The 69,061-nt window shown below is 36.8% G+C and overlaps 2 protein-coding genes and 1 non-coding gene across 5 annotated transcripts; 1 reads left to right on the top strand and 2 right to left on the bottom strand.

The window, feature by feature from the left end:
- Positions 1-6,889: 6,889 nt before the first annotated feature.
- On the bottom strand, positions 6,890-6,992 carry LOC149022690 (small nucleolar RNA R71). The gene has a single exon (XR_016172601.1). It is a non-coding gene; the product is annotated as a small nucleolar RNA R71 (small nucleolar RNA).
- A 1,287-nt stretch (positions 6,993-8,279) lies between these two features.
- On the top strand, positions 8,280-8,726 carry LOC149022689 (uncharacterized). Its single transcript, XM_089147680.1, has one exon. It carries the CDS (start codon positions 8,280-8,282, stop codon positions 8,724-8,726), a length of 447 nt encoding a protein of 148 aa, XP_089003806.1.
- A 32,415-nt stretch (positions 8,727-41,141) lies between these two features.
- On the bottom strand, positions 41,142-48,382 carry LOC149022688 (uncharacterized). Of its 3 annotated transcripts, none has more exons than XM_089147333.1 (8): positions 48,072-48,382; positions 45,498-45,559; positions 45,180-45,412; positions 44,875-45,078; positions 44,684-44,776; positions 44,488-44,574; positions 44,052-44,400; positions 41,142-41,807 (listed from the first exon to the last, which is right to left on the bottom strand). In XM_089147333.1, the coding sequence occupies exons 6-7, from the start codon at positions 44,542-44,544 to the stop codon at positions 44,053-44,055; spliced, it is 405 nt and encodes a 134-aa protein (XP_089003459.1). In that variant the 5' UTR covers positions 44,545-44,574; positions 44,684-44,776; positions 44,875-45,078; positions 45,180-45,412; positions 45,498-45,559; positions 48,072-48,382; the 3' UTR covers positions 41,142-41,807; position 44,052. The 3 variants fall into 2 exon arrangements, with proteins under 3 accessions (XP_089003459.1, XP_089003460.1, XP_089003458.1); XM_089147332.1 differs by having other exon boundaries at positions 44,488-44,776.
- Positions 48,383-69,061: the final 20,679 nt, after the last annotated feature.

Raw genomic sequence — 69,061 nt, 5'->3', positions numbered from 1 at the left:
TTCAAAAATAGACTTAAAATGCCAGAAAAAGAAGAAGAGATAATATAATCAAAAGAATTAATAAACAAATGACAAATCATAACTTTGAAAAATTAAAAGGATTAGTAGAATCATTTCATGAAATGACAACAAAAAGTTATGAAGACATGAAGATCCACCAGCAATATTTAGTAGAATTTGCTGTTTAAATACCAACCTATTAGAATATAATTAAATTAGAATATTTAGATAATTTCAGAAAAGGAACAAAAAACAAATAATACAACCCAAAGAAGTACAACATAAAATTAAACCAATGACCCATCGTAATTTTAGAGAATTAAGACGAATAGTAGAAACATTATATGAAATAACAAAATTTGATTATGAAAATATGAAGTCTTTTTCTTTTGTAAATAAAATAGGGGATGCAATAGCGGCGACCTAGCACCTCCTGCTACGCAATGTTCGGACTTTTTATTGAGTGCGACCTATGCAAGCATTAACCCTGTGCACTACTAGCGGAAGCACTGGCCTCATCAGAAATAAACAAATCATTAAAAATAAAGAAATAAGAAAAATAAGAGAAAATCAAGATTACCAACAAAAAGAAATTACAGAAATTCATAACAAAATAATAAAATTAACTATTCAAGATTTACTCAATAAGGAAGACATAAACCAATTAATAAATAGTCTTGAACATCATAAGCCCTAACCGATAGAATTAAAAATTTATAAATTATTACAACAATTAAATAATGAAGCAGAATATCAAAAAATTCAAAATAAAAACCTAGATGCTCATAATTTAGAATTAGAAAATAAATATAAAGAGTTAAATAATAAAATAATTAAAATAGAACAACTCATTAAATATACTAAATATTTGTAGAAAATTAATGGAGCTCATTGATAATCTCTTTCATAATCAAATAAAATTAGAAGCCACAACATACCATAATCAACAAGAAGGACTAACAACATATGAACCCCAAAATCCCACAAATAAAATTCAAATAAGACAACTAATTTCATAATTTTTTTTATTATTAAGAACTTTAAAAGAAATTGATCAACTACAACATGATATATTAATGATGCAAATTACCCAAACAAAAAAGGCGAAATTAGAAAAACTAACTAAACAAGTAGGAAAAATAAACCTAAATGTCCGAACAGGACATGATAGACAAAAAACATCTAAGAAACCTTGGGTATTTGTGGTAGAAAAACCATGAAAGATATAATAAAAATAAAAATAAAAGTATAAAATGAACCATAAAAGATATAAGAAAAATAAGAAAAACTATAAAAGAGATAACAAAATTAAGAATAAGAATAAAAAACTTAAAACATATTAGAAATATTGAAACATACAACTAAAAATGAATAGTATAATCAGGAGATTTTCAGGATTTAGTAGAACCATAGGAGAATCTTCTAGAACAGAAGAAACACCCCAAGAAAATACTATTACTGATATAATAGACATAAATGAAAATATTGAAATATTCATAAATAATGCATTAAATCTCATAAGTCCTAGAAACCTTTCCAATTCTGCACAATTTCCTAGAAACACATGCTTTATTAGACAAAAAAAAAAAAAGAAGCATAAGTTGCCTAGAAGGACAAACATTAAGGATAAATATAGTTGATAATGAACTTAAATTAAAATTAAAAAATAAAAAACTTAAATTAGTTCATATTGGATTAGTTGTAGTAAGAGTAAAATCCCTTATAAGACGAGGACTAGGACCAAAGGTCTTAGTGACATTATATGATGGAAAATGCAAGATGGAACAACATAAAATCAATATCCAGTTAATGGAAATATACATGAATGATGATGTAGGATTAGTGATGTTTACCCCAAATATGCTATTAGATAAAAATGAGTTCATAAAAAATATAAAATTAGCAATTCAAGTGAAAGGATTTGAAGGATTTACAGAAAATAATTTACAAATATGCACTGGCTTTTTAGGAGCTGTCATTGAAAATTCAACCACCAATTATAAAATAGATATAAAAGATATAGTAGAAAGTCTGGCTAGGAAAGGAACAAAAGCAATAGTCCCTTCTAAAATAGAATCCGAGGAATTAGCCGAATTACCATATCTCAAATAATCCCTTCTAAAATAGAATCCGAAGAATTAGCCGAATTACCATGGAACCTATCTCAAATAATAGATCTTGAAGAAAGCACTGCAACTACTCCAACCAACTCCATAACATACCAAACAAATGAAGGAGATTACCTATTAAGATTCACAGATTATAAAACTAATCCAACAAAAGGAATAGACATTAATGATGAATCTAAAGTTAAATTCAGAGCATAATATGGAAAATGTTGTAATATATCATAAAAATGTAATAAACCTAAATACAACAAACTTACAAATATTACAATTGGAAGTTACTTTAGTTCAAGAAAAACTACTAGAATATGATTGGGAATTATATAAAGATAATGAAGGAAACATTCGAAAAAGACAAATACATCCCTAAATAAAATATAATAAACAAGAAAATGAATATATAAAATCGAGCCCTTATAACATAGAATACAACATAGACCAAGATACCAAAACAATACAGTGCTTAAATGAAGTATTAAATAATATATATCAATATGAAACATAATTTACAAGTGGATCAAGAGTAGATAATAGCCCATATGTTGCAACTTCATCACAAACTACACCTATGCAAACAGACCATACGTCTCAATATTCTACAGAACAAGTTACATCTACAAACAGGTCCAGACCTAGAACTACTTTAGAAGAAGTATACCCAAACTGTGCTTATGAAAGCAAATCAAGCTATAGATATCAATTTAGAGGAATTAGATATCCTACCGATGCTCCAATGCACCTTCAAGAAGCATCAGGAGAAAAATTATTAAATTTAACATATCATGACCCCCAAATGTGGAACTCAGTAATATCCATATAGAAAAGTATAGTAGTCAAAGATATATACGCAAACCACAGACCAAATGAATTTACTGCTGAATAATTATTTGCTAGATTAGAAACATATTTAGGAGATTCAACCAAAATAGTATGGGAAAGATTTAAAGAAGAATTTTCAAATTAATACCAATATATATTAACTCAAGGAAATAGTCCATATAATTTTTTAAAATTATAGGACAACTACTTACAGGGCAAGATCCTAATTTTGAAAGAAAAAATGAATAAAGATAAGCATTAAAAGTCTTAGAACAAATGAACCTATCAGATTATAGATATATCAAACAATTCTATAAAAATTACATGTATTATGCCCTAAAATCAACTCAATATTTTGATTATGGCATAAACCGAAAATTGTTTCTTAAATTCCCTGGAGTCTCAAGACAACAAATATTACAACAACGGGAAGATGAATGTGCTAGTTATTATGATGAAAAGAAAGCTAGACCAGATGTCAGAGGAATATGACATAAAATTAGCTTCATAATGCAAGAATTACAATAAAAATGTGCTGGATCAATTGGCAAGAAACAACTAAAAGGAGAACATAGTTAATGTGATGCAATATGTGTACCCCAACAATTCAGTAATAATATACATTAAGAAACAATAGAGTCAACCACCAAAAAAATGAATTATACATTAAGAAAATCAGAAGCTAAAAAGCCATTCTTAGACAAGAACAAACATGTCTGAAGATTCAATCCAAGAAAAAACTTAAAAGACACAAGTAAAATGTTATACATGTGGAGACTTAAGATATTTAACAATAATTGTCCAAAATTACAAAACACATACACTAAAAACTAGGGCTGCCAATGGGCGAGGCTGGGTCGGGCTTTTGTAATCCCAAACCCAGCCCTATATGTTCTAATCTGAGTCCATTCCCGCCCTAACCCTAGTTCAGGGCCAAGGATTATTGTCCCTAGCCCTAAGCCCTACAGGACCAAGCCAAGCCCATTCCCACCCTAATTGGCCCTAGTTGGGTCGGGTCACGATGGGTTGGCCTTAATTGGCCCTGATTAGCCCTGATTAGCCTTGTTTGGCCCTAGCCCTGACCTGATTAGCCCTGGCCATAATTGGCCCTGACCCTGGCCTTGATTGGCCCTGACCCTGATTAGCCTTGTCCTGGCCCTAATTGATCCTATATAACTAAAAATAAAATTCATAGAAATATAAGATGATTCAAACTCATACAAAATGATAAAATAGTCAATAAGTTGATAGTGTTGCTTTAAACATAAATAAATTCACACTCCATAATTCTATATTGAGCTCTGAAAGTCTCTCATTGCTTTGGCGATGGAAATTGAAAACCTCTCCATTAAGCTGGTGATGGAAATTGAAAACCTCTAAATCCATATTCAAAACTTTGTTAACAAGTAAATCAACGATAATTTAGTAATGATTTTTTTTTTTCATAGTTGTAGAAAATGTTAATTTAATTACAAACATAGCTAACTGTCCTTAATAAGTTTTTTTTCCCCTGAAATATCATAATGGAGGCAAAAGAAAAATGTCCATATTCATGATGAGAGGGGTGTAGATTTGTTAGATATTAATTTTCTACATACTAGCTTTTATTATTTATAGTATATTATCTCACCTTAGTCTAAAAAAAAAATCAATGATTTTTGGGAACTAAAAATGACTTAGTCGAAAATTTAAAATAATATTAAAAATAATATAAAAAGTGAACTCATGGTCTATGATAAGTTGATTTCATGCATATTATTTTGTACAATTAATTTACTATATTTCCATGTATTTACAATTTTTTTATATCAATTTACCCTAATATGATATGAAAATGAATATGTTGCATCCTTTCCTTTTATTTCTATAATTTTGGTGATTTTATATATTTCCTAACAAATTCTAATTAAGATTTATTACTTTTATGTATAGGAAATTATCAATCAAATCTGGGTATTATTGCAAGAGTCCTAATGGAACTCAACTGGATTTTATTCCACTCCAGAAAGGAAAGTCTTGATCATCAAGTTACAGTGCACTCTAGAAGCTTCCTCAAGTCAAAAACATAAAGAGAATGAGTCATTTGATGATTCTATATTTTATTTCCTAATTAGGATTTGATCAAATAAGGGAAAAGAGGAAAAAGAATCCAATTCAAATAAGGAATACTCAAAAATTCAGTTTTTGAGTGTCTTTGTTCAATTTTGATCAAACCCTTCATCGGATGGTCATCCGGTGTCCGATTGAGCCGATTTGTGGAGGATAGCTTCACGACTTCTTGATCTTCAAATCCAACAGTGGGATTATGCATTGGAGATCTCTAAGTTAGTCTGATTCATACATCAAAACACTCCTTGGTTAAGTCAGATAAGAACTCTGAGTTTGATTCAAACTCTGAGTTTAATTAATCTATAAAAGGAGAGCAAACTCCAGAAAGAGAGAGGACGTTTTTGGGGAGCTTTGGAACATCAGAGAGAACCTTCTTGTAGCTTTGGAGGAGTGGAGTGGTCGAACCAGAAGACGTTGGATAGCTTTGGAGATCTGAAGCTTAGGAATAAGTTTTTCTTGATCTTCTTTCAATGTTCTTGAACTCCTCTATAATGTTTTTAATTTTGAGTATGAACTAATTTAGTTTTTTCTAGGGATCAGATGTAGCCTATCTTTGAATTCCCACTCTTGAATTCATCAATATAATGTTGAATATTGTTTTCTTTAATTGAGTTTTTACTTCTATTCTTCATGCTTTTGATTAATTGGCCACCAATCAACTGATTTGTTAATCATAATGAACTGAGAGGGGATTTATGTGTTTAGTTCATTGGAGTAGAAAACCATGAATTACATGTAGGATAGAGATATACTTACATGGTTTGTGTAGTTGTTATATGGGAATCCATAGAATTTAATGATTTCTTAGTTGTTGTAACCCACATAGAAATATAATGGGTTAGAAATTGAGGGAATTTTTATTAGTACTCGAGAGAGACTAGTAGATAAAGAAGGGAATCTCGACTATCAATCATGAAAATATTTCTCAAATTATAAAGATGGATGAAAGGGTGGGAGTGCTTAGTTATGGTGAAATCTGACCCCTAGGTTTTAAGCAATTAATAATCTCAATTTAACTTTCAATTTGCATTATAGTCTGGAATAATTGTTCGAATAAAATTGGTTTAATTAATTTGGTACTTAATCTTAGTCCTCGAGGGAACGATCTTTTATCATGATATTACTTGTTACGACAGCGTACACTTGCGTTGTACTTTTTTACAACAAGTTTTTGGCGCCGTTGCCGGGGACTATTAGATTAATATCAATATCAATTACTGCTAGTTTTAATTTGAATTATTTTATTTTTCTTTTTATTCTTTTCTATTATTTTATTTTATTTGTAGTTTTGAATTGGAGTTCTTTCAGGTCCTACTAATTTTGCATGAGAAGGAGAGGAAAGGATAATTTACTTCCTTTTGACCCTAAAATTGAAGCAACTTGTCGAAGGAACTCAAAAGCAAAGAAAGAACAAATTCATCTTCCACTTCTAGAACAATGGATCTTGAAGTTGAAGCACCAAGGCGCAAGACTCTAGGAGAGTATGTTGCGCCAACTGTGAGAGATAATAGGACAGCTATAAGGCGTCCACCTGTAGCAGCTAACAATTTTGAAATCAAGCTTGCTATCATTACAATGGTGCAAAATAATCAATTTTTTGGATTGCCTAGTGAAGACCCAAATCCTCACATTGATGGGTTCTTGGACATTTGTGACACATTCAAGAGCAATGGCATTACTGATGATGCCATAAGATTGAGATTGTTCCCTTTCTCATTAAGGGACAACGCTAAGAGTTGGTTGCATTCTCTACAACCAGGATCCATCACTACTTGGGATCAAATGGCTCAAAAAAATTTTGTAAAATTCTTTCCACCATCTAAAACTACTAGTTTATTAACAGATATTTCTATTTTTTTTGCAGTATGATTCGGAAACATTATTTGAGGCATGGGAAAGATTCAAGGACTTGCTAAGGAAATGTCCACACCACGGAATAGAACAATGGAGGCAAATTCATATTTTTTATGATGGTCTATCTAATTCCACAAGAACATTAGTAGATGCTGCAGCAAGAGGATCAATCATGAACAAGGATCCAACAGAAATTTTTGATCTGTTGGATGTTATAGCCTCAAATGCATATCAAAGGCCAAGGGATAGAGTTGCCCCAAAAAGAGTTTTGCAGAGGAATGAAACTGATCCCATGACAGCCATGGCCGTCCAACTTGAAGCATTAACAAAGCAAGTAGGGTTGTTAGCAACTCAAGGCACCAAACCTCCAGCTATGATATGCAACTATTGTGAGGGAACACATTATAGCATGAATGTCAAATGGCTAATCCTTTTGAGCAAAATCAGTTAGAGCAAGCAAAATATGTGGGGAACTTTAACCGATAGAACAATCCATATATATTCCAACACATACAATCCAGGGTGGAGAAACCATCCAAATTTTGGATGGAAAAACAATCAAGACATTGAAAGACAACCTGAAAATCAACAAGCTCAATCATTTCAGAAGAAAGCTCCATGGGAAGATGCTATTGAGAAAATGGCTACAGTTTCTTCACAATTTATGCAGAAGCAAGAGACCACAAATCAGAATATTTTTGCATCCATTAAAAATTTGGAAGTACAAATGGGGCAACTCGCCCATGATATGAATCAAAGGCAAAAAGGATCACTGCCTAGTAATACTGAAACAAATCCTAGAGAGTATGCAAATGCTATTGAACTTCGAAGTGGAAAAGTATTAGAGGAACCTTTCAAGAAAGCCGTAGTAATTGAACCCTCTTCTGAGGCGGTTCATGATGAGCAAAAAGATGCAGAGGAATACGTTAAGGAGGAGGAGAAGCCAAAATCCAAATTGTTTCCAGACAATCCACCCATTCTATATCCTCAGTGGTTCAGGAAGTAGAAACAAGATAAACAATTTTCTAAATTTCTTAATATATTTAAAAAATTGCATATTAATATTCATTTTGCAGATGCTTTAGAACAAATGCCTAGTTATGTCAAGTTTATGAAATACATTCTTTCTAACAAAAGGAAACTTGAAGATTATGAGACAGTGGCATTGACAGAGGAATGCAGTGCTATTCTACAGCTGAAGCTTCCACCTAAGCTAAAAGATCCAGGGAGTTTCACAATACCATGCACTATAGGAAATTTTCATTTTAATAAGGCTTTATGTGATATTGGTGCTAGTATTAATTTAATGTCTCTATCTATTTTTAGGAAACTAGGCCTTGGAGAAGCTAAACCTACCACATGTCACTTCAAATGGCGGATAGGTCAATTAAATATCCAAGGGGAATCATCGAAGACGTCTTGGTTAAAGTGGATAAGTTTATATTTCCAGCAGATTTCTTAGTATTGGGTATAGAAGAAGACCAGGACATACCCATTATTCTTGGTAGGCCATTCTTGGCGACTGGGAGGACTCTGATTGATCTTCAAACAGGTGAACTTACTATGAGAGTACAAGATGAAAAGATCACATTCAATGCCATCAAGTTTCCAAATGAAGCAAATAACTGCTTCAGAATTGACTCGATTGAGAGGTGCACAAAGGAGGTATTCCAAATAAGCTATCCAGTTGATCCAGTTGAGGCTTGTTTGGTAGGTGTGACAAATGCAGAAAATAAAGGAATTTTCGAACGTGAGATGCAGTTAGAAGCTTTATCACCTATATTCGTTGACAAATCTCCTATTGAGGACTATGGCTAGTAACTTAATCACTGCTTTGAAAGTGACTTTGACCCCCAGAAGTCACTCTTATCTTTGACCTAAAGTTGGGGGTAGTTCAGCTGCGAACTATGATGCAAGCGCTGTTTGGGAGGCAACCCAAAGTTTTTATTTACTACTTCTTTGATTTTTCAATTGTTATTAGGTTCGATTTTTTTGTTTCTTTTTCCATAATTTGTTTTTTTTTTTTTTTAGGAGAATGAAAAGAAGAGAGCAGATTTGGACTACATCACTCTTAAAGTTATGAATCAAGGGAGTGTCCTTCACCTTACTTCACATCTTGTTACTTTTCTTTCCCATTGCATGCATTTAATATTTTGACTTTTTCACTGCATTGAGGACAATGCTCATTTTAAAGTTGGGGGTGGATGACTAAGATTCCTTTCTATGGGATAAGACTCACTATGCTGAAATTTTTTCAAAACCAGAATTTTTCAAATCATTTCAAAACTTTTTATCAATGGTTGAAGCTAGTTTAATTTTTCAAATCATTTCAAAACTTTTTATCAATGGTTGAAGCTAGTTTGTCTAGTTAGTAGAGTGAAATAGAAGGAAGTTAAGACATTAAATCTCTAGATCTTATTTAGTATTTCATGTTTTAGTTGTATTCATTTATAATTCTTTGAAAATGATGAGTTTGCTAAATATCAGATGAGTATGTGAATCACTTTAACTTTGATTATGTGACCCACCCTTTGAGCACTAAACATTGCTATTGAGTTATTGTATTTAGGGATTTTCAAATGAGACTGCAATTTTCTTGTTCAGTCAACATATTAGAATCCACCAAGATTTCATCTTGAGGCGAAATTCATGAGTGCCACTTGTTTAGGGATATGATAGAGGCCATTCTTCTTTCATTTAAATTTTTGAATTTATATATATATATATAGTATAAGGTTTATATGTTAGATCTCATTGGTGACTCTCCCAAGTCGTGTGATCTCTTGAATGGACCGAAGGTGATATGGATTGTTAAAAGCATTGTGAGTAGATCTTTTTTGTAGTTGTGGGTCTCCGTAGTTAATGCCACTGAGTGAGCCTTTTGGATTCTCACTGGATTAACATTGCACAATTGGGGCTTAGGGACAAAGGCCACCGCAACGCTTGAATAGATAGTTATTTGAGAGCCATGTTACGGGTGTAGGATATGTCTTGAACTGCTTCTTGGGAGATGTGTTATCACCTTGGAAAAAAAAAAAAGAAGAAGAAGTATGAATTGCTAATTTTTGGCAAAAGGAAGAAAAGAAAATAAAATTGGTGCTTCAATGTTATCATCTCCATATATGTATTTCAGCTCTAGTCTATATTTCTTCCACCTTCACAAGTCCTCTTGACCTTGGATAAGTGATTGCTCTTCATTAGTGGAGAGAGGGATGATAGGCTGGACATATAAGAATTGACCATGAAACTAGGGAGTTGTCGGTTGAATTTGGGTTCTCAAACATGCATGCACTTAATTGGTTAAGGTACACACACACACGGGTCAAAGTTTTGATTTTGTGATCTATCTACTCATCTCTTATTTAGCTTATTTATACATTCCTTTGAATTATGGTTGAACTTGACTAAGATTGAATATTTAATCAAAATGAGAGTTTGTCTGATCCTGATGTTTGCTCGAGGACTAGCAAATGTTAAAGTTGGGGGTAATTTGATAAGTTGATTTCATGCATATTATTTTGTACAATTAATTTACTATATTTCCATGTATTTACAATTGTTTTATATCAATTTACCCTAATATGATATGAAAATGAATATGTTGCATCCTTTCCTTTTATTTCTATAATTTTGGTGATTTTATATATTTCCTAACAAATTCTAATTAAGATTTATTACTTCCATGTGTAGGAAATTATCAATCAAATCTAGGTATTATCAGGGGCGGACCCAGGATGAAATATTGGGGGGCCGAAGAACGAATGCCAGATAACATTCCCGTTAGGGAAGCACTAATGCTTTTTTGTCACACATATTATGTGGGCCCTTATAAGATTCATTTGAGGTCCCACCTCTATATTATTTTATTATATTAAAGAATAGATCCACATATATTTTGTGGGGCCCACACATTTGAAAAAAAAAAAAAAAAAAAGATAAATTATTGATAATGATATATTTTTTTTCAGACAAAATATAGGTAAAATTAAAGCAACAATATAGAAAAAATATATACACATGACTTCAACCCTAAAAAGTTAGATGCAAGCCAATATTTTCTTTGGTAGGAGATGTAAACCAAATTTTTTTTTAGGTAAGAAATGCAAACCAATGGCAATTAGTTACCTACTAACTATAGATATTTTATTCACAATTCAAAATCAAATAACAAAAATTGCAGAAGAAATAAAGAAACGTAGAATATAAAATCAAATAAAAAGAATAAAAAAAGGAGAAAAAGATAAACGAGAAATAAATTGAGTAAGAGAAAGAGTACCTAATTGTGGAGTAGATTATTTTTTCGAAATTTTTTTAACCCACGCTTATAGAAAGCGAAGAGAATAAATAGAAAGAAAGAAAATGAAGAGAATAAATAAGAAGAAAAGAGAGAGGAGAGAGGAGAGAGGATATAAAAGAGAATAAATAGGGATTGAAGAGTTACTTTCTAATTATAAATGACATTTTGATTTTTGAATACCTAATAAGATGTTAGGAAGAGAATAAATAAGAAGAAAAGAAGAGAGAGGATATAGAAGAGAATAAATAGGGATTGAAGAGTTACTTTCTAATTATAAATGACATTTGATTTTTGAATACCTAATAAGATGTTTTTTCAAAAATTTCCTTTAACCAGGTTTATAGAAACAGAAGAAAATAAATAAGAATAAAAGATAAGAGAGAATAGTGGGGAGAATAAATAGGGATTGAGGAATTAGTTTTTAATTAGGAATGACATATGTGCCCATTATTTTACTTTTAAAAATTGTTCTCAATATTGGGGGGGGGGGGCAAATAGTGACATTTCACATATAAAAAGAGAAAAAAGTGGAAAAAATAAGGGAATTAAGGGAATTTATATAAAAATTTTAAAAATCCGGGGGGGGGGGGGCACGGCCCCCTCGGCCCCTTCATAGGTCCGCCCCTGGGTATTATTGCAAGAGTCCTAATGGAACTCAACTGGATTTTATTCTACTCCAGAAAGGAAAGTCTTGATCATCAAGTTACAGTGCACTCTAAAAGCTTCCTCAAGTCAAAAACATAAAGAGAATGAGTCATTGGATGATTCTATATTTTATTTCCTAATTAGGATTTGATTAAATAAGGGAAAAGAGGAAAAAGAATCCAAATCAAATAAGGAATACTCAAAAATTCCGTTTTTGAGTGTCTCTGTCCAGTTTTGATCAAACCCTTCATCGGATGGTCATCCGGTGTCCGATTGAGCCGATTTTTGGAGGATAGCTTCATGACTTCTTGATCTTCAAATCCAACGGTGGGATTATGCATTGGAGATCTCTAAGTTAGTCTGATTCATACATCAAAATACTCCTTGGTTAAGTCAGATAAGAACTCTGAGTTTAATTAATCTATAAAAGGAGAGCAAACTCCAGAAAGAGGGAGGACGTTTTTGGGGAGCTTTGGAACATCAGAGAGAACCTTCTTGTAGCTTTGGAGGAGTGGAGAGGTCGAACCAGAAGACGTTGGATGGTTTTGAAGATCTGAAGCTTAGGAATAAGTTTTTCTTGATCTTCTTTCAATGTTCTTGAACTCCTCTGTAATGTTTTTAATTTCGAGTATGAACTAATTTAGTTTTTTCTAGGGATCAGATGTAGCCTATCTTTGAATTCCCACTCTTGAATTCATCAATATAATTTTGAATATTGTTTTCTTTGATTGAGTTTTTACTTCTATTTTTCATGCTTTTGATTAATTGGCCACCAATCAACTGATTTGTTAATCATAATGAACTGAGAGGGGATTTATGTGTTTAGTTCATTGGAGTAGAAAACCATGAATTACATGTAGGATAGAGATATACTTACATGGTTTGTGTAGTTGTTATATGGGAATCCATAGAATTTAATGATTTCTTAGTTGTTGTAACCCACATAGAAATATAGTGGGTTAGCAATTGAGGGAATTTTTATCAGTACTCGAGAGAGACTAGTAGATAAGGAAGGGAATCTCAACTATCAATCATGAAAATATTTCTCAAATTATAAAGATGGATGAAAGGGTGGGAGTGCTTAGTTATGGTGAAATCTGACCCCTAGGTTTTTAGCAATTAATAATCTCAATTTAACTTTCAATTTGCATTATAGTCTGGAATAATTCTCTTCCTTATTAATTGTTCGAATAAAATTGGTTTAATTAATTTGGTACTTAATATATAGTCATCGAGGGAACGATCTTTTATCATTATATTACTTGTTACGACAGCGTACACTTGCGTTGTACTTTTTCACAACAATATGATCAAAATGACTGAAGGTCAAAGTTGAGATTTATAGTTATATCAATGTTAATATGAAGATTAAGGTAAAAATCTAGTACATGATCAGGGTCAAATTAACATTAAGACTAGAGCCAAAATTAGGATTAGGATGGGGCCAAAATCAGATGGATGCTAAGTACTTTGCTAATGAGGATATAATTTATTTTTATTAATTTTTTACAAAACATGATCATGTTTTTAAAATTTGACACGTGTCAAGTATTCACCCATGTGGATCAGAATTAATTCCTCTTTATATGGGTGGAGGGTCCAGACTCAAATCAGGGCTAGAATCAGGGCCAAAATCGTCGGCCTAGATCAGGGCCGGGATTAGGGCCAAGATCAGGGCCAAAATTAGGGCTAGAATCAGGGCCAAGATCAGGGCCAAAATCAGGGCCAAGATCAAGGCCAAAATCAGAGCCAAGATCAGCGCCAAAATTAGGGACGGGCCAGGATGGGCTGGGCGGGCGAGAGAGTAATCCCATGCCCACCCTTGGCCCTAGTTTAGGGCCAGAATTTTTGGCCCTAGCCCACCCTTAGGGCCAAAAATTTTAGCCCAAGCCCTATTCGGGCTCAGGGCGGGCTTAGGATGGGTCAGGGCCGCTAGGGCCAAACTTGCACCCCTATTTGTAGTTTGTACTAAGTATGAGTTTTTAGTAAAAACTCATACTTAATACAAACTACAAATCAAGCACTAATAGAAATAGATCAGGATGTTTCAGACACCGAAAGTATTTATGGTATAATAGAATTAGAAAATAATACAAAAAAATATCAAAGAAACTCTAGGAAATCAGACACCATTATCAGTACACTAATTTCATAACACTGAACTCAATTCTTTCATCTATTAATGGAAAAATGTCAACATAATTGGATAAACAAGAAAGGAAATCTCAATAGACCTTGTGTCTATTGCCTATACTACCCTTCTCTTGACCTTGTGTCAAAATGATCATTATTTTCTAAACCATAGGTCTTAGAAAAACAAGCATAAAGCAACTATCCATCACTATCAACTTGGCAAACTCAACTTTTCTAAATCCATGGTATCTGAATAACATCTACTAGCTTTTTCCTCAAAACCGCTCAAAACCTCCACACAAAACTTAAAGGTTTTCTCAGATTGATTAAGAAGACGATTCAAATACTGCCACTTATGTGTTTCTTTGATCACAAGTGGTCATCATTATGGTGTAGAGGGCCAAGTGAGACCGTGTGAGGTGTGTAGGCATTTGGGTTTAGCTTGTAAAGCTGTTTGGAACATGGTGTATATAATAACAAGATTACAATTGACTGACCTCTTTTAGTTTTTCTCCGACGGACTCGATTATTATCTTGATTTCATCGAAGTTCTGCTGACAATCATCATATCACCAAGTTAAAAATTTTCTCTCACAAGTGTCGTTGAATCACTAAAAGAACCAGCAGTACTATTGGCCATTGAGTAAAGTGAACTGACCTGTTCTTATTATTCCTCCTCGGACTCGATCAGTTTCTTAATTCACCATTGTTGTTCATAAATTTACTAGAATCACCAGAAAAACTAGAAGCATTTTGCCATTGAATGAAGCTCCATAGCTAGTGATGTTTTCAACTAAGAAGAAGAGGAAGGAACACAACTACCACAGAAGTGTAATAATCAATTAGTAAAGTTGCAGGAAACAAAACAATATGAAGCACTTTCGAACGTGAAAAATGAGATGAAATACCAACCTATGCAGCTTGTGCAGGTAACCACCAATTCTTGATAAGAAAGAAAGCTGGCCTCAGAGTCCTAGACTTTACAAAAGTTGAAAGGTAAACTGTCTTATGCAATGACCAGTGAGCCTTTTGCATTTTTAACTTTTTCTTTCTCAGCAATAGAGGATGGGCCCTACCAAAAACATAATAATTGAGTAGAGGAGACTAGATGATAAAACGACAAAATGCAAATGACAAAAGCAAGCAACTTGCAAATTGTAAAATCTCATCAGTTGCCCACACTGGATTGAACTAGAGATCTCGTCAGTAATCATCCCTACCATGACCGAATCAATAAGTTCATTTTTGGGAGTGATTCATTCTTTTCGAATGCAGCATACATGGCTTAGCTATGTTATGCTCCTCAAGTGTGATAGTCTCCCCTTCTTCTTTTCCATGACAAGTTATGTGAAATAACTTCAATGAGATTGTATTTTATTTGGTTCTCATGCAAGTTTTAGGAAGACAACTTAGCTATGCATAAACTCCCCACCTATTTGATACCCTTGTCAAAATCTTCTAATTTATAACAATTTTCTTATTTTCTTTTTTGATTTGGTCGCCCGCATCGTCGTTATTTTTTTTTTCTCTCTCGATTAATGTCTCTATTTCTTGCCTCTGCCTTATTTTTCATTTTTCATGTTTGCCCCATTATAGCTTGGGTCGCGGTTGGTTGTAGATTATTGGATTCACTTATTCACTAAGGTGGCACGACCAAAACTCTAGAAAATACAAGACAGGAAGTAGAGGATGTGGACTAGATTTAATTGGATTGAAATATTTTCCAAGATACCTTTGTTGGTTTTGTCTCATTTAACCTAAAAGACCGTTTGTTTGATAAAATACAATGGGGGTGGATAAAATGTGAAATGAAAAGTACATTGATTTCAATGAAATCTCAAAAGTTAACTTTATTGCGCTCCACTAGAGCGGAAAAATGAGTAAATAAGCTTTCCGCGGTGCACCACCATTTTTCTTACCATATGCATAAAAAAAAAAAAGTTCATATGTGGAAAATTTTTATCTTATCTTGTGGGATCCATATATGGGTAAACTTTGTTCGGGTGGACTGTGTCTCTAGGGTTTGAGTGTGTCTCTTGTGCGAGACTTCTTCCTTTTGCCAGAAAGAGCATCGTTACCGTCCACAGTTTTTGTTCCTGTTTTGGAGAAACTTTGAGCCTTGGATTTTCTCTCTCTATTAACCTGAAATCTTGAGGTAGTTCCCTCCCGGGTGGGTTTATTTTTAGTTTTAGTTTTGTCTTGCGATTTAATCTTCTGGCATTTTAATTTTGTCGCTTTTTGATTCTATTCTACTCTGGTTTTCACTTTGATTTTTCTCCAACGAAATTTGGGATTCTGTATACCTCTGTGATTTGAGTTTATGGACATTATTGTTGATAATATCTGTTGGCAATTTCAGTTTAATCTCACTTTAAACCCCTTTCTGTGACCCGTCGTCACCATTGCAGGATTTTCTTTAACCCTTTGTGTGTTAGTTTCTCTTGCTTTCTTGGGATTAATAACGATGAAGACTAGCAGTGATTGTTTGGATTTCTTTATTGTTCCTACAAAATCAAACTCACCTGCTGGGAGTGCAACGCAATTCTTAAAGGGCCCATATACTATACAATCGAATATTCATCAGATTGCTGGTTTGAACAGTATGAACCAAATACTAACAGAGTCCTCTCCAGAAGTGATAGGTTCGGCCTCTTCCCTGACTTTCTCTTCCCAACAGCATTTTTCTTTTGGAGCAAGCTTCTCAAGGGTCTACTATTGAAGTCCGAAACAACATCTCTGAGAATTAGAATTTCTCTATGGCATCTAATTACCAGATTGTAATTAACACTAATAATACAAGAATTCAAAGATTGTTTAGTTATATTTAGTGTAAAGTAGCCAGTTCATCATTTTTAAGGATAATTACTGATGGTTTCTTGTATTATAGGTTTTACTATCTTATCTTTGTACCGTTTGCAATTACTATCCCAAGCTTAGACTTTGCCTAAAATTACTCATGTCCCCCAACATTAAGCTGCATTGGCTAATTGATGATATGATATCTTTGAATTTTTCAGAAATTCCGAAGTGACCAGAAGGTAGTTATTACTGAATTACTTTTTTTGTCATCTCATCAAGACTGACCCTTTGAAATCTAAAGTGAATAAAATTTCAGGGTAAATGGGTATTTGTGTAATTTCTCTAAATGAATATAATATATCATCATTTGGCTTCTGAATTCTAGAGAAGGGCAAGATTTACGTTGCAATCGAATCTAAATAGTAATTTCACATTGTTAGAAGTGAAGTGAGGAGGGGCAAAAATAATTTCATAAAGTGCGATTCGTAATTAAGCTATAGTATTAAGGGGGATCAATAATTATCCCATTTTTTAATCAAATCCCTACACCTTTTTCACTAATTCTCTTTTCTTCCTTCAAAAAAAAAAATTAAAATAAAAAAAAAATTTTTTTTTTTTTTTTTCCCAAAAAAAAAGAGAGATTTATTTAAGAAAGAGAGGGGGGGTTGTTTTTTTTGGGAGTTTTTTGAGGTTGTTAAAAGTAATTTTTTTTTTTTGTTTTTTTTTTTTTGGTTGGGTATTTTTTTTTCTTTTGTCACAATCTTAACCAATAATTGTAGGAAAATGGATTGTAGATGACAAAAGACAATCGATCTAAAAATTTGTTGGATTTTGTTTTAAAAAATATATAATATAATATAATATACTATTTAGATAAGTTTCAAAATCATTAAAACTCCTAAGTGATGTGACTATTAGGTGATTTAGATTACCATATGCGTTTAGTCCCACATCGGATGGAGCTAATGATTATATGATTATATAATCGTATATAGCTCCTACGTGGGGTGTATGCTGGTAGAGAGCTATGTGTGGATCACGCGTATGCAACGAGCTGGACCAAGTCGGGCGTGGTTGCGGTAGTGGTCCGTAGACCCTAGTCTAACCAAGCCATGGGGCACCTTAATATTATATAAATAATATTATATAAGTTGTCTATGATGGGACTTGGGACTTGGGGACGTGGGTCGTGGGTCATGGATCTAGAAAGCGGGTCATGGATCTAAAAAAACCCGGCTTTGGGTTTTGCAGTAGAGAGGTGACTGATCATACAGTCACAACTCTCTGCAGATGACCTTACGTACATATGCAGCCCTCTGAAGGTGTCCATACGAGTCAGTAAAATAGAGGTTAAGCTCTGAACAAGAGGCATTCCGTTTTTTGGTGAAAAACAGAATTTCGAAAATCTAGTGTTAGAAAATTCCTTCTTTTGTTTTCTTCATTCGGTCTTTGTGTATTACCTTCGGATCTCCTTTGCAAGTAGACTCCGTTGGAGTGCTGCCTTCGGATCTAAGAGTTGTTGTATCTTGGAGGTAAGAACGTCAAGGTCAAACCCAGCAGCATAAAGGGGGCGTTCAAATACCTTAAGGAAAAGTACAGTTCGTACACCTCAACTCACCCTGTGAAAGTTCGTACTACATTCGGGTAAGTGATTCTGACATAAAGAATATTTTATATATTTGTTTCTTCTTGATTCTGTAATTGGTCTGTCTGTACTGTGCCTCTGGTCTCTTGGTTCTAACAAGCTTAAGGTATTTGAAAACACAGTATAAGACATGGCCAGTGACAAGGAGACACCCGCTATTGATTCAATGGCCTCTGGCAAAAATCCTCCTGACGGTGTCGTTCCAAACACACAAGGTGTCATCCCAGTCCTGCAAACCAATGATTCTGTTCCAACGAATGTTATCCCACCAGTGCATGTATTGAGGTCTTCTATAGACCACATGCGGATTATGTCAGAATTTGACAAGATAGACCAATTCGTTGGTCAGAATTTTAAAAGGTGGAAACAGATGATGCTGTTCGCTCTGACCCAAATAGGGGTCGTTTTTGCTTTGACAGAGCCAAAGCCTGCACAAACAGAGAACCCAGAACTTGAGGCAAAGAGAATGGCATGGGTTCAAGCTGATTATCAGTGTAAGAACCGGATTTTGAATGCTCTTTCTCTGAACCTGTATAATGTGTATTGTACGTTTGAGTATGCCTATATGATATGGGATGCTCTCTCGAAGAAATACACATTGGAGGATGCAGGCAGTGGTAAATATGTGGTGGCAAATTTCCTAAATTTCATAATGAACGATGATGAGGAAATTTCCCCACAGATTGACCAATATCAGGTTCTGATTGGCAAGTTAGCCAAGGAAAGGATGATTCTGCCGGATGCTTTTGTTACTCACTCTCTGATTGAGAAGCTTCCTAACTCTTGGAATATTTTTAAGTTGAATATGAAACACAAGAGGAAGGAGTGGACTTTTGAGCAGGTTGTTGTTCGAATAAAAATCGAAGAGAGGAATAGAGCGAGGGACAAGAAAGAAAAGGGCAGTGGAGTTCAAAAGGTCAAGGCAAATCTTGTGGAAACCGGAAAGCAGTCAAACTTCAAGAGAGGTCTTCAAGTGAGGAAGGATAAAGACTTCAAGAAGACGAATAGGAGTTGCTTTACATGTGGTAAACCGGGTCACTACAAGAAGGACTGTCGCGTTAAGAGGAAGGTTGAAAAAACCAAGATTAATCTCATTGAGGAAGACATCTTTACAGCGATGATCACAGAAATTAATTCAGTTGAAAAACCAAGAAACTGGGTCGGTCGATCTTTGGGGCAATGAGACATATTTGCAATGATCGAACATGTTCTCAAAGTACACTCCAGTTTATTTACGGAGATAAGGTCTTCATGGGAAATTCGGATTCCTCTTTTGTAGTTGGCAAGGGCCAAGTGACTTTGAAGCTTACATCTGGGAAGACTTTGGTGTTGGACAATGTGCTTCATGTTCCAGAGATTAGGAGGAATTTGGTGTCAGGGCCTCTTCTGAACAAGGCTGGGATGAAACTGTCTTTTGATTCTGATAAATTAATTATTACTAAAAATAATGTATTTGTGGGCAAGGGATATTTGAATGAGGGGCTATTTGTACTCAGTATTCATGATTCAATAAATGATAAGCCTAATTCTGTTTACTTTGTTGAGTTGTATGATTTATGGCATGCTAGATTAGGTCATTGTAGTACTCCTTACATTAAGAAAATGTGTAAGATTGGCTTAATTGAAGGAAATCTAAAACCTGCTTTAAATAAGTGTCAAACATGCATTGAGGCTAAATTTACAAAGAAGCCTCATAAGTCGGTCAATAGACAAAGTGAATTACTTGGTTTGATACACAGTGATCTATGTGATTTTAAATCTTCTGAGTCTAGAGGTGGAAAAAAATATATGGTGACTTTCATTGATGATTTTTCACGATTTACTATGGTATATTTAATTCACTCTAAGGATGAAGCATCTAATGCTTTTATTTCATACAAAACAGAAGTTGAGAACCAACTAGGTAAGAGGATTAAAAGACTTAGAACCGATAGAGGTTCAGAGTATTTTAATCTGTCTAGTTTTCTTGAGAGTAATGGAATAATACATGAGACAACAGCACCATATCAACCAGAATCCAATGGAATAGCTGAAAGAAAAAACAGAACTTTAAAGGAAATGATGAATTCATTACTTATTAGTTCTGGTTTGTCTTTTGATATGTGGGGGGAAGCTATGCTAACAGCTTGTTTCATTCTAAATCGTATACCTCACAAAAGTACTGGTATGATTCCCTATGAATTATGGTTTAATAGAAAACCCAATCTTAAATATTTAAGAATCTGGGGCTGTTTGGCTAAGGTAGCAATACCTGTACCAAAGAAAAGGAAAGTAGGACCAAAGACTTTCGATTGCGTATTTATTGGGTATGCAAAACATAGTTCAGCATATAGATTTATGGTCCTTAAGACCTTAGATGGAATATGTGAAGAAGGGGACATAACAGAATCTAGGGATGCAGAATTTTTTGAGAATATCTTACCTTTTAAGTTGCCTTCAATACAAGAAAAGGGAGTTAGTGGTGAGTCGTATGTCTGGTCAAAGAAAGGAATTGGCAACAGAAGTTGCTAGTGATCAAATAGAAAATGATGATCACTTATCAAGTGGTGAAGGTTCGAGCAACCTTCGTAGAGGTAAAAGACAAAGGACTTCTAAACACTTTGGAAATGATTGGATAGTCTACTCAATAGATGATAATCCAACTTGGCTGGCTTATCTAATAGATAAGGATCCTTTTTCGTATAGGGAAGCAGTGACATCAACAGATGCTTGTTTTCGGAAAGAAGCCATCAAAAGTGAGTTGGACTCAATCATTTCCAATCACACTTGGGAGTTGGTTGAACTCCCTCGAGGTTCTAAAATCTTAGACACTAAGTGGATATTCCGCAAGAAATTAAAGGCGGATGGATCACTTGATAAGTATAAGGCAAGACTAGTAGTTAAAGGCTTTAAACAGAAGCAAAACATTGATTACTTTGACACTTTTGCTCCAGTAGCAAGGATCACTGCTGTAAGGATAATGATAGCTCTTGCATCCATTTACAAGTTGGTTATTCACCAAATGGATGTAAAAACAGCTTTTCTAAATGGTGACTTAGAAGAAGAAATATATATAAGACAACCTGAAGGTTGTGTAGTACCTGGCCAAGAGCAGAAGGTATGCAAGCTCAAAAAATCATTATATGGTTTGAAACAAGCGCCCAAACAGTGGCATGAAAAGCTAGATACAATACTTCTAGCTAGTGGCTTTCTGGTAAACAATGTGGAAAGATGTTTATACAGTAGGTTCCATCAAGGTAAAGGTGTGTTTATCTTGGTATATGTAGATGACATGCTCATAATGGGAACAAATTTGGACATAGTGCAACAAACTAAGAAACTTTTAATGTCAAAATTTGACACAAAAGACATGGGTGAAGCGGATGTTATTCTTGGAATCAAGATTATCCGAAAGAATGAGGAGATAATATTATCTCAAGCACACTATGTTGAGAACTTGCTCAAGAAGTATAATTACTGGGATGAGAAAGCGGTCAAGACACCATTTGAAACAGCTTGTCATCTTAAAAAGAATTTGGGAGATCCGGTTAACCAGAAACGTTACTCCCAGATTATCGGTTCAGTTTCGTACTTGATGAACTGTACTAGACCGGATATTGCTTTAGCAGTTGGGAAGTTGAGTCAATATACTCACAATCCCGGATTACAGCATTGGACTGCCATTAATAGATTATTACGGTATCTAAAGGGAACAGTGACTTATAGTCTATGTTACAGTGGGAATCTGCTTGTACTAGAAGGATATTGCGATGCAAATTGGATCTCCGATACCAATGAGTCATTAGCAACAAGTGGATATGTATTCACACTTGGCGGTGGAGCAATATCCTGGAAATCTGTTAAGCAATCTTGTGGAACTAGCTCCACAATGGAAGCTGAATTCGTAGCCTTAGAGAAGGCAGGGACCGAAGCAGAATGGCTTCGGAGTTTTATGGCTGATATTCCGTTATGGCACAAACCAATGCCCTCGATATCACTTCACTGTGATAACATGGCAGCAATAGCTAAGGCTAAAAATCGTGTATATAACGGAAAAAGGAGACATATTCGGTGAGACACAATTTGGTTAGGCAATACATAAGTGAAGGAACGATAGCTATCGATTTCGTAAAGTCTGAAAAGAACTTAGCGGACATGTTCACAAAGGCATTGCCAACTTCATTAATTAATGAAGCATCTAAAGGAATGAGCGTGAGGCCTATGTCGAAGGTCTTGTGATGGACACCCAACCTATGTGAAGAGGTTTTAACCCTGAATTAGGTTCAAAGGGTAAAAACGAAGTCACGAGGGGACCTGTTTAGTACTACTATTGTTTTGCTCATTCTGGTTAGATGGTAAAGTAGTACCACCACAATGTAAGAGGTTGAGCAGCGGGCTCTTAATTAGCCAAATCCTACGAAATGTGGGGGTGTGTTAACTGTGGTGCGCATCGGGCTAACCTAAGTGAGTGTAGAGGGTGTGGCCGCCCTCGATAAGAGTTTTAAGGCGAACTCTTTAAACACTCATGAGACCAAGATAGGGGATAGGGCCTAGAATGTCCCATTGATATATTTCAGGAGATACGGACGTCGACTAGTGGGACATGGATGGTGAGCTAGCCAGCTATGATGAAGAGGAAGGGTTCAAGAAGTCTGACTTCACCCATACTCTGTAGCGTAGTTCATCAGACCTAGTGTAGGTTCAAGTCCAGAAGACACCTCCAACGATGTGTCCTACTAAGTCAAAATTTATACAGCACCTCTTCGTTTTACTGATATTTTGAAACTTGTGGGGGATTGTTGGATTTTGTTTTAAAAAATATATAATATAATGTAATATACTATTTAGATAAGTTTCAAAATCATTAAAACTCACTAAGTGATGTGACTATTAGGTGATTTAGATTACCATATGCGTTTAGTCCCACATCGGATGGAGCTAATGATTATATGATTATATAATCGTATATAGCTCCTACGTGGGGTGTATCTTTGGTAGAGAGCTATGTGTGGATCACGCGTATGCAACGAGCTGGACCAAGTCGGGCGTGGTTGCGGTAGTGGTCCGTAGACCCTAGTCTAACCAAGCCATGGGGCACCTTAATATTATATAAATAATATTATATAAGTTGTCTATGATGGGACTTGGGACTTGGGGACGTGGGTCGTGGGTCATGGATCTAGAAAGCGGGTCATGGATCTAAAAAAACCCGGCTTTGGGTTTTGCAGTAGAGAGGTGACTGATCATACAGTCACAACTCTCTGCGAGATGACCTTACGTACATATGCAGCCCTCTGAAGGTGTCCATACGAGTCAGTAAAATAGAGGTTAAGCTCTGAACAAGAGGCATTCCGTTTTTTGGTGAAAAACAGAATTTCGAAAATCTAGTGTTAGAAAATTCCTTCTTTTGTTTTCTTCATTCGGTGCTGTGTATTACCTTCGGATCTCCTTTGCAAGTAGACTCCGTTGGAGTGCTGCCTTCGGATCTAAGAGTTGTTGTATCTTGGAGGTAAGAACGTCAAGGTCAAACCCAACGCCACCATAAAGGGGGCGTTCAAATACCTTAAGGAAAAGTACAGTTCGTACACCTCAACTCACCCTGTGAAAGTTCGTACTACATTCGGGTAAGTGATTCGACATAAAGAATATTTTATATATTTGTTTCTTCTTGATTACGTAATTGGTCCATGTCATCTCTTGTGCCTCTGGTCTCTTGGTTCTAACAAGCTTAAGGTATTTGAAAACACAGTATAAGACATGGCCAGTGACAAGGAGACACCCGCTATTGATTCAATGGCCTCTGGCAAAAATCCTCCTGACGGTGTCGTTCCAAACACACAAGGTGTCATCCCAGTCCTGCAAACCAATGATTCTGTTCCAACGAATGTTATCCCACCAGTGCATGTATTGAGGTCTTCTATAGACCACATGCGGATTATGTCAGAATTTGACAAGATAGACCAATTCGTTGGTCAGAATTTTAAAAGGTGGAAACAGATGATGCTGTTCGCTCTGACCCAAATAGGGGTCGTTTTTGCTTTGACAGAGCCAAAGCCTGCACAAACAGAGAACCCAGAACTTGAGGCAAAGAGAATGGCATGGGTTCAAGCTGATTATCGGTGTAAGAACCGGATTTTGAATGCTCTTTCTCTCGAACTTTGTATAATGTGTATTGTACGTTTGAGTATGCCTATATGATATGGGATGCTCTCTCGAAGAAATACACATTGGAGGATGCAGGCAGTGGTAAATATGTGGTGGCAAATTTCCTAAATTTCATAATGAACGATGATGAGGAAATTTCCCCACAGATTGACCAATATCAGGTTCTGATTGGCAAGTTAGCCAAGGAAAGGATGATTACGCCGGATGCTTTTGTTACTCACTCTCTGATTGAGAAGCTTCCTAACTCTTGGAATATTTTTAAGTTGAATATGAAACACAAGAGGAAGGAGTGGACTTTTGAGCAGGTTGTTGTTCGAATAAAAATCGAAGAGAGGAATAGAGCGAGGGACAAGAAAGAAAAGGGCAGTGGAGTTCAAAAGGTCAAGGCAAATCTTGTGGAAACCGGAAAGCAGTCAAACTTCAAGAGAGGTCTTCAAGTGAGGAAGGATAAAGACTTCAAGAAGACGAATAGGAGTTGCTTTACATGTGGTAAACCGGGTCACTACAAGAAGGACTGTCGCGTTAAGAGGAAGGTTGAAAAAACCAAGATTAATCTCATTGAGGAAGACATCTTTACAGCGATGATCACAGAAATTAATTCAGTTGAAAAACCAAGAAACTGGGTCGTCGATACTGGGGCAATGAGACATATTTGCAATGATCAGAACATGTTCTCAAAGTACACTCCAGTTATTTCTGGAGATAAGGTCTTCATGGGAAATTCGGATTCCTCTTTTGTAGTTGGCAAGGGCCAAGTGACTTTGAAGCTTACATCTGGGAAGACTTTGGTGTTGGACAATGTGCTTCATGTTCCAGAGATTAGGAGGAATTTGGTGTCAGGGCCTCTTCTGAACAAGGCTGGGATGAAACTGTCTTTTGATTCTGATAAATTAATTATTACTAAAAATAATGTATTTGTGGGCAAGGGATATTTGAATGAGGGGCTATTTGTACTCAGTATTCATGATTCAATAAATGATAAGCCTAATTCTGTTTACTTTGTTGAGTTGTATGATTTATGGCATGCTAGATTAGGTCATTGTAGTACTCCTTACATTAAGAAAATGTGTAAGATTGGCTTAATTGAAGGAAATCTAAAACCTGCTTTAAATAAGTGTCAAACATGCATTGAGGCTAAATTTACAAAGAAGCCTCATAAGTCAGTCAATAGACAAAGTGAATTACTTGGTTTGATACACAGTGATCTATGTGATTTTAAATCTTCTGAGTCTAGAGGTGGAAAAAAATATATGGTGACTTTCATTGATGATTTTTCACGATTTACTATGGTATATTTAATTCACTCTAAGGATGAAGCATCTAATGCTTTTATTTCATACAAAACAGAAGTTGAGAACCAACTAGGTAAGAGGATTAAAAGACTTAGAACCGATAGAGGTTCAGAGTATTTTAATCTGTCTAGTTTTCTTGAGAGTAATGGAATAATACATGAGACAACAGCACCATATCAACCAGAATCCAATGGAATAGCTGAAAGAAAAAACAGAACTTTAAAGGAAATGATGAATTCATTACTTATTAGTTCTGGTTTGTCTTTTGATATGTGGGGGGAAGCTATGCTAACAGCTTGTTTCATTCTAAATCGTATACCTCACAAAAGTACTGGTATGATTCCCTATGAATTATGGTTTAATAGAAAACCCAATCTTAAATATTTAAGAATGCTGGGGCTGTTTGGCTAAGGTAGCAATACCTGTACCAAAGAAAAGGAAAGTAGGACCAAAGACTTTCGATTGCGTATTTATTGGGTATGCAAAACATAGTTCAGCATATAGATTTATGGTCCTTAAGACCTTAGATGGAATATGTGAAGAAGGGGACATAACAGAATCTAGGGATGCAGAATTTTTTGAGAGTATCTTACCTTTTAAGTTGCCTTCGATACAAGAAAAGGGAGTTAGTGGTGAGTCTGTGTCTGGTCAAAGAAAGGAATTGGCAACAGAAGTTGCTAGTGATCAAATAGAAAATGATGATCACTTATCAAGTGGTGAAGGTTCGAGCAACCTTCGTAGAGGTAAAAGACAAAGGACTTCTAAACACTTTGGAAATGATTGGATAGTCTACTCAATAGATGATAATCCAACTTGGCTGGCTTATCTAATAGATAAGGATCCTTTTTCGTATAGGGAAGCGGTGACATCAACTGATGCTGTTTTCTGGAAAGAAGCCATCAAAAGTGAGTTGGACTCAATCATTTCCAATCACACTTGGGAGTTGGTTGAACTCCCTCGAGGTTCTAAAATCTTAGACACTAAGTGGATATTCCGCAAGAAATTAAAGGCGGATGGATCACTTGATAAGTATAAGGCAAGACTAGTAGTTAAAGGCTTTAAACGAAGCAAAACATTGATTACTTTGACACTTTTGCTCCAAAGAGCAAGGATCAACTGCTTGTAAGGATAATGATAGCTCTTGCATCCATTTACAAGTTGGTTATTCACCAAATGGATGTAAAAACAGCTTTTCTAAATGGTGACTTAGAAGAAGAAATATATATAAGACAACCTGAAGGTTGTGTAGTACCTGGCCAAGAGCAGAAGGTATGCAAGCTCAAAAAATCATTATATGGTTTGAAACAAGCGCCCAAACAGTGGCATGAAAAGCTAGATACAATACTTCTAGCTAGTGGCTTTCTGGTAAACAATGTGGAAAGATGTTTATACAGTAGGTTCCATCAAGGTAAAGGTGTGTTTATCTTGGTATATGTAGATGACATGCTCATAATGGGAACAAATTTGGACATAGTGCAACAAACTAAGAAACTTTTAATGTCAAAATTTGACACAAAAGACATGGGTGAAGCGGATGTTATTCTTGGAATCAAGATTATCCGAAAGAATGAGGAGATAATATTATCTCAAGCACACTATGTTGAGAACTTGCTCAAGAAGTATAATTACTGGGATGAGAAAGCGGTCAAGACACCATTTGAAACAGCTTGTCATCTTAAAAAGAATTTGGGAGATCCGGTTAACCAGAAACGTTACTCCCAGATTATCGGTTCAGTTTCGTACTTGATGAACTGTACTAGACCGGATATTGCTTTAGCAGTTGGGAAGTTGAGTCAATATACTCACAATCCCGGATTACAGCATTGGACTGCCATTAATAGATTATTACGGTATCTAAAGGGAACAGTGACTTATAGTCTATGTTACAGTGGGAATCCTGCTGTACTAGAAGGATATTGCGATGCAAATTGGATCTCCGATACCAATGAGTCATTAGCAACAAGTGGATATGTATTCACACTTGGCGGTGGAGCAATATCCTGGAAATCTGTTAAGCAATCTTGTGGAACTAGCTCCACAATGGAAGCTGAATTCGTAGCCTTAGAGAAGGCAGGGACCGAAGCAGAATGGCTTCGGAGTTTTATGGCTGATATTCCGTTATGGCACAAACCAATGCCCTCGATATCACTTCACTGTGATAACATGGCAGCAATAGCTAAGGCTAAAAATCGTGTATATAACGGAAAAAGGAGACATATTCGGCTGAGACACAATTTGGTTAGGCAATACATAAGTGAAGGAACGATAGCTATCGATTTCGTAAAGTCTGAAAAGAACTTAGCGGACATGTTCACAAAGGCATTGCCAACTTCATTAATTAATGAAGCATCTAAAGGAATGAGCGTGAGGCCTATGTCGAAGGTCTTGTGATGGACACCCAACCTATGTGAAGAGGTTTTAACCCTGAATTAGGTTCAAAGGGTAAAAACGAAGTCACGAGGGGACCTGTTTAGTACTACTATTGTTTTGCTCATTCTGGTTAGATGGTAAAGTAGTACCACCACAATGTAAGAGGTTGAGCAGCGGGCTCTTAATTAGCCAAATCCTACGAAATGTGGGGGTGTGTTAACTGTGGTGCGCATCGGGCTAACCTAAGTGAGTGTAGAGGGTGTGGCCGCCCTCGATAAGAGTTTTAAGGCGAACTCTTTAAACACTCATGAGACCAAGATAGGGGATAGGGCCTAGAATGTCCCATTGATATATTTCAGGAGATACGGACGTCGACTAGTGGGACATGGATGGTGAGCTAGCCAGCTATGATGAAGAGGAAGGGTTCAAGAAGTCTGACTTCACCCATACTCTGTAGCGTAGTTCATCAGACCTAGTGTAGGTTCAAGTCCAGAAGACACCTCCAACGATGTGTCCTACTAAGTCAAAATTTATACAGCACCTCTTCGTTTTACTGATATTTTGAAACTTGTGGGGGATTGTTGGATTTTGTTTTAAAAAATATATAATATAATGTAATATACTATTTAGATAAGTTTCAAAATCATTAAAACTCCTAAGTGATGTGACTATTAGGTGATTTAGATTACCATATGCGTTTAGTCCCACATCGGATGGAGCTAATGATTATATGATTATATAATCGTATATAGCTCCTACGTGGGGTGTATGCTGGTAGAGAGCTATGTGTGGATCACGCGTATGCAACGAGCTGGACCAAGTCGGGCGTGGTTGCGGTAGTGGTCCGTAGACCCTAGTCTAACCAAGCCATGGGGCACCTTAATATTATATAAATAATATTATATAAGTTGTCTATGATGGGACTTGGGACTTGGGGACGTGGGTCGTGGGTCATGGATCTAGAAAGCGGGTCATGGATCTAAAAAAACCCGGCTTTGGGTTTTGCAGTAGAGAGGTGACTGATCATACAGTCACAACTCTCTGCAGATGACCTTACGTACATATGCAGCCCTCTGAAGGTGTCCATACGAGTCAGTAAAATAGAGGTTAAGCTCTGAACAAGAGGCATTCCGTTTTTTGGTGAAAAACAGAATTTCGAAAATCTAGTGTTAGAAAATTCCTTCTTTTGTTTTCTTCATTCGGTGCTGTGTATTACCTTCGGATCTCCTTTGCAAGTAGACTCCGTTGGAGTGCTGCCTTCGGATCTAAGAGTTGTTGTATCTTGGAGGTAAGAACGTCAAGGTCAAACCCAGCAGCATAAAGGGGGCGTTCAAATACCTTAAGGAAAAGTACAGTTCGTACACCTCAACTCACCCTGTGAAAGTTCGTACTACATTCGGGTAAGTGATTCTGACATAAAGAATATTTTATATATTTGTTTCTTCTTGATTCTGTAATTGGTCTGTCTGTACTGTGCCTCTGGTCTCTTGGTTCTAACAAGCTTAAGGTATTTGAAAACACAGTATAAGACATGGCCAGTGACAAGGAGACACCCGCTATTGATTCAATGGCCTCTGGCAAAAATCCTCCTGACGGTGTCGTTCCAAACACACAAGGTGTCATCCCAGTCCTGCAAACCAATGATTCTGTTCCAACGAATGTTATCCCACCAGTGCATGTATTGAGGTCTTCTATAGACCACATGCGGATTATGTCAGAATTTGACAAGATAGACCAATTCGTTGGTCAGAATTTTAAAAGGTGGAAACAGATGATGCTGTTCGCTCTGACCCAAATAGGGGTCGTTTTTGCTTTGACAGAGCCAAAGCCTGCACAAACAGAGAACCCAGAACTTGAGGCAAAGAGAATGGCATGGGTTCAAGCTGATTATCAGTGTAAGAACCGGATTTTGAATGCTCTTTCTCTGAACCTGTATAATGTGTATTGTACGTTTGAGTATGCCTATATGATATGGGATGCTCTCTCGAAGAAATACACATTGGAGGATGCAGGCAGTGGTAAATATGTGGTGGCAAATTTCCTAAATTTCATAATGAACGATGATGAGGAAATTTCCCCACAGATTGACCAATATCAGGTTCTGATTGGCAAGTTAGCCAAGGAAAGGATGATTCTCGCCGGATGCTTTTGTTACTCACTCTCCGATTGAGAAGCTTCCTAACTCTTGGAATATTTTTAAGTTGAATATGAAACACAAGAGGAAGGAGTGGACTTTTGAGCAGGTTGTTGTTCGAATAAAAATCGAAGAGAGGAATAGAGCGAGGGACAAGAAAGAAAAGGGCAGTGGAGTTCAAAAGGTCAAGGCAAATCTTGTGGAAACCGGAAAGCAGTCAAACTTCAAGAGAGGTCTTCAAGTGAGGAAGGATAAAGACTTCAAGAAGACGAATAGGAGTTGCTTTACATGTGGTAAACCGGGTCACTACAAGAAGGACTGTCGCGTTAAGAGGAAGGTTGAAAAAACCAAGATTAATCTCATTGAGGAAGACATCTTTACAGCGATGATCACAGAAATTAATTCAGTTGAAAAACCAAGAAACTGGGTCGTCGATACTGGGGCAATGAGACATATTTGCAATGATCAGAACATGTTCTCAAAGTACACTCCAGTTATTTCTGGAGATAAGGTCTTCATGGGAAATTCGGATTCCTCTTTTGTAGTTGGCAAGGGCCAAGTGACTTTGAAGCTTACATCTGGGAAGACTTTGGTGTTGGACAATGTGCTTCATGTTCCAGAGATTAGGAGGAATTTGGTGTCAGGGCCTCTTCTGAACAAGGCTGGGATGAAACTGTCTTTTGATTCTGATAAATTAATTATTACTAAAAATAATGTATTTGTGGGCAAGGGATATTTGAATGAGGGGCTATTTGTACTCAGTATTCATGATTCAATAAATGATAAGCCTAATTCTGTTTACTTTGTTGAGTTGTATGATTTATGGCATGCTAGATTAGGTCATTGTAGTACTCCTTACATTAAGAAAATGTGTAAGATTGGCTTAATTGAAGGAAATCTAAAACCTGCTTTAAATAAGTGTCAAACATGCATTGAGGCTAAATTTACAAAGAAGCCTCATAAGTCAGTCAATAGACAAAGTGAATTACTTGGTTTGATACACAGTGATCTATGTGATTTTAAATCTTCTGAGTCTAGAGGTGGAAAAAAATATATGGTGACTTTCATTGATGATTTTTCACGATTTACTATGGTATATTTAATTCACTCTAAGGATGAAGCATCTAATGCTTTTATTTCATACAAAACAGAAGTTGAGAACCAACTAGGTAAGAGGATTAAAAGACTTAGAACCGATAGAGGTTCAGAGTATTTTAATCTGTCTAGTTTTCTTGAGAGTAATGGAATAATACATGAGACAACAAAGCACCATATCAACCAGAATCCAATGGAATAGCTGAAAGAAAAAACAGAACTTTAAAGGAAATGATGAATTCATTACTTATTAGTTCTGGTTTGTCTTTTGATATGTGGGGGGAAGCTATGCTAACAGCTTGTTTCATTCTAAATCGTATACCTCACAAAAGTACTGGTATGATTCCCTATGAATTATGGTTTAATAGAAAACCCAATCTTAAATATTTAAGAATCTGGGGCTGTTTGGCTAAGGTAGCAATACCTGTACCAAAGAAAAGGAAAGTAGGACCAAAGACTTTCGATTGCGTATTTATTGGGTATGCAAAACATAGTTCAGCATATAGATTTATGGTCCTTAAGACCTTAGATGGAATATGTGAAGAAGGGGACATAACAGAATCTAGGGATGCAGAATTTTTTGAGAATATCTTACCTTTTAAGTTGCCTTCAATACAAGAAAAGGGAGTTAGTGGTGAGTCTGTGTCTGGTCAAAGAAAGGAATTGGCAACAGAAGTTGCTAGTGATCAAATAGAAAATGATGATCACTTATCAAGTGGTGAAGGTTCGAGCAACCTTCGTAGAGGTAAAAGACAAAGGACTTCTAAACACTTTGGAAATGATTGGATAGTCTACTCAATAGATGATAATCCAACTTGGCTGGCTTATCTAATAGATAAGGATCCTTTTTCGTATAGGGAAGCAGTGACATCAACAGATGCTGTTTTCTGGAAAGAAGCCATCAAAAGTGAGTTGGACTCAATCATTTCCAATCACACTTGGGAGTTGGTTGAACTCCCTCGAGGTTCTAAAATCTTAGACACTAAGTGGATATTCCGCAAGAAATTAAAGGCGGATGGATCACTTGATAAGTATAAGGCAAGACTAGTAGTTAAAGGCTTTAAACAGAAGCAAAACATTGATTACTTTGACACTTTTGCTCCAGTAGCAAGGATCACTGCTGTAAGGATAATGATAGCTCTTGCATCCATTTACAAGTTGGTTATTCACCAAATGGATGTAAAAACAGCTTTTCTAAATGGTGACTTAGAAGAAGAAATATATATAAGACAACCTGAAGGTTGTGTAGTACCTGGCCAAGAGCAGAAGGTATGCAAGCTCAAAAAATCATTATATGGTTTGAAACAAGCGCCCAAACAGTGGCATGAAAAGCTAGATACAATACTTCTAGCTAGTGGCTTTCTGGTAAACAATGTGGAAAGATGTTTATACAGTAGGTTCCATCAAGGTAAAGGTGTGTTTATCTTGGTATATGTAGATGACATGCTCATAATGGGAACAAATTTGGACATAGTGCAACAAACTAAGAAACTTTTAATGTCAAAATTTGACACAAAAGACATGGGTGAAGCGGATGTTATTCTTGGAATCAAGATTATCCGAAAGAATGAGGAGATAATATTATCTCAAGCACACTATGTTGAGAACTTGCTCAAGAAGTATAATTACTGGGATGAGAAAGCGGTCAAGACACCATTTGAAACAGCTTGTCATCTTAAAAAGAATTTGGGAGATCCGGTTAACCAGAAACGTTACTCCCAGATTATCGGTTCAGTTTCGTACTTGATGAACTGTACTAGACCGGATATTGCTTTAGCAGTTGGGAAGTTGAGTCAATATACTCACAATCCCGGATTACAGCATTGGACTGCCATTAATAGATTATTACGGTATCTAAAGGGAACAGTGACTTATAGTCTATGTTACAGTGGGAATCCTGCTGTACTAGAAGGATATTGCGATGCAAATTGGATCTCCGATACCAATGAGTCATTAGCAACAAGTGGATATGTATTCACACTTGGCGGTGGAGCAATATCCTGGAAATCTGTTAAGCAATCTTGTGGAACTAGCTCCACAATGGAAGCTGAATTCGTAGCCTTAGAGAAGGCAGGGACCGAAGCAGAATGGCTTCGGAGTTTTATGGCTGATATTCCGTTATGGCACAAACCAATGCCCTCGATATCACTTCACTGTGATAACATGGCAGCAATAGCTAAGGCTAAAAATCGTGTATATAACGGAAAAAGGAGACATATTCGGCTGAGACACAATTTGGTTAGGCAATACATAAGTGAAGGAACGATAGCTATCGATTTCGTAAAGTCTGAAAAGAACTTAGCGGACATGTTCACAAAGGCATTGCCAACTTCATTAATTAATGAAGCATCTAAAGGAATGAGCGTGAGGCCTATGTCGAAGGTCTTGTGATGGACACCCAACCTATGTGAAGAGGTTTTAACCCTGAATTAGGTTCAAAGGGTAAAAACGAAGTCACGAGGGGACCTGTTTAGTACTACTATTGTTTTGCTCATTCTGGTTAGATGGTAAAGTAGTACCACCACAATGTAAGAGGTTGAGCAGCGGGCTCTTAATTAGCCAAATCCTACGAAATGTGGGGGTGTGTTAACTGTGGTGCGCATCGGGCTAACCTAAGTGAGTGTAGAGGGTGTGGCCGCCCTCGATAAGAGTTTTAAGGCGAACTCTTTAAACACTCATGAGACCAAGATAGGGGATAGGGCCTAGAATGTCCCATTGATATATTTCAGGAGATACGGACGTCGACTAGTGGGACATGGATGGTGAGCTAGCCAGCTATGATGAAGAGGAAGGGTTCAAGAAGTCTGACTTCACCCATACTCTGTAGCGTAGTTCATCAGACCTAGTGTAGGTTCAAGTCCAGAAGACACCTCCAACGATGTGTCCTACTAAGTCAAAATTTATACAGCACCTCTTCGTTTTACTGATATTTTGAAACTTGTGGGGGATTGTTGGATTTTGTTTTAAAAAATATATAATATAATGTAATATACTATTTAGATAAGTTTCAAAATCATTAAAACTCCTAAGTGATGTGACTATTAGGTGATTTAGATTACCATATGCGTTTAGTCCCACATCGGATGGAGCTAATGATTATATGATTATATAATCGTATATAGCTCCTACGTGGGGTGTATGCTGGTAGAGAGCTATGTGTGGATCACGCGTATGCAACGAGCTGGACCAAGTCGGGCGTGGTTGCGGTAGTGGTCCGTAGACCCTAGTCTAACCAAGCCATGGGGCACCTTAATATTATATAAATAATATTATATAAGTTGTCTATGATGGGACTTGGGACTTGGGGACGTGGGTCGTGGGTCATGGATCTAGAAAGCGGGTCATGGATCTAAAAAAACCCGGCTTTGGGTTTTGCAGTAGAGAGGTGACTGATCATACAGTCACAACTCTCTGCAGATGACCTTACGTACATATGCAGCCCTCTGAAGGTGTCCATACGAGTCAGTAAAATAGAGGTTAAGCTCTGAACAAGAGGCATTCCGTTTTTTGGTGAAAAACAGAATTTCGAAAATCTAGTGTTAGAAAATTCCTTCTTTTGTTTTCTTCATTCGGTGCTGTGTATTACCTTCGGATCTCCTTTGCAAGTAGACTCCGTTGGAGTGCTGCCTTCGGATCTAAGAGTTGTTGTATCTTGGAGGTAAGAACGTCAAGGTCAAACCCAAAGAGCATAAAGGGGGCGTTCAAATACCTTAAGGAAAAGTACAGTTCAGACACCTCAACTCACCCCGTGAAAGTTCGTACTACATTCGGGTAAGTGATTCGGACATAAAGAATATTTTATATATTTGTTTCTTCTTGATTTTTTTTTTTTTTTCTTCTCCCCCTCCCCCTCCCCCCCTCCTTCTTTTTGTTTTAACTAAATTTTTTTTTTTTAAACCCCCCCCGGGGGGTTGTTTTACAAAGAACCCACCCTTCCCACGGGCGGGTATTTTTTTTTTTCCTCCTTTTTTTTTTTTTTTTTCTCCCCCCCCTCCAGATGTGGGGCGGGGGGGGGCCCGCCCGCCCCCCCCCCCCCTAAAACAGTTTTGTTTTTCCGTTCCATGTCGTCGTGTCGGTGGCTGGCGACACCATCGACACGGCGACATATCGCGATATGTCGGGCAAAATCAAACCCTAGGCCATTTGCTATTTCTATTAATTCTTACCGCGGAAACCCCAATTAGAAGGGTGGTTTTCGCTTGTAGGTGAGAGTTAGACAGAGAGAGAGCGGCAAGAGGTTGCAGAGATGAGAGCGGTAGAGAGACGAGATGAGATTGCAAAGATGAGAGAGATAAGAAGAGATATCGCAAAGATGAGAGAGCACAAGATTTTTCTTCATATCTTAGAATCCGTCACCGTCACCACCATTGTTTTTCCCCTCTCTTAGAGTCTCTCTTCGATCTGCGGTGTAATTCAAATGTGGAGAGAGAGACATAACCGACACCTTTTTCCCCCTCTCTCTTCATATTTTAGATATTTTCAAATTTTGAATTTTAAACTTTTGATATTTTCGGAATTTATCGCAATATATCTACTTTTCGAAAATATATCACGATATTTCAACAACTTGTCGATTTTTTGTAAATATCGTATTGAGATGTTCCATTTTGCGTCGGATTCTTCTGACAAGGCGATATATAGAGCCAACTTTTTGTTCCATGCCTCAGATACAAGAATTAAATAATATTCAGCTTATAAGTGGACTTCTAAAGTGAAATAACTGGACAAAACTAATTCACATAGAAATAAAGAAGACTAAGAATTGAGATAATTATTGTTGCCCCTTGTACTATAACTTAGTCTAAGATTCCATATCATATTTCTTCATAACCCAAATCACAATGCTTCCATCTGAAAAATAACAAAAAACAGAAATGAAGAATAATTTTTTTGCGTGTGCTACTTTCACTCATTCTTCGGGAAGCAAATTTCGTTGCGGATGCATTGGCATAAGAGGGCACCATCACTCAAGAGGCTGTTTTATACGTTCAAACTCCACCCACTCATATCTTGTCTTTTATGATTTTTGATATGCTTTCTTTAGGTTGTACGTGTGGTTTTTCATTTTAATAAAGTTTACTGTTACAAAATATATATATAAAACCCTTCAGCGCTTCAATCAGTTTCCATCATAAAGTCATTCCCACTCATAAAAAAGCAATGTATGAGTATGACCCGAAATTAAAAAAGTAATGTACGCCCTGAAATTAAAAGCTCGTGAATCATCTTTTTTGGTAAAAAAGATGATTGAAATTAAAAGCACGTCAATCATTGACAATGAGCCTCTTTTGCATTTGTATTTTTTCTTTCAATGCAAGACTTGAAAAAATTGCCAACTTTGGACCTTAACTTGAAATTAAAAACACGTCAATCATGTGAGTCTCTTTTGTATTTTTTTTTTCTTTTAATGCAAAATTTGAAAAAATGCAGCAATTGAACAATTAGAATTCAGCTTTAATGCTGCGGAATTATCATACTACAAACGGTCGAGATTGAACCGCTCGCTATAGAAGCTGCCCATTAACCCAAGCAATTATCAGACAAGTGAGTCTCTACACTTTTTTTTTTTTTTTTTGCTTTCTCATCCATAATTGATGAAGAGAGACTATGGTTGTTAAATCATGCAACTGCATATTAACTTAAAATTTCCGCATTAACCAAAAAGAAAAAAGAAGAAAAAAAACCCTTAAGATATCCTCAACCTACATAAAATGATAATTCAAAAATCGATGTGGTAAAAGTAATTGGATATAATACCTTATCATTATTATTAATATGTCGGAAAACTTTTCGAAAGTAACTTTAATTAGCCCTAAAATTAGTGCTACTCGTTGAGCTGTCCACTTCTATCCAAAAAAAAAAAATTTGAGCTGTCCACTTGGAGATACTTTACCTTATTTTCTTTAAAGAACCTTATTGGCTGGCGGCCATTTGATATTTTGATTTGCTTTAAGCTAATTTTATTTTTTTATTTTTTGATAGCCACTTTAGACTGATATTAGATACAGGGTAACTGAACAAAAAACACTTCAACAAATTTTTTTTTGGCAAACCACCTTAACCATTTCATGCAGATTGCTGAAACACTAATATTAAAAATGAATATGTAATTAATAGAGCTAGAATCAAAGTGAAAAGGCTGCAGAACCTTCACTAATCTTTACAGCATTCATTTTACTTGTAAAATTAATGGAACAAATCGTAGCAAAAACTTAACCTGATGGTAAGTTTCCATCGGTTAGAGAGCCGTCGTAAAGAGATACGACGGTAATAAGGGGGGTCAGTTCTACTCCCTTTAGCTACGGTAATTCTTTACCGTGGCAAATACTTACACATATGCCACGGTAATTCCTTAATGTGGCAAATACTTACATATATGCCACGGTAATTCCTTAATGTGGCAAATACTTACATATATGCCACGGTAATTCCTTAATGTGGCAAATACTTATATATATACTACAGTGTTACCGTAGTAAATATTTTGGTAAGGGGATTATGGATCCTATTTTCTCGCTATGGTAATTTTGTACCGTGGCAAATACTTATAAATTATAACTTTTGCTACGGAATTTGTTTACCGTCGCAATTATTATTATTATTTTTTCATTTTTTCCTTTTCTTGGTGGGTTTATATTTATAAATCCAGCAGGACAAAAAGGAAAAAAATAGAAGAAAAAAATAGAAGAAAAAAATAGAAGAGAAAAATAGAACTTCAATTGATTGGCTGGTGATATTGGGCAGGTCGAAAAAGAGCAACCTTAGGCCTTGTTTAGGTTCTTTTTGGTATTAATTCTCATTTTTTAAAATGATTTGGCATCTATTATCATTTTGATTTTCATTTAAAATAATAGAAAAATCTCCAAAATCCATAATAGACTGAAAGTCCATTGTGGATTATGGGGACAATTCATTCTCTTTATTTATGCGGTGGCATACTTGAAATTTTAAAATTAAGATGGGGGTATAATAGTAAAAACACATTATTTTATAAAAGCCCCTCCCAAACCTCTCAAACCCTAATGCAAGCTCTCACTTCTTCTCAACTCTAAAGTTTGAACAGCAACTGCTCAAATTCTCTCGCTCTCCTTCAGGCTTCTCGCTACTGCTACTTCTCTTTTTCTTCTTTTCCTTGCTTATTCTGACGACAACAACGCGAAAGGAAGAGACATTCTGCTACTGCATTTGCCTGAGGTGTTTGTGTTCATTTCTTCATTGTGTCGTTGCTAGTTATGGTTGGGTTTTCATTTTGTCTATGTACGATCCATCAAATTAGCTAGCTAAGACATCAACAACATCGCATGCAATTCATCTGTTTTTGTGTACGTGTGTGTGTGAGAGAGAGAGAGACCTGGGTTTTGTAGAGCAAGACGAACGAGGTAACCTCGAGCCGAAGTGCCTTAGTATGTGAGAGATCAAGTATGAATTCCCACCTGTGAGACAGACCAGTTTCCTGTCACTCCCCTTCATATTGCAAGCAATAGCATTGAAGCTCCCCCATGGCTTCTGGTTTCCACAGACTGATGATGAAGCTGCAATCGATGCCTCTGGTTTAGTTACCAGCATCGCCTCCCTGCAACTCTCCATTCTCCCCATCTCTCTCTGTGTCGTCAAATTGAGGGAATGAAATGGCAGAGGAACTAATAATAAGAGCACGCGGGGATTAGAGGAAGTTACTGTTAGGTGCACCGTGCTAAGTATGATGCATTCTTTTCTGTGCCTAAGACTTCAAGAATGTTGCAGAGAATATGATATATACTGAAAAAACTTGAAACATGAAGTGATGAGAATTAAATATAACTAAGGAACATTTTGTGGATTTTTGACTAGGATAAGTACAGCTATAACTAAGCTGCAATTCGAGAGAGAAGGATTGCAGAGCACCGTTCAGACTGTAGATATATATAAAAAGCTCTAATCTCACTTGACTAATGACTCATGTAAACTGAATTTACTGTCTGAAACTTCTGAGAAGTATGCTGGAAAGAGTGACAGAACTAAGAAAGGAAAAGAATAATTGATTGAGGATCCATCTGATCCAGTTAAAGAAAAAGGACGTGTGACTCTTCAAGGGCTTGCTTTCAAGTTTTTTTTGGTGACTCTGAGGATCAATCTTGCAGTTGAACTTCTGTTCTTCTATCCTTGTTTCTTATTTTTCAATTCAATTTTCTCAGTTTCAGTTCTTATTTTTCAATTCAATTTTCTCAGTTTCAGGTCAGTCCTGTAATCCTCTTTAGTAGCTACCGTGACTTGTGTATTCACTTGTTTATTTTTATATAGTTCTTAGACTGCTTAGTGTCTTTAACTTAGTGATTGGTTGATGATTGCCAGCTACTGCTCTATGATGGCTAAGTGAAGTCAAACATGGATAATCTTATCTGGAAGGTGCTACTCTATTAGGTTTTCCTAGTCTGATAAAGTGTTTTTTTATGTTGTGTGATTCGTGGTTGTGTGGATAGGTTTTGTTACTATCTGAAGCAAGTTCTTGACTGTGTTAGGTGCATTTCATATTAACTCTTCTCTTATTTTCGTTCCAGCTTAATATTAGTGAGAAAGCAAGTGATATCAGTCAGAATTTTTATTCACCATACTCTGTTTCCATGCTAAATTAAGTCATGTTTTGGGTAATCAATCACTGTCCTTAGGAGTTTTTGACTTCAATTTTGGTCTGGCATGATCTCTGGCTTGCTATATCCTGAAGTTCCTAATTCCAAATAACTCTAGTTGCTATATTTGAAACTATCTGAAGAATCCTATGAGGCTGTATTAAAATGAATTGGTGCAAGCACAATATGTTATATATTAGGCCTAGTTATAAACTCCTGTTGGCAATCTGCAGCCTTTAACATAAACTGAACAGAGGGGGTGTGAGCTTTTTTGAAATATTTCGTATTGTTCGATTAGTTTAGTGTTTGACTGTTCCCACCATGATTCAATAGTATTAGGCAATTGAACATCAAGGAAGCAAGCATTCTTACATGGGTATTTGCACACTCCAGTGTATAAATGAATTAGCCTTTGGGGTTTATTGATCCTTTGGGGTTCTTTGATAGTTCAGCCCAAGGATGTTTGTAAATTGCATCGGTCATTGTAAGGCTTCTCCAATCACCAACGCCTTGTTCTTTTGGCTTTATGAATGATATATTGATTTGTGTTGATTAGTTGTGGTATTTTGGTTTTCATGTTGTTATTTTTTATTATGTTTTGATAAAGGGTTAAAGTTGCTATGGCGAGTGATTCAAAGGGTTTAAGAGAAATATTGTTGGATTGAAGAAAGGACAAAATTGTTAATCGATCTTGGTATTAATTTTCACAACTTATGCCTACATCAAATGGAGAGGCCAAGTTAAGTCTCAAGGTCCCTTGGAAGTATTGTTGTTCGCTTAATGTTTTTGTATTAATTTTCATTATTATTTTCTAACAATTTTTCATTTTGAAATACCAAACTTATTTTTCATTCGATAATTTATTCTCGACAAATGTCACCAAACCGTTTTTCGTTATTGACCAATAATGAATTATTATACTTATTTATTTTAAATAGGCATAATAGAGAATGAGAATTGATACCAAAAAGAGCCTTAGTCAACCCACTTTCTCAATATTGTATCTTACAGCCCATCCGGATAAACATCAAGCTATGTAAAACCAACATCTATTAATTCTTGAATGAAATACTCATAGTGGATCAGTCATCTATGAAAAATTTACTCAAGGTAGATACAGAAGATTCCTTCCCCCCTCCCTCTTCTGAGACAAGTAAAATGTATTAGTAATGAAAATTCATTACAGAAAATGCTACAAGTAAATGAGTAATGAACACAATCGACTCAGCATGTATGGGAGTGCTGCACTGCTTCCCCTGTTTGAACTCAAATTAATCACCCAGTCACTACTGCCAAATAGCAGCCTCTACAACATGTTTCTCTTCAGATCATCCATTAATCAGGAAAGCAAAACTAGCAGCAGATCATCTTCGGGCTATTCTGGGATTTGGATCCGTAGTTCAGGAATGCATTGAAGCTGCAGATATACTTTACTCTCATGGCGTAATCGTTACAGTTGCTGATGCTAGGTTCTGCAAACCTCTTGATGCACAGCTTATAAGAAATCTGGTTACTGAGCATGAGATCCTGATATCAGTGTAGAAGGGTTCCATAGGAGGATTTGGATCTCATGTGTCTCACTTTCTAAGCTTGAATGGACTTTTGGATGAGCAACTCAAGGTATTAATCCCCCTAGCTTTCACAAAGCCTTTCAAATCCATTAAAGAAATGCCACCCCTAAACCTCGCTGATTCTATGGAGCTTCTTTGAATGTTTGCAGTTGAGATCATTGGTGCTACCTGACAGATACATTGATCATGGTTCAGCAAAAGATCAGATGGAAGAAGCAGGACTTACTTCAAAACACATATCTGCAACTGTATTGTCTCTCATGGGAAGGGCTAAAGAAATACTTGAGCTGCAGTGATTACAAATAGAGATGTAGGCATAAAGAAAACAAATAATCCTATTGATTTCCCTAGTTTTAATCTCAAGTGAAAAAAAGAAGTTTTAGAATGAATATCAAACGCACATAATAAAGTGAAACTATGTCAGCAAATAAGAACCATCTCTTTGGATCAAAAGCAGTTAACCGTGAACTCATAGGAAATTACTGCTAAACTCCGAAAAAAATTTAAAAAAGAATTTCATTTAGAAATTTCATTATATGAGTTCTCATGCATGGTGCATCATCATCACTATGCTGGTGTGCACGACTACACATCCAAGTAACAATCTTTCCGAGCAAATCTTTCTTCTCATCTATGACATTGCTCAATCTTTGAATCAAGTCATAGTTATATCTTGAAATTTGCATATGACATATCCAGAATACCATTTGCTCAATAGGTTTAACTTGTTCCAATCAAAGAAAATCTAGTCATGCATGGATGTATATTAACATCAACACAATATTGCCATGATCTTATCATAAATAAATCAGGGTATTAATCTCCCTGGCTTTCACAAAGCCTTTCAAATCCCTTAAAGAAATGCCGCCCCTGAACCTTGCTGATTCTATGGAGCTTCTTCTTCTTCATTCTAGCAATCTTCAAGCATTCAACAAGAAGCCTTTAGTCACTCCAGCAGCAGCCACATAAGCACAGAATTCCCCCACCCACATTCCTTGCCTCCTATCACTCTCACAGCCCTCCCGCTCCCTTCCCTGTTTTGCGCAAGGTCTAGGAACCCCCCCTCCCTCCACTGCAGACCCTTTCAAGCCCTTCCCCACCCCCAACAGCACCCTTATCACCCTCCCCTCCCCCACCTCTCCCCTAACCCTACAGCTCCCCTACCCCCTCTCCTCCCCTGCAGCAGCTTCAAAACCCCATCCCCTGTAGTCTCCTTTTCCCCCAGCACCTTTAACTTTCCTTTTCTCTCCCTAGGATCACACCTACCCCTAGGCCTTAGTTCTACTATTATTCTCCCAATTAAACCTAGTTTCCCTAGTTCAGAAAATTTCCTGCACTTCATCTTCTTCCTCTGAACTTTTTGCAAATTATTTTCTTACTGCTGAAACCTAAACCTATTTCAATTCAGACCATACCCCACATTCCAGAACATCAAACACAAACCAATAATTCAGTCATTTGAAGGGGCCCACCATATCACATTTGAATGCTGTACTGACTTGATAAAGGAAAATATTTAGCATATTAATCCTAGAGGCCCCAGGGACTGGTGAGAGAGAGAGAGAGAGAGAGAGAGAGAGAGAGAGAGAGAGAGAGAGGGAACAGAGGTGTATGAACCCATTATGAATAGATCTTCACCATTTTTCTTTGTAATTGATAACCTGCAGACCAAAAACTAAAATTTAAAAATTACAAAAGCATTTGATACAGTCACCAATTCAGATCTCCTTGTATATCATGCCAATAACAAATCTTAAACAGAACCACAAAAACCCTTCTCCCCCACTACCAAGCCCTATTTCAACTCAAGATTTCATTGTCAATTGAAATGTAAATAACTTCAGAATATTCTGATTAGCAATGATAAGAAGATCTCAGTTAGTGCTAATCCAGGTGAAAAATAAAGTGTAAGTAACCATTTTATAACTTTGATAAAAGCCAAAGTAATAAATGCAAAATTCTGATTTCAATAGGACAATCATCACATCAAGATATATTCTGTTCTTGCAAATGGGTAAGTTACTGATGAAATGGATCCTACTATCTGTTTTCCCTGCACATAAAATATGTGCTAGGCATCAAAGATATAAATCATGTGTTTGAGTGGACAAGGTGTCACCTTGGTCCACGCATCATCCAACTCCTTGGGGCAACTAGACCCAGTGATGGTCATGCTGCCAGTGATTCTATAGATAGTTATGACAGAATTGGCATCTAAAACTACTGATTTAACTAATCAAGATATAATTGCAAGCAGAAAGATAATGCATGATTGACAAAGGCACCCAAAAATGAAGCGGAAGGACATTCTATCTATGGAACTTGAACCTAAAGATAATGTTTCAACTAGAGAAAAATCAAAACAAAGAATAGGGATCAAGCAAGGATATTGAAAGTAAGAACCATACTCACCTCAAGTACGTCGTTCTTGCATTAGGAGCTCTATGTCAGCCCTAAGCGAAGAGTAGCCAGCCTCGAGCGAAGATATCTTTTCAGCCTGACTAGCTATCTCTTCAGCCTGCGCCGATGTTGTTGTCTCTAATGTGTGTATCTTAGCCCGCAATTGTGTATTCTCTTTAACATATGACTTGTTGAGCTCTCTTGCTGTCCCATGTACTTGTGTTGGAATTATTCCAACTCCATACATCCGTACTCGACCATGGACATCTTCACCTACACAATCTCTAAAAACTTCATCTTGCACGGCAGGGTCCCCTCGCATTTCTCCAGGCAGTTCATTGAGTTGTTTTTCCATATTGGCCTATATTTGAAACACAAAAATCAGTTACAAGATATATTAATTGAAGCTATAAAATGGTAGTACCTCATTTATGATTTAATAACTTACAATGATCAAGTTAGCAACCTTGTCTGTAGGGTCACGTGTAATCTTGAACATTTCCATACGAGTGGGGGGTTCTTTCTCTGGGTGCTCCTGACGGTAAACAATTAAGAAACAATAAAATATTATAACATGTGAACTTCCATAAACAACATCTGAACTTCCATAAACATCATTTATACTTTCAAATAACATCATATACCTTCTTCTCTCGAATTACAGCAAAAGAAGTCTTTCCTGTGTTGTGTAATGATTTAAAAATTTTCCTATTGTCAATATTGCGGGCCGACACAGCCTAAAATATTTTCAAACACACAGAATTAGATTAGAAATATTATTGCTAACATAATTTATTATTTTGTCATGAGATGAGCTAAATTCTAGGCATCATACCTGACTAGCCTCTTGGCTCCATGTCTCGAGGAGTATATTCCATTGTTCTAATGGAACACACTTATCTAAATGGGCTAACCTCTCCTCATGTGTTCCGTACTTGTTGAACACATTTACCTTAAGCTCATACTTAAAATCCTTTCATCTTTCATTGAGCTTAATTTCCACCCATTTCCTTAAACCATCAGGGAGATTGAATTTTTCCTACAAATATAATATGGTAACAGTTAGTCTAGCTCTAAGCAATATATGAATACAAGCATCTAAATATAGGTAAGAAATATGATACGGGAAATATATCTTACATATATCTTATTCACCGCGTCATCTTTCAGAGGTTGTGGGATTTTCCTCCAATCAGAATAGGATAAAGGAAGTTGGTGTGCATCCCTTGCTTTAACTCCAACCCAAGTCATTAACTTTGCAGCTGTTTCATTGCAAGGTTGACCATTATCATCAATTAGTACATCAATTTTGACCCCTACGAGTTCTTCAATCGCCTTCCCTCGAGCCGGCCCTCTTCCAGATTTCTTGCCACCTGAAAATATTCAATTCTAGTGAGATACACATATTAACTATTAGTTAAACCAACATAAATTTGCTAAAGATGTTTAATCTCTTACCTGTAGACCCTGAACTCGAAGATGGAGCAGAGAACTCACTGTCACTCATGTTTGGCAACAACCTGCATGAAGTAGCAAAGTTTGAATCAACCAAATGAAAGAAAACTATTACGATGAAATAATTCAGTCTAATACAAGGTTAATCAACATGAAAATCAAATAATAAATCAATTTTTCTTCATCTAAAAAGGCACCTAGCCCTAGAAGACTGCTGGTTCCTAAGAGACAGTATCATAGAGTGATCCCTATCATCTAACACCAGGTTTCAACCCCATCAACAACCCAAAACCCAACCAGAGAAACTGAAATAGCATTAAAATGACAGATAATAAACAGCAGAATCATAGTTAAACAATTGCAACAGAATTTACAACCTTATTTGTTTTCATGGTCTAATCAAAATTCGTTTGTCATACTCATTTACTTTGTCTAACATACCTAAGGTTGCAAGTCCTTGTACCAATAGCTACTGAAAATGTCTGAATACCTAAGCCTCAAGGTAACCCATCATTTTGCCTGCTGACTGAAAATGATAGATAGAGCCAACAGTAAAGAAGGAAATATTTTGCAAATAGAACTGATTAAAGGAATGAGCATGCAGAGGTTACTGTGTCAGTCGTTTGGTTTTTTAGCACATCTTAACAACAATACAAGGTGAAGGGGAAAACCAAGACAACACTGTTTGAGAAAATAAATTTATTCTAACTTATGGAACCTAAAGTAATCAGTCCAGAAATGCAGTCAATCAGGAAGAAAATGCTGAGCATTCAGAACATAAATGAAATTACAGATAATTTATCGAATTGCAATCGATCGGAACTTAGAGATGATTTATCATTCACTTCAAAAGTACTAGAATGCTTTTAGATTCGATTAAAGAACTGAAAAGGAAAAAATTGAACCCAAACTTAAGTGTTTTGCTGCCTTGACAGATTATTTAATCCTAAAACAGCAGCAAAGATGATAATGAACCAGCACACATACAAAACCATTTATACATGCTAGCAAACACTTTGAATTCAATCGAGTAGCAAACATAAGCATTTATACAACTCTTGATTGGATCCTCAGCTAGAATGGGTGCCAACAAGTCTTGTAAAATTACACTAAAATGTAGAGAATCCTTGTATTCTGAAAAATCTTCAGATTCAACACCTATAAGGCCTCCATCCATGTCTATAAGAGTATAAGACCATTGACATGGGGCATGAACCTTTAAATCACAAATAGGAGGAGAGACCCGGTTAGCCTGCTTCTTGCATAGGATGCCCTGTTTTCATTACCTAGTTTGGAGTCATAGGATTACCAAAACTGTGTTCTGCTCAACTTGTCAAGTAATGGAAGCCTATCCTACTCACCTATCCTTATCTTCATTGTGAAGGATAAATGCATGTAAGGACAGCAACAACTTGATATATCATTCAAGTCACAAAGAAAGTTTCATCCTGTTTGAGTTTGAGTTTCTCCACTTGAAACCACTACATCACAAACCTATGGGCATATAATTGAAGAGAGAGAGAGAGAGAGGGGAGATTGTTGGACCAGAGGTAATAAACTCAATTGCGGAACAATGACTTGAAAATAAATAGAGAATCAAATCACATCCCTCAAGTTCAAGTTGTCAAGAGATTCTGTTCCTTTATTTTGCACAGCAAGGAGGGAATTCCAAGTTCTCAAACAGAGAAAGTATAATTTGAAAGCTTATGATGAATTTCAAATTATGATAAGAGACGCTGACATATCCATATTTTCCCCTCATTGTTGTGTACAACTAGATTTTCACTCGGGAAGCACCTAGGCATCCATATATTCTCATCACCTACTCCCACCTGGAAGCCTTGATAACACTCATTTGTTCTGTGTTAAAATCTCTTAATAAAACACCCACTCTCTAATTCAGAAAATCTGTAAATCTGCTGCAAGGTCATTTGAAAGGCACCATCAATGATTCACGTCAACTCATACAGCTGATCAGCTTATATTACTCTGTTTCCCGGAAGGAAAAAAGAAAGAAAGAATGATTAATGGATAGATTAGCACCCACTCAGGACTTGCTAGCCCATTGAGAAGCCTTACTCTATGAATCAATTGTTTCCTACAATTCATACCACCAATATTGAACCAGTTAGCCTATATGGTTCACTATATATACCACCATTTCAACATCAGAGTAGATATACTAAATTAAAACTGATGCAATTCACCACTTATTATTTCTGCAAAATCAATACAAATTACAGGTATGAACACAAATACTAACAAAATTGTGCAGGTAGAACAATAACTGTAGGAAGAATTACTAACAGAATCCAAGAGAACATTTGGAATTTTAACACGGAATGGTCACAGGGATGACGACAAATGTAAGAAACTTGAGTTGATGAAATAGTAAGTGGAAACAGATAAACTTAACAGAATTACAGCCTTCCAAACAAGGAAGAAAATATAGATCTAAGGGAAAACGAAGCAATGCAATCACCGACGGAAGACGAAGACTAACAGTTGAAACGAAGAAAATATAGATCTCAAGCAATGCAATTGGTTGAGCATATGAAAGAGAAATCGAACACTAACCGTTGGTTCGCTGCAATCACCGACGGAAGACGAAGCTTCGCGTCAATCAACAATCACTTCCTGCAATCGCTGCAATCACCTAAGCTTCTCAGCTTCGTGCGCTGCTTCTCCGCTGGAACCACTAAAACCCTAGATTCTAATGCGGGAGGAAATTCCTTAGTCCATCAAAAACCCTATTATAGTGCAAATCAAAAGTTGTAAATGCCTCAGCTATGCGAGCAGACGGGTCAGATCTCCCAATATTTCCAAGGATTCGCGGTCATTCATCACTTCTGCTCAGAGAAGGTCAATCAGTTCTTCACTTCTGCTCAGTGTATCGCAGGTTTCAAGATATTTGAGTAAATTATTGGGAGAGCTTAATCCAGAGAAGTAAGGTTTTATTAGCTTCGCGCGAGAATAAGTAGAAAGCGCGTAAAATCATGTATTTGAAATAAAATGAATACTTACACTACGGTAAGGGTGTCAATTGCGTACTGAAACTATATAACCGTACCAAGCCGAGCCGTCTAAAACTGCACCATACAGTATCATGCGGTACGTACCGAAATCGAATTTTTTCGGTACAGTTCCGGTTTTAGGTACTCATACCGTCGATACGTACCGAAACCGTACCGAACTGGTACCGTACAAAATTAAGAGATATAAATTGTAATTTTACAATTAAAACACTTAACATTTTCCCTATCCCTAATTCTCTATTTCAATTTTTCGTTTCATCATTCACTTCTCTTCTTAGATTTACTTGTTTTGCCTCTATTAATTAGATTTATTTACTTTATGCTTTTATTTATGTTAATTTCATATTATATCGATTGGTTGATCACAATTTCATTAGGATCTTAATGAACTAATAACAAAAGTGCCATAAGTTCATTTGTACAAAAATTGTACCGCAATAGATACCGTGTTTAAACCGTTTTTCCATACCGATTTAATATCTAAACCGAACCGAACCGTTTTCGTAAATACCGAAACCGTACCGTTTAAATTCGGTACAGTACAGTTCTGTTTTCGTAAATACCTAAACTGTACAGATTGACACCCTTAACTACGGTAACTAATTACTGTAGTATATATTGTCATAATACTTAATTATTCTACCGTGGCAAATAATCTGTATATTATGAATGATTTTAGAAATGGCGATTTTGTGAATCTATTTGCCACGGTAATTTAATACCGTGGCAAATGATCTAAGTATTATTTCTATAGCTAAGGTTAGGAGGTCGGTAATCTATTTGCCATGGTAATTTAGTACCGTGGCAAATGGTCTAAGTATTCATACCCAGTACGGTTATTTGGCTTCCGTGACAATTTACATGACCTTTTGCCACGGTTACTTTTTTCCATAGCAATTGCCACTTTTTCTTGTAGTGATTAGTATATTTTTGGGGGTAAACTTTGTATTATTGTCTATATGAGAAGCAATGCTGCAACGCCCTCAGAAATTGATTCTCAAGGCGGTCTGAAATAGCTCTGCCACAAATTTATTGACTTAGACTTGTGCCATGCTTTTGATAGTCCAAATCTTTGGTAACATCAGCAAAATAAGAACTCTGGAGCCAAGTATATTTTCCAAGATTACTAAATAAGCTCTGCATCCTTGGGAATGGTAATGAGGTATTCCATGAAGCATGCATAGGCTGTGAAATAATTAGTACAGTCTTGAGCCTCGTTAGCAAAGAAAATAAGTATAGTCTTGAGCCTTGCCACAGGCAATGAGGTTTCTAATCAAGGAATAGTTTTGTATTGTTTGCCATCGTCATAGATGGTATGTTCAATATTCCATTTTCATGTCAAAATGATGTCAAATAAATATATCTTTGTAGAGTTCGGCCTCTCCTTCAAAGTTTCTTCAATGGAGATAAAATTAGGTAATCATGAGGAAAAACTGACAAATAGATAAGTCTTTGGAGACCTACATGACCTATCCTTCTGAAACTTTGACACTAGCACAGTTCAAAGAGCTGACACACAACACGTAAGCGACAAAAAATCTCCCTTTCTGTGAAAAGGGTATGAGGACATGTCGTAAAGATCAAGAAGTAGCTTTCTTTATGGCAATTTTAATGATCTTACTTTTTCATAACTACAAGTGTCATGATCCCAATTTTCACAGGCTTGGTGGGGCCCACATTATAGACATTCAACTAGGGCATGTGACAGTTCTTCTCATTATCAACCTGTTTATAATCACTAAAACAAAATGCTAATTAAACATTCTCAAGGGCAAAACAGATAATCTGTTTGGCAGTTTGACTCATAAACATATGTACACAGTCTAAAGTCCTTTTATGTTTACATTTGACTTTTCGACAGTATCTATTTAAGTACATACAGTCTCAAAGGAATATATACATTCACAGTCCAGCTAAACACACATCAATTGTAACAAAAAGAAAAAGAATTTTTATCTTCAACTCTAAAGGTACTGTTAGGTGGCAGCACCCTTGCCCTTATCATGTATCTGATGACTTGTCAACATTTACAATAGTGAGCTTTGAGGCCCAGTAAGCAATATAGATAACCATGTAACTAAATCAGGCAGTTCATCATGCATCATTTATCACATCAAAGTAATATAACATCATGAATTTCAATTTTCTTTTCCTTTATCATTAATAAACCAGACATAAGCGTTACCTGCAGAGAAAACACCATCAGTCTAAACCACACAAGTGACATCAGTCTTAGTCTTAGTCTTAGAAGTTCTCATTAAGAGATTTTATTTTCATTCTTTTGGCACAAGGCCAGGTGTTTTCTACAGAAGGCCATCATCAATCTAAGATATCTTTCCACTTTTCAGTCTTGCTTCATGCCCTCCCATTTGGATACATTAAGTAATAGGACTTATAGAAGCTATTAACATTTTATTTCTTTTCACTTTTCAGGCTCGCTTCATGTCCTCCCATTTGGTACATTAAATACCAAGACTTACAGAAGCCGCTTCATGCCCTCCCATTTGGATACACTAAATACCAGAACTTACATAAGCTGTTACATTTTATTTCTTTCTTTATTCTTATTATTTTCACTTTTTAGTCTTGGTTCATACCCTCCCATTTGAGTACACTAAATACCAGGACTTAAAAAGCCGCTTCATGCCCTCCCATTTGGGTACGTTAAGTGTCAAGACTTACCGAAGCCATTAACATTTTATTTTATTTTTACTCTTTTTATATTCAATTTCAATATTGCATTACCATGCTTTGTTTATTTCAATGTACATTTTTCATTTCTATCATCATTTAGTCTCATCAGAATAAAATTAGACACAATTCAATCATTTAAATATGAGAGCACGATAATTCTACATTTAATAAGCATAAGTATCATTTTACATTTATAATTCAACATCTCAAGAATACTATCGACATTTCAATTCAAACAATTCAGTCAAGTCATTAAGCTATCATCTAATCCCATGCATTTTTATTCCATTCACAAAGCAATATATCATGCATTTTCATAAATTGCGTAAGTCAATAAAATTAATTATATATTAATATGTGAATGTTACCTGTCTATTAAATGGAATCACCTATTTATAATATACATGGGTTGGTCGATATCACTTACTTGTTCCTATTCCATGTGTGTCTTGACCCTGGTTCAATTAAAATCCACCTCCCTCTTGTATCTCGAACAATTAATGGCTATTTCGAATACGCAGAAACCAACAAGATTTTTTTTATATTATTTCTCTCTCCACTCTCTCGTCTCTCTCCTCTCTCCTGTTTCTTTTGTCTCTCCTCCCCCACGTTCTTCCTCTTTCTTCTCTCTTTTCTTCCTCTTCTCTCTCCTCTAGGCCTTTAATGGCTTCCCTTTATGCTCTCTCTCCACTCTACTCTTCCTCTCCTCTCTCCTCAGCCCTCACGTTATTTCTTCTTTCAATTTCTCTTTTGTCTCTTTTAACGGCTTCTTCTCTATTTCTTCTCTTTCCTCTACGCGTTTCTCTTCTCCTCCACTTTCTTCTCTTTATCTATATTATTTCTCCACTGCTTCTTCTCCCCTTAACTCCTCTTCTATACTTCTGCTTCCACGCTATTCATAAAGCCTTTCCCTTAATTGAATAAGAATCATGATATTACTTGAATAAATTGCCACCTCCTGCTATTTCTCTTTCTTTCTTCTCTTGTTACATGTCACAAACTCATTCCCATTTCTTATTTTCAAACAGCTCACCACGGTAGGTGAGAGAGAGAGGGAGGTGTCACTCCCTCCTTCTGTCTCTCCTCTTTACTTCTTACGGATGATTTAACATATGTAATATATATAATATATTATTTAATATATATAATATATATAATATATATACATTGTATAAAATATATTATGTATAGCTGTATACATATTTAATTAAATAGTGAGCTTCTTTATGGGCTCGTGGGCCTGCTCTATTATCTTATGCAGGGCCCACTCTGAGGTGTGAATATTAATACCTCTGGGTTCATAATATTATGCTGATAATTTTCTCGTTTTCAGTTCAGTCTAATTCTACTGTTGTGGGACCCACAAGCAATGTCTGACCTTGACCAAAATATCAATTGGAATTTAGCCTCATTAAGCTATTCTTAACTACACTCGGATCATTTGATTATACCAACCATCATGACCCTTTAATAATCTTAATGACTGACACATTCACACATAATAATGAAATAATAATATAAAAAGATGTGGGGCATCACAACAAGGGCCATGGAGCTGTTGTCCAAATTTAACTAAAAACCCCGGGTAGATCATAGATGTGATTTCTTAAGGTGAACATGGGAGAGATGGTTCGGCTAAGCCATATATATGCTCAAGAACGAGGAAAAGAAACCGAGTTAAATCAAGTCAGCCCAAATATCAAAATGCCATGGCAGATTTGATATAAAATGATCAATCTCCCCTGATAGAATGGTCATAAGGAACTAAAGCATAAACTCATCTTTTTCAATGCCAATTGTTTTGGAGTAACTTTTATGTGCTTTTCAATCCATAGGACAAGCCAACTGCTGACCGACCATGAGTGATTGAAAAAGCAATTCATACATGACTGAGTTGAACAACTACAACTGCTACCGGAGAAGACACTCGAGCTGTTCAAGATAGGTAGAGAGGATGAGAGAGATTGAAAAGGGATGTACGTGGTTCGGTTGATCTTTGCAACCTACATCCACAAGAATGTGGTTTGCTTCCTTGAGATTGACTGTAGTACAGATTACATATTTATAATTACAAGAGTCCCGTGCAACATTAATCTTGGACTCTTACTCTAGAGTTTGAATTACACAAGTTATTTATTTGTGTTTGGTATGAACTATGTCTCCTGTGTGTACAACTCTGAGTTTAATCCACTTGTGGATAAGACGTAATCTACTGAAGTCTCTTAAGTACTTGAATTTGAGTCTGATTCTTGAAGCCTTGCACTTATGGAGGAATTAGTTGAGTTCGAGTGGAGTTCTTGAAGTCTTGCATGCATGATGGAAGTCTATCTTAACATATTTGGTTCATGCATAGAAGAAAGGATTGGCAGTGAGATAGGTGGCCCCCACATTATCACACCAGAGAATTGGAGCGGATTGTAGATATACCGATAATCATGCAATAGAGATTGTAATCAAGTAAGCTCGGTAGCAGCATTAGTGAGAGCACGATATTTGGCCTCACTACTTCAGCGGACCACAATGTTTTTCTTCTTCGAACTCCAAAAGATAAGGTTATATTCCAAAAATATAGCATAACCACCAGTAGATTTGTTGTCAAATCCCTCCAGCCAATTCCCTATATGGAATAACCGGAGGTGTGAATGTGTGATTCACAGCCCCAAAGATCAAGTTTAGGAACGATCATATCGATCATATCCACCACACAATAACATAATCAAAAGCAAGAACAAATCATTGTGTTCAAGTAATTTAAAAATAAAATTAAGAAAGGATCACAGAAAGATCACAAAAGAACATTAGAGTGCGTAAATAACGAGATACTAATCAAAAGATAACTGTAGAGTATAACGAAAATATACCCCACAAACAAAAGCGGAAGGTAGATCGAAATCTAAAGCAAAGTCTAAAGCTATCATAATTAAAATATAAGTCTAGAAGAACAAAATAAACTAGTCAACAACTTCTGTCGGGTTTCCTTCTTCTTCAGTCTTCATCTTTTTCACCATAGGGTTGTGCTCTTGTAACTTCGCTCATGATCCCATCGTCAAACAAGACGATGTCGGTTGCCATCAATAGGAGCCGTCAATGTAGTCCAAACCTGTGTGCTGGTCACACCACTGGTCATGACCTTCTTCAAGGATTCCGAAGCTGCACCATGTAAGGAAGGGTCCTCCGTATCGTAGGACGAGTTCTTTTCCGTTCCTATAAAAGCATCTAAAAACATGTCCCTTGAAGGGTAAGCTGATAAAGAACTTAACAAGTAGTCCAATCACAATAAACATCTTTACACACAATCCAAGGCAAAATAAATGCAATGATATGAAACAATAAATGCAAGTATGCTTCTAACTCTATATATGCTGGTCTCTATTGGCAGACACGCTTTAGTCATAGCACCATACTCCTTTGGATGGGTCTCAAATCACTCTCCCTCAGCCTTCCCGGCATCTTGGGTTCTCTGTTTGGTAAATGGGTCTTGAAACCTTCCCGGACATACCTTGGCTGGGGTTTAGGTCAACACTCTCTCACATCACCGTGTGGTCTGAGTATTGGCGCATGTACAGGGATAATCTTAGCCCAATGCAAGTCATCTACTGAGCTACTTAGGGTTAGATACGTCCATTCCTTGCTTCTCGTGATCCTTTATGATACCTTTCCCACTATAGTCACTGTCTCCTTCCCGGCTACGTAGACTCTTAACCCTATTGGTCATCCACACATAGTAAACAGGAAGCTCTAGTGTCCTCTTATGTTTCCCGCAATCTCGAGCGCCCACGAGCCCAAGTCTACCACATGCAACCCTACCAATGAATGGCCCCTACAATGTGATTCATGTCCTCTCACGGATTGGTTACCGGTCTTGAGCACCCACAAATCCCCATTGCTGCCATGGGTCACTCGGTCTCAATTCTCCTTCTGGTGGGGTTAGATATGACAGGGGTTTCTTAGCCAACACTTCTAGACATGCCCTAGGTATGTCAACCAATAGTCAAGGAAAGCGCCAAAGGGCACCATAGGAAAGCGTCTCATACCACCTCCACTGGTGTCCAAAGACAGAAACGACAAAAGGGCATTCCCCATTCCACAACCACAACCTAGGCATTCACATCATAGTCCAAATCACATTCACATTACTCCATAATCAATTCTAATATGTAAATCTCAATATGAACATGCTATTGTAATTACAGAAGTAATATAATGTAAAGAAAGTAAAACAACAGTAGTTAACCCATGCATTCAAACCATATCATAACAAGGTATGTAAATATGCATATTGTGAGTGGAGTACTAACCTCGTATTCTAAAATTATAATCTTCAAGTAAGAGATCAGATATCACTTCTAAAATCACCTAAATAAGCTTGAGAAAACATGTATAGGCCATAAGAAGTAAATCCAAAAGATAGGAGTCGAAACAGAGCAAACTTGGAGTTTCTGACTCAGTGGGTCAATTGCTGGGCAGCTTGGCCCAATCGACCCAGTGAACAGTACGCAACAGCAAACCCTAAATCGGTCATAACTTCTTCGTTTGAAGTCCAATTACTCTGAAATTCGAAGGGGAGTTCCCAAAAAACATACTAAGACTATCTAAGAACGTCTAAGCATCAAATAAAATCAAAGTAAAAGAATTCTAATCGAACCATGACAATTACGGTTTTACCGAAGAGAGTTCGTGTATTTCACGGAAAGACTAGAGAGAATGGGGTTTCACTCTTGGAAAGAAAGAATAATAATTCAAAATCAAGAACTGGCATTGGGAAGGTTCTAACAACAAAAGAAAACAAGGTCTTTGAAAGGATACCCTTTCTTAAAGGTTAGCCTAAAATTTCCCTTCAAAATCAACTAATAGCAGATTCACAAAGAGAAAAGGGAAGAGATTCACCCAAAATTTATGGGGAACAAATAACAATAAGCTTTTTGTAGGAATAAACAAAGGAATAAATCTAACATGCTGGTACCTCATCTGGTCCCGCACCTGTTAAACCTCCATCACCTGGTAGCACAAACGACGTAGTTGGGGCTTCAGAAACTGCTAAACCTGGCGAAATTGTTTCAACTGCTGATGCAAATGCTACTGTACAAAGAAATAATATTGGTCGGCCTTTGCCCACTAGGCCCTGGCAGCTGAACTACGGAAGCAGTTATGGAGGTGGGTTCTATACCTTCTTTCCGGCAGTTTATTGCTTCTGTTTGTCCGATGGAGCTTATGATTTCTTCAATTGTTCCAGGTTACAATTCGATAAAAATTCAATATAAACATGTAGCTTGATCTTATGACTGCAGCTTTGAGATCCTTTTCTCATTGTAAATGTAGCCGAATCACTAGAAAAACTACCAACATTGACCAGTCAGTAAGGCTCCCAATACCCTTCTTAATTTCACTTCAGAAGAATAGATATGCGAGGATCACAAGTACTAGAGTCTTATCATAACTTGAAGATATAACACCTATTGATATTAGAACGGCTTAAACAAGAAGAATTGGAAAGGAAAACAAAAAGCAACGGATAATATCCATACAGAGCAGCCATATACCTTAAACAAAATCCACAGAAAATAACAACAGAAGCACTAATACACAAGCTCTAACTTATTTTCCAAATTCTAAAGTGAAGTTGCATTAAGGAGGACACCGTGAAATCTTTCTGTCATGAATACTTACCTGTGCAAGCCTCAACTGGAATGGACAAGAAAACAGAAGGATAGAAAGGAAAACTTTCCACTCCTGTGCAAGCTTCGACTGGAATGGACGAGAAAACAAAAGGATAGAAAGGAAAACTTTCCACTCCTGTGCAGGCTTCAAGTGGAATGGACAAGAAAACAAAAGGATAGAAAGGAAAACTTTCCCTATAAAGTGGTAGCAACAATGTGGAAAACACTGAAATACAGTTCGACAGTAGACCTGTCTCTTAATTAGCATTTCTTGATTTCTTAGATCTATTCTTTAGGGAAAAAAAAAAACATTTCTTGGATTTAAAATGATAAACTCATAACAAATAAGGATGTGCAAAACGAAGTCAACCCTACTTGTTTTCTCTTATCTAAGAAATTTCCCCTTTTAAAATTCCTACATTAATAATTAAGGGCCTGTTTGATTACTTGAGTCTAGAGATTTCAAAAATTCAGAGACTTCAAATCTATAGATTCCAAATTTATGAAGTCACGGTTCATAAAATTAACTATTTGTGGTGAATTTATCATTCATAACAGTTTGGTTAGCCTGAATCTTTGGAATGGAATCTATAGATTCATACTAAAAAAACATTTATGGAATTGTGGTTTTAATGTTCAATGATGTTATAGTAGGGGTGAAATCTCTAGATTTCACCTCATACCCATAAATCTGCGGATCATGTTTTTAGTGTAAAAATGTGAATCTCTAGATTTTACGAGTCTAGGGATTCACATAACCAAACGAGTAGAAATCTCCCATTTATGAATCTAGATATTTCAAATCCAGAAATCTCTGGATTCATGTAACCAAACAGGCCCTAAGGAAATCCATATGGTTGCTGTAATAGTATCTCATCCGTTGAATTTTTTGACAACTGGATTAGATGGGAAAATCTCAACAGATCTTGTTTATTAAACCAAGCATCCTCTATCAATTAACCCAAATGATTTTTCATTAATCAAAAGTGTCTAAAAAGAGTGACTCTTCAACTCAAAAGGCAAGAATTTATAAGAAATTTTGGTGGAATGATCCCAAGTCTCATAGCGCTTCAATTTTAAACATCCTTTGACAAAGAAAATCTAAAATACTATTAGATATCACACTAAGCAAACTAAAAGAATCAAAATTGAAAAACAAACTAATGATCCAATTGATGCATTGGCTAGTATAGATTGAGAAGTAGCAATTTTAATATGTTAAGATCTAAAACCAATGGTTTCTTAGTGCAAATCAAAACCAAACCAAAAACAGAAACCTATGAGATCGAAACCGGATCATTTTTCCATGGCATAGCACAATTTGATCCTAAACAGTCTATTCTGATATTTTGTTTCATTTTGACATCCTTAACCTCGGATCAATGTGATCTTTTTTTTTTTTTTTGGTAAACAGTACTTCATTCAGAAATAAAAAAAGTACAAACACAACTGCATGAGTACACAAGGTTCGAAACAAACCAAGGAGCCGAAAAAGACCAAACTATCATACATGCAATAGACAAGGTCAGCCAGGATAAGGGTTGGTTCAAGCCCAAAATAGAACACGTCCACAAAACCCTTAGAACAAACACACCACACCCACATAAGGGGACAGATATACAACACCCCAGAGGGGGGACAAACAGACAACACCCACACAGGGGGACATACAGTACGCCTCAAGGACGGACACAAAACTCCTACAGTTGTAGCGATGGTAGCAGCGAAAGTGCGGAGCAGTGTCAGACCTGCCATCCAACTCTGCCGTATAGGCGATCCTGTCAACTTTGGTTACAACGGTTCTTTGGTGCAGATCAATGTGATCTTTACAACCAAAGGACTATAGTTACTAGTAGAACTTAAGTGCGAGAGAATTATTTTATTTTTGAGGTCATGATCACGAGAGGTATACTTTGAAATAATTTTTAAAATAATTATTTTAATCTATAAAATTATTTTTTACTATTCATTTTGAGCCTAGATTCTCTACTCATACATGGGTATAAATGAGAATAGAACTCCACCTTTCATGGGATATACAGATGGCACAACTTTCTCATTGGTCCTATATATATCTCATGAAATGGGGAGACCCAACATGCATGTAGATCGATTGTCTCAATTCATTTTTCTCTTTTATTTTCTTGAAAAATGATTGAATGTGGCTCTGATCTAACCTATTGACTCAACCTCCTATGTCGACCAACAGTCAAACTAATATTCGGTTGCTTTGGTCTGATTCATGATGGGTTCCACAAGGTTGATTGTTTCTATTCGAACCAAAATTCTGATGCAGACTTTAACCATAGCCGTATTTTATCTCTCACATTTGATCATTGTTTATGTGTAACACCACCCTAATTTCCATGTTATGGAGAAAATCGTCACTTGTTAAGATTCGACAATATTTATCTATTGAACCATTGAGAGGTTTATCTGTTGTTGGTTATGTAGAGGGTAAAATCACCTCAAAAACATAACTGATTGTAGCATTATTTACTCGAACTCAAAATAAAAAGAAAAATCCATAAAAATCTATAATTCTCAAAAATTCAAATATCAATCTCCAAATTATCTACAACAATAATAATTCTAAATAAAACTTATCCTAAGGAAATAAATAAATATGTTCTCCTTTATCCTCTATGTGTCCACCGAGCTCATAGACGTAAAGGGCTGCGTGTAGGGAGTTGTTACATCAGTCCCTATTTAATTTTGATAATAACAGATTGCACAAGGCTCTAATGTTTTGTTTAAGATGTATTAGTTAGGTCAAAGCAAAATAATTGAACCAAGAAAGGATGATCAAGACACAAATGAGTGAAGTCAAAGACATAAATGAAGGCCAAAATCCAAGACTCAATAATAAAGTTGAAGTGTGTGGAATAGACTCTTGAAGATAAAAAAAAATAATAATAAAAAAAAGATCAATCGATTTCAAGTGGAGCAAGTGTCACTTAAAATACCGTGCACATATAAATTTATACGCACTCATGCATCACGTTCATTTTACCATTATATAGATATATCTAGAACATGTTAAGTGGGGTCAACTTGGACTTAAAGAGTTGTTTAGAAGGATTAAACTAAAACAAAAGGGCACATGGTTGGTCCCTAATGTATGGACAAGTTGGAATTTATTAATATAATTAATAAATTAGTTGTCCAATGGCAAATTTGGAAACTCACAATTAGGGCGGTTACAGAATATAGGTTATACATTTGTAACCACCGCATTAGTGAAAAAGTGTGATTTCATTCGTACGATATTTTTTCCAGAAAAGAGGTGGCTCCATCTTTCTCTCTCTCTCTCTCTCCTAGAATCACTGGCTTGGAGGTTTCCTTCCTTGCTTTAGATCTTCTTCCATCTTTTATTCCACAGGCATTTGGATTGTGGAAATACTTCCCTTTCCTTGTGATTGTGGAATCATCCTGGTAGAGATTTGGTGGTGGAATGAGAACGTGGATCCAGATTTACTTCCACTGCGAATACTTCACAAAAAGGGAAAGCGAATCTAGGTAAGGAATCTTTCCCCGTCAATTAAATAGAATTGATATATTGGGAGTATTACCAACATTGGTATCAGAGCCACAGGTTCCCACGGTTCTTTGTTCCTCCCCATTGTTTAATTTCATTGTATGGATCTAATGGGAGGATCAAGGGTTTATGGAAACCCACGGAGAATCTAGGGTTTAATACGAAACCTATGGGAGAATTGATAGGATTTTTGGAAACCCTTATTTTTTGGTTTGGATCTGAGTGGGAGGATCCTTATGAATTTCCCTAATGAAGATTTGCATGAATTGATAATCCATGATGATAATTTTTGTTTAAGATTTAATGCTGGATTTTTTTCATGTGTTTTTGGATGATTTTTTGAAAAAAAAAAAAAAAAAACGTGATTTTCCGTTTTTTGAAATTTTTTTTTGTTAAATGGGGAAATGACGTCTATGTACCAGATGGATTCTGAGACAGTGAGCCGTCTCATAATCCATCTGGTCACAAAAGCCAGACGGACTCTCAGACGGTGCGCCGTCTCAGAATCCGTCTGGTCACAGAATGCCAGATGAACTGTCCGTCTGGGAAGATGGACTCCCAGACGGAGAGCCATCTCAGAATCCATCTCAAATGGATTGTCAGACCGTGATCTGTCTAAGAATCCATCTGAGTTTTTTGTCCAGTTTTGAATGTGTTTCTATTTACTAGACATCAATGGCTCACAATCTATGTGATGTTTGAGCATTGAGGGCCTAATGGGGCCTAGTGGGACCTAATGTGGTAGAAGTGTTCTGTGTGAACCACCTCATAGCATTAACATGATTGCATGTTTTATTTTAATAAAACAGTTTTTTATGGGTCTACCAATGATGTTTCTTGCACAGAATGAAACTAGTGTATAAGTCTACATGGGTTTGTATGAGAATTTGATTGAATGTTTGTTAGCATCTCTTTTGGTTTAAGTGCTTATCCCATAGGTTGACTATGCTAGTGTGATTTGTTGTTGCATGAGTTGTGTTTTATGCTAGATTTATTGAAATCATTCTTGTATGTAATATCTCTAGAATAAATGGCTGCTACAAAGAGCATAGTTGCTGATCTCACTAAAGGAGATAAGCTGAATGAGAGGAATTATAACCTCTGGCACCGAAAGGTGCAATATCTCCTGGAAGAGCAGGATACGCTGGAGACCATAAACCAGACCATGAACCCACCTGAGGAAGGTACCACTGCACAACATCGCAGAGACATTGATACATACAATGCTTGGAAGTGGAAAGACCGGGTAGCCAGGATTACAATCCTGAGCTCCATGAGGGATGACTTGATGCTTCATTATGAGAAGCATAGGACTGCAAAGTCTTTGTGGGAGGCTGTGAAGTTCCAGTACGGAGGGACTTCCACCACAAGAGGCCGCCAACTCGGACTCACCTTTGACAGTTATAAGATGCGCCAGGGTCACACCATGAGGCAGCATATAACCATCATGTCTAGCATGATTAGTGAGTTGAGGGCATGTGGGCACCAGAAGACTGATGAGGAGCAAGTCTCCGTAGTCATCAGGTCATTGCCAAAGACTTGGGAGCATATGAAGATCTTCTTGATTCATGCTGATGAGGTCAAGACTTTTGATCAAGCTGCCAAGCACCTTGAGCTTGATGAGGATTGAATGTTGGCCGATGCCCCTCAAACTAATGTATTTGCTACTGAAGCTAGCACTAATAAGGGTGCAGGCTTCAAGCGCAAGAGAGAGAAAGCTCAACCTCAGCGGTCCAAGCAAAGTAACCAAGGTGGGAACAAAAAACAAGAGTGGCCCCAAGCGTTCAAGGGGGACTAGTGCTGGCAAGAAGAAATCAGCTTTGATTTGCTTCAAGTGCTGAAAGCCTGGTCATTTTGCTCATTATTGCACTGAGCAAGAGGTATGTACCGTGTGTTATACCTCATCTTGTTATGTAACAAGTTCTACTATGCTTGCTGAACTAAATCCTTTGTGGATTGTTGATTCAGGTGCAACAGAACACATAACAAGGGACCGCTCGAGCTTCGTGGAATACTGTCATATTCCAAGAGGAAGCAGAAGAATAACGATGGGGAACAACTCAAGTGTGGAGGTTCATGGCATATGCACATGCAAATTAGTTTTGCGAGGTGGCCAGACGCTGTTACTCAATGATGTGCTGTATGCTCCAGACATTCGGCGAAATCTTGTTTCGTTATTTATCTTTTAAGACATGGTTTTAGAGTTGTATTTGAAAACAATTCTTTGGTTTTGTATCTGGGTGATACAGTTTATGGTTATGGTTTTCTTAATAATGGTTTCATTGTATTAGATACAATTGATTATTCATTTAATTCTAGTAGTGCTTTTGTTTGCCAAAATACTGTGTGTATTGATTCTAATTTGTGGCATGCTAGACTAGGACATATTGGCTTAGATAGGATGAACAGGTTGGCAAGAGAAGGTCTCTTAGGCCAAGGTTCACTATCTGATTTGCCAACCTGTGAGTCATGTCTAGCAGGAAAAGCAACTAGAAAACCATTTAAAAAGGCTTTGAGAGCCTCTCTTCCTTTAGAACTTATCCATTCAGATGTGTGTGGACCCATGAATGTGCATACTAGAAAAGGACAGTCTTATTTCATCACATTCATAGATGACTATACACGGTATGGTCACATTTATCTAACTTCTCATAAGTCAGAAGCTCTGGAATGTTTTAAGAAATTCATGAGCTTAGTTGAGAATCAATTAGATAAAGGATTAAGACTCTTAGAACGGATAGAGGTAGAGAGTATCTCTCCGATATGTTCAAAGGGTTATGTGATGAAAAGGGGATATCTAGACAACCTACTATTCCAAGGACTCCACAGCAAAATGGGGTTGCTGAGAAGAGGAATAGAACCTTGCTAGACATGGTGAGATCCATGATGGCGCAGGCAAATCTACCCATCTCTTATTGGGGAGATGTTTTGCTGACTGCGGCCTATATCCTCAACAGAGTTTCAACCAAATTGGTTCCTTCCACACCATTTGAGTTGTGGACCGGAAGGAAGCCAACTTTGAGTTACTTGCATGCATGGGGATGTGCAGCATATGTTCACTCTACTTCTCACCAATATGGAAAGCTTGGACCCAGAGGAAGAACGTATATCTTTGTGAGATATTTTGAACCCTCAAAGGGCCATGTCTTCATTGGACTAGATGAGAGTGAGAGGAGAACGGAACTTGAGTATAGGGATGCAACATTCTTAGAGAATGATTTTCCATCTCTTTCAGGAGTTAACAAAGAATCATCGGAATTCTTTGAAATACAAGATAGTGGTCTTGTCACTCCAGGGATTTAGATTCTGGGTAATGAACCTGTGGTTCATTCAGAAGATGCTAGTGGGAGTGGGAGTGCAAATGTGATAGCTACCTCAGAGGGTGAGCAATCTGACATGCACTTGCGCCGTAGTGGGCGCGGGCAAGTTCCTCGTCGAAGTTTCGACATAGAGGATGAAGTCTACATGGTAACTCCTGAAGAGATCGACTGTGAGATGACTTCAGTCGATGAGCATGAACCAAAGAGCGTGCAGGAAGCTCTTGCGGGGTCAAACTCAAAGGAATGGTTGAAAGCAATAGAGGAAGAGTTGGAGTCGATGAAAGTTAATCATGTCTGGGACTTGGTTGACTTGCCACCGGGCCGAAAGACAATTGGGAACAAGTGGGTTCTCAAGATCAAGAGAAAGGCGGATGGATCTATTGAGAGATTCAAGGCTTGTTTAGTGGTTAAAGGCTACACCCAACGAGAGGGCGTTGATTATGAGGAAACTTTTTCCCCTGTGGTTAGGTTTGCCTCAATTCGCCTCATTCTAGCCATTGTTGCTCAGTTGTACTTGGAGCTTTATCAGATGGATGTAAAAACTACTTTTCTCAATGGAAAACTTGAGGGAGAGATCTATATGGATCAACCTCAAGGCTTTGAAGCTAATGGACTTGAGCGCAAAGTGTGCAAGCTTAAAAAGTCCATATATGGCTTAAAGCAAGCATCTAGACAGTGGATGTGCGCTTCCACCAAGCTATGATGGAAAATGGTTTTTCCATGCTTGAGGAAGATCACTGTGTTTACACCAAGAGATCTGATGGTAATTATTTCATTCTGACACTTTACGTAAATGACATACTTATGGCTAGCAATAGTAAAGAGCTATTGGAAACCATTAAGAAATGGTTGTCCTCCGTATTTGATATGAAGGACATGGGTGAAGCAAGCTATGTGCTTGGTGTCAAGATTGTCAGAAATAGGCAAAAGAGATTACTAGGTTTATCTCAAGAGACCTATATTGACAATGTCTTGACGAGATACCAGATGCACAACTGCAAACCAATTGATACTCCAGTGGAAAAGGGTTTGCATTTGAGCCTTGATATGGGTCCTAAGACTCCAGAGGAGTAAACCAAGATGGAAAGAGTTTTATATTCCAGTGCAGTGGGTAGCCTTATGTACGCTATGATGTGTACTAAGCTGGATATTTGTTATGCAGTGGGTTTGGTTAGTCGGTACCAATCAAACCTAGGCATAGAGCACTGGAAAGCAGTCAAAAGGATATTGAGATATCTCAGAGGAATGAGTAACTACATGCTGTGTTACCAAGGATTGGATTTGCGGTTAGTTAGCTATAGCGATGCCGACTGGGCTGGAGACATCGATGAGCGCAAATCAACCTCTGGATATGCTTTCTTGCTGAATGGCAGGGCCATTTCGTGGTGTAGCAAGAAGCAGACTTATATATCCCTCTCGACAATGGAAGCAGAGTATGTGGCATGCTCAGCTGCGGTTCAAGAGGCTGTTTGGTTGAGGAGATTCCTTCGACATACTGGGATTGTGATGACATCCAAAGAGGCTGCCCTTGTCTACTGTGATAGTACGATAGCTCTTAGCTATGTCAAGGACCCCAAGTATCATGGGAAGACCAAACATATACAGTTGAGATATCACTTTGTTAGAGACATTACATCAAGGAAGAAAGTTGTACTTAAGCACATATCTACTAGTCAGATGGTAGCTGACCCTCTTACCATACCTATAGCCAAGGATGTTTTTATTTCTCATGTAAAATCCTTGGGCTTGCGTAGATTGTGACTTACTTTTGTACTGAGACTTTCTTATTATTGAGTAATATGAGTTCATTCCAGCATTTATTTTATTCACTTTCTGTGTGATTGTGTTTCTTCTAGCATAAAACAAGATATGTCAATAGGCAAGAGAATGGCTCACTCACACGAGCATTCGCCTTTGGCACCTTGGAGGCGAGTAGAGATGAGACGGATTGTGAATGACTTTGTGTAGGTTAATTCATAATCATGATGTCGCCTTGATTTGGCATCAAGATGAGTTTCTCTATTGTAAAGAGAATCGACATGAATGTCCCACTATTCATGTTACCTATAGGAGCCAGTGCGAGTACTTTATGTGGCGCTAGGGTGGCGATAATAAAGAAACTCGAGTTAGGCGCAAGAGGTTGCGACTAGACTAAGACCTGTATGGTGTTGAGATGGACCTACGTTCTATTGTATATAGAATGCTCCACCATAGCATGTATATCATACTATGTGTGCTTAGCGATCATTGGAAATGAGAGGATGGATCCCTGCTCCTCTCATTGTGTGAGTCCTGGACTTTATGGTCCGTTAGTATTCTTATGACTTTTGACGACATCATGAAACAAAGGATTGATGTGGCTACTTTGGGGTGTTACCTATGGTCATGATAGATTCGACCTAAAGGGGCACTACCGGGAAAGGAGTCAATCCTAAGTGTAGTGATGGTCTGCGGCGAAAGGAAATGTTTGATTCAACTGCACCCTAAAAGTGTTTGCTGGTGTCAACTGTATGTGTTATAGTAGTGAACATTTTAAGGACAAGAAAGTGATCTCTCAAAGGGATCGAGATACCTTTAGTCTGGTGAGTTTGAATAAACCTAGGACACTGTGTTATACTAATGCTTATTTGATTTGTTTCTATGAGTGATGTGCCATTCTGGGCCTCTGGGAAGGTTTCTAGTTTGGGGCTCACGCGTGCAGGTATATCACCGGTCGCACAACCCTTTTTGCCAGTATGACTTGTGGATGTTAGTGTCTGGGACACAGGTGGTCTATGTATCTGGGATACATAGCGAAGAGATCAATATATATGTATGTCTGGGATATACATGTGTGTCTGGGACACAAGAGGTCTATGTATCTGGGATACATAACAGAGAAATTGAATGTGTATATCTGGGATATACATGTGTGTCTGGGACACATTGAGAGATTAACACTTGCCCTTGTGCAAGTGGGAGCTGTTGGAATTATTAATATAATTAATAAATTAGTTGCCCAAGGGCAAATCTAGAAACTCACAATTAGGGCGGTTACAGAATATAGGTTATATATTTGTAACCTATATATATAGTTTATATATAGGTTAGTGAAAAGTGTGATTTCATTCGTACGAGATTTCTTCCAGAAAATAGGCGGCTCCATCTTTCTCTCTCTCTCCTAGAATCGCTGGCTTGGAGGTTTTCCTTCCTTGCTTTAGATCTTCTTCCATCTTTTATTCCACAGGCATTTGGATTGTGGAAATACTTCACTTTCCTTGTGATTGTGGAATCATCCCGGTAGAGATTTGGTGGTGGAACGAGAACGTGGATCCAGATTTACTTCCACTGCGAATACTTCACAAAAAGGGAAAGTGAATACAGGTAAGGAATCTTTCCCCGTCAATTAAATAGAATTGATATATTTGGAGTATTACCAACAGTATGGACAGTCTCCAACGGTCACACAACTATTACAAGTGATTAAAGCTCTCAATCTCTTACATTGTACACATTCATGCCTCTCATCTATGTTATACATCCTTGAGGCACAGTAGCAAGGAGATTAAGCCCTTCAAAGTTTGATTATGTCGGTGTGATAGAAGGCAAGCTGAGAAGCCATCCACTCCCAGGTGTTGTAAAGATATTTTAATTATGCATTCACTCTATCTTGTATCAAAATTCACGCAAAGGGAAAAGTGTCACACCGCTTGATAGATAATATCCACCTTGTGTTTAACTTGTTTTTAAATCCAGTTGTAAGACCAAATTGGAATTGTAAATAGTTATGCATCACAATTGCCTTGAATTGATTCCAAGGTTTCTTGTAGTAGTCCTCCAAGTGGCTGATAAGAGTGTCGAGTTTGGGTATGTCTTGTATTTTTTTAGGTCCATGTAATTAGAGTTTGACTATTATTGTAATGAGAATAGAATTTTGGTGATTTATTGAGTAGAGTTTTAACTATATGAGGATTAAATGTTGGATTTTCCTAAATATTGTCTCCAGGGGATAATGGAGAAGAAAAAGAAAGCACTCAAGCAAAAAGTAGCACTTTAAGACTTTCTGGAAATAGGGGATTCTATTGTCCTCTCTTGGTGGACATAGGTAATTTTGCTGAAACACAGTAAATTTTTTGTCGTTGTGAGTTTGTCTTGCTTTGGTTCTTCATGATTGTGCATCCGTCTCCAGAAAAGAGAAAAGAACTAAGGATTTCTGATGAAAACATGTTTCTAATGTTGTCAAATTATCCAATAGAGCTTCGGAACTTCCAATGCTGTTATCTATTACCTCAGGATGCACTAGCCAGCAACTCTATGTTTTTGACAGTGTCAATCAAACCATCCATTAGGGCTGCGTAGGCTGTGAAGAAACGGTCACGGTTGTCTAAACCTCACTCATAGGCAATAAGGTCTCTAAGTATGACTTATGTTCCGTAAAGATGGTGAATAATGGGATTTCAGTTCTCTCTTGTCCATGTCGCACTCTACATCAAATAGAGATGTCTCTAGAGTCTAGAGAATCAAACTTCTCCTTCTTCCAAATCTTCAAACCCACAATTGCCAGTTTCGAGGCACAAAACATAAGTCATTTAACCTTTCCCATGTGTTTCATCTTCTTCAAAGATGATGGGATTAATGCACATCTTCAAATATCAATAAAATCCTTTGCTTCACCCTCCAGCAGCTGGGGTGACTTCATAGTAAGGGTTGGGGCATGGAGTCCAGATACAAACAAAATCAAGAGGCAAAAATAGGTAAAATGACTGAAGGCGTACTCTTGCAATGGTTGAAAGACTAGGCCATGTAAGATCTAAAGAAGATTGAAGAGAAGTTGATGTTAAGGTATTTGAGTTATACCGAATCTATGTTGTAATCTAGGCCATCAAATTGGTAATAATACAATAGTGTAATGGGCCTTGTGGAGGAGTCTAATTAATCATAGAGTCTAGTGTTGTCTATAAATACTAGTTGGATGCAACGTTTTGGGTATTCCAAACTAGATACTCAAGGTGTAATGCTTTAAGCAATTTTATGATTTAACCTTACCCTAACAATTGATTTCTTAACTTAAATAAGTCTCGTGAAATTTGACAAAACCATCAATCAATTAACACCAAATGATCCTTCTCCAATCTCAAATGCTTATTTAATATTTCTAGTAAATGCAAACTCTACGAGACTTATAATGCAGGGACCCCACAAGATCACAATTGCTAGAATCCTAGAACACTGAAAAGCAATGACCTTGGTCCTGCGAATTCTCTATAAAGAGCATGTAACATAGTAGAAATCCCTCAAACTCTCCCATGGACATAGGTTATATTATTCAACCGAACCACATAAA

The sequence above is a fragment of the Hakea prostrata genome, chromosome 3, assembly GCF_041222555.1.
Source record: "Hakea prostrata isolate BN-2017 chromosome 3, UWA_Hpros_2, whole genome shotgun sequence".
NCBI lineage: Eukaryota > Viridiplantae > Streptophyta > Magnoliopsida > Proteales > Proteaceae > Hakea > Hakea prostrata.
Note: the sequence above shows the minus strand (reverse complement) of the source record. Positions and strands in the feature narration are given on the sequence as shown.

Bases quoted from the DNA above. Each gene is read 5' to 3' on its own strand.
- LOC149022688 (XM_089147332.1), bottom strand. From the start codon at position 44,679: ATGATGTTATTTGAAAGTATAAATGATGTTTATGGAAGTTCAGATGTT. The intron at 44,401-44,487 runs GTAAGTTATTAA...TTTCAAATATAG, and splicing joins AGGTTGCTAACTTGATCATT to GCCAATATGGAAAAACAACT.
- LOC149022689 (XM_089147680.1), top strand. From the start codon at position 8,280: ATGGCGGATAGGTCAATTAAATATCCAAGGGGAATCATCGAAGACGTC.